Below are 66390 nucleotides of genomic sequence, written 5' to 3'. Positions count from 1 at the left end.
CTAACTCAGGGCATTAAATTCTTGATGTGAGGAAGCCATCCAGCTGGCTTACAGAAGGTCAGTGGTTCTAACCAAGTGCCGCTTGTGTTGAATAATAAATGCATGCTGGGGCAACTGGGGTTCTTCTTCCTCCGTTCAAAGCTGGAAAGTTACCATATGACCTATAATTGTGTAGGTGCAACTAAACAGAACAAAAAAAAACCCCACAAACAACAAATATACAGCTGTTGCCCTTTATAGGTCAGACAGAAATTCATTCTATTAAATGTTTGGAGCATTAAAAGTTATAAATCTCAAAAACCTATGTTTAAAGTGTTGTTTTTGGTGATGTAGCTTAAACAACATGTTGTAATATTTTATTTTAACTTTGGTTATTGTTTGTTGCCTCTTCAGTTGCTACAATTCAGTCTATCTATAGTAAGAGAAGGAGTTATTGTTTGTGTTTCTTTGTAGAAATGGTGACTTCAGGTAATAGAGGTTCTGACAAAGGCTTATTTAACTGACTTCTATAGTTAAAGATTCTTATGTGTTTATAGTGGTGCAATTGTGGACTGATGGTATAAAGGATTTTGACACAGTTCTGTTATGACAAAATGTGCCTAAATAACAAGATGTCATACAAATTAAGACAGTCCGATATAGACAATCTCTGCAGGTTCCTTTTCGTTATATATATATAATTTTATATTTTTGTAGTCCTGTTTGGCGCCATATAACCTATACTGTGTTGGTGCGCCGTAAAACCATAATAAATAAATAAATAAATATAATTCGCTATATCTGTAATGTCTAGACCTATGTGTTTAGCCTTGTTCAGGTTGAGCTATAGTAATGGGCAAAAGAATACTGAAACTGCATATTGACATTGGCAATTTGTCAGTGCTGGTCTACAACATTAAGTGCTTCGATAATGTGATAATTTTGATTTAAAAAAAAAATCAAAGGTCTTTAACCATACTTAGAGGACCTGTTGATAGATAGTTGACTTTAATGGAATAATAATGAGCTGTGTCTTTCAGTGTCATTTTTCTTTGTATTAAAATTTTATTGGCATGGGGAGATACTCAGTTTAAGCAATCTATACCTCTGTCCCATTTTCACAGTAAAAACAATCTTGCAGAAAATAAGTCAATGAAACTTGACCAGAAAATAATCATCAGAGATATTTACAATACATATAGTTTTTACATATACATTGCCTTACTTCACGAAAACTGAAAATTCAAACTAGAATAAAAAACATAAACCTTTTCTGAAGAGTAAATAGTGGTACTGAATGAAATCAAATTACATTTCTTCAGGAGCTCTTCATCCTAAGTGTAAGATATGTGTCTTTATGGGAAAGACTGATCCTAAAGCTTCTACCCACCAGCAACAGAGTATGATTCTCGTTCCCATGGATGCCCCAGGTGTCAAGATTATACGACCTTTGAGTGTCTACGGTTACCAAGACGCACCAGGTAATTTGAAAAGTACTTTATCATGTTATGTCACTAGAGATCTAGAATTCTTCCATGTGAGGAAACTATCCAAATGACTTGAAAATGATTGATGGAGTTTGCAGGTGCCTAAAATCTTGTATCAAATTAGCCTAGGGATGTCTCTAACAATAAAAATGGCATTGTCCCTAGCATTGAGCAGTGTGGATCTTGAAAAATTACAAGAACTTAAAACACAACAAATAAACTGGAATTTGTCTGTTGCATTGCACTTTGTTCTAAATTTTTCTTCAGTCTGTGTAAAACCGGTTTGGTAACACAGTTGTATGTCTTGATGAATTATGTAAATTCAAGAGAATCCATCTGTATATAGATTTAAGACCAACATTTTAATCTTGTCAGTAAATGATATTTTGTGCCACACACGAGGAAAACCAACATAGTGCATTGTGCATAACCAGCTTAGATCCGACCAGCCTGCCACATCTGCGCAGTTGGTCAGGATCCATGTTGTGGCTTTCAAGCCTATTGCAAATTATAAATCCGTTAGTGAACTGCATGGATCCTGACCAGGACTGCGTAGATGCGCAGGCTGGTATGGATCCTTTTGTGGTCACAAATGCACCAATGTTGGTTTTCTCATGGTTGCAGCTCATTTCATGTTCATGATGATTTTCTCAGATATCATACAAAAAGACTTACATTATGTACATGGTATTTCAGTATTTAAGTCTTGAATTTTCATTCTGCACTTTCTCAATTTCACTTTTAGCTGGGACTTGCTGAGGTCCCTATTTGAGTAATGTCGTGTCCTACTTTTCTTGTTGCCTAGGTGAGGTCGTTGGGATTTGAGATTGCTCAAGGTGTTTTTTGGGGACCGGTTAGGAATACTTCAGTGTATGCGACTAATAGGTCATGCTGAAAGGTCACTTAGTCTCATGGTACAAAGGGTAAGGGAGTATTTCTTTCAAGGTTCTGGACATGATTTAATAGTTTACTAATAATATTATTTTAAAATTGATATTCGTTGACTTAATGTGACATGCTAATCACAGTCATGTTTTTAAGTACATTTTTACTTTTTAAAAATAATCTTTTTCTGCTTTCACACGGTGTTCCTTCCTAATATGAAGTAATATTGTCAAATGAACAATGTCGGGTCTTCTGCAGAAACGTAATGCATGATACTCAGAATTTAGGATTGACCATTAATGGTGTAGAACTTTACATGTAGCCATTACCTGATATGACTACTCTAAGATTGTTTCACAACAAAAGGCTGTCATTTTCCATCTCTATACTCGGTTAAAATGTGCAATTTTGTATGATAAAAATGATATATTTGAATGAACTTTAGTTTTGTTATAGAAGGTAAGAGTGAAAAAGGTCTCACAAAAAGTTAGTTCAAGTAGTTGGGTCACAAAAACTTTCAATGTTCTCTTTGACATTTTGACAAAAGGCCCTTTTTGTTCTAGCAGTGTAAATGTTACATGACAGCAGTCATCTGTCTTCCAGTTCCGATTGATGTATGGCAGTTGTCAGTTACTTCCAGAGAATATGTTAGTACTGGTACCAAATCCTGGAAAGCTGGTTTTTGGCCAAGTCATTTGCGAGGTTTTCAAAGGAAATGAGATCAACTAATTCCAAAAAGCAAACAGTATCAAAGATGTTAATTGAGCCGTGCCATGAGAAAACCAAACATAGTGGGGGTTTGCGACCAGCATGGATCCAGACCTGCCTGCGCTTCCGCGAGGTCTGGTCAGTATCCTGTGTTCGCTAACAGTTTCTCTAATGAGCAATAAGGGGGGGCCTTTTTTGAAAGCGAACGCGCAGTCTGGTCTGGTTCCATGCTGGTCGCCCAAAAGCCACTATGTTGGTTTTCTCATGGCGCTGCTCATATACTATATATAACATGTATTATGTATTCTTCTTTCTACTCACCAAATCATAGTATTAGTTACTTCTTTCAATTACAGAAAAGAACACTTTTTATAATTTGAAAAAACAACCTATTTGTTACAGACGATGAATAGAGTGGCTTTTGGAAAGCCTTTAGCAGCTCAGGGAACAATTCAAGCAGACGTCGCACAGTCAAGAATAGAAATTGAACAAACTAGACTAATGGTGCTAAAAGCTGCCCATATGATGGATAACTATGGCAACAAGGTAGGTCAAGGTCAGGTCAAATGTCAAGGTCTAGGTGAAATAAATGTTCATGTTTATAGAATTAAAAGAAAATGAGTTGTTTTTTTTCATATGACAGAATGAGTGTTTGTTAGCTAGTGATACAAAAACTATAATCCTCAAAGTATAATAAATAAAAAAAAAAAATGGAATCTGGGTGTTATGTCAGTTCTTAGATGATTGTAATATATTAAGAGGGAATGTGTTTGCTAATTTCAATTGTTTATTTTGATTTCCTTAAGTTTTATATTATATTTCTTCGATGTATTGTAGGTAGCAGCTAATGAAATAGCAATGATAAAAGTTGCGGCACCAAATATGGCGTTACGTGTGATAGACAGAGCTATTCAGGTGAACTTTTATCTCTATGGTATCCTGTGAAGTCATTAAGTTTAATTTCGTTGGCACATAGTTTTGTGGTTTTGGGTAAAACATGTTTTAAATGGGGATATAATTTACTGGATTTTGACATTTGAAAATTAAATGAATGGGCATTTATTTATTCATTAGGGTTTAATTTCGTGGGTTGATGCACCTAATGAATATTAGTCCCCACAATATATTATTGATTTCACTGTATATGCACAAACTGCAGGAACATAAAATATTTGAGCTGCGCCAACGAGAAAAACCAACATAGTTCGTTGCGACCAGCATGGATCCAGGACCAGCTCTGCGCATCCTAACAGTCTGGTCAGGATCCATGCTGCTGGCTTTCAAAGCCTATTGCAATTAGAGAAACCGTCAGCGAACAGCATGGGTCCTGACCAGACTGCGCGGTTTGGTTTTCTCATGGCGCGGCTCATTTATATGCACGAGAATAGCCAGATTGAAACAGTTTGCTGATTTGCTTTCCGGTTTACTGAAGCATGTATTTTGAATGCTTTTAAAATGATTTTCTTTTGATTTTTTTTTTTATGTTTTGAAATATTAACTACGTCTAAGTGCTTATCAGATAAGTTGCAGCATGGGTGAATTAAAACATAGTTTTGTCCACATTTATAATGCAATGTAGAAATGAAGTATTCATCGTATGTTCTGTTTATAAAAAAAAAATGCAAATAGTCGTCTTTTGCTGTCCTGCAACTTTGACTTTTGTTATTAGCTTTTGGTTACAGTAAACTTTAGAATGTATGAATTTAGAGTTAGCTTTTACCTGTATCACAACCAAACTTTCCTTGCGGTAATGTTGTTACACAATGTATTCTAGAAAAACAAATCAGCTAAATTTTAAAGCTGGGCTTAACTTTGATAAAGTAATGACAAATTTTTCCAATACATGTATTCAGATATTATCAAGTGTCCCTAAACACATATTGTGACAGAGTAATAGTGTACAAAGCTTTTGACATGAAGTGAGCTCCAGTGAGCATTATCAGAGTTCTAAACTTCGTATTTTTTCTTCTTTATTTTATACTTTGTTATAAAAATATTTTTTTCACTTAAAGTAAATGAAAATTATAATGTTGAAATTATCAAGAGGGTAATTTGTATGTTAAAAATGATGTTCTTTAGTGATTTACTGTAAATTGGGTATTTTTTTCCCATTATTTGATAGGCAAATGCCATACTTGGCAAAATTAAGGATGCTGCTTCAAAATAGGATATACTTTTTGGGATGATACTACTTTTATTTATGGATATTCCAGTTTTGTGGGAAGTCTGTTGCAAAATATGAGAGAAAACTCATGATTATGACCAGTTAGTTTACAGTAGAGTTAAGCTATGTTCACATTTGTGTGGTTATATATGTACCCTGGTATTTTACCCTTGACTGACTCATGGTGGTGCTGGGTTTGCATGACGATTTACCCATCTGGCTTCGTATTACTCGTGGGAAGAGTTTTACGTTAGCTGACGGTCCAGATGAGGTTCATTACGTGCAGTGGCAAGACGCGAATATTTAAAAGGCTGCTAAATTAGAGATGATGATTTACTGTCTGAATAATTAGATTAAAATGAATCCATAGCAATTAAAATGTGTTTACTGCTTCTGGTACTGTTGCCACCAGTTGTTTAAAAAAAATTTACATTGTAAGGTATACTTTAGTCTTTTCTTACGAAATAAAAACGACTGTGGCGTAAATAACATTGATGAGAGGAGGGTGACTTTTTGTAAGTACTTCTGCCAATATGCAGTTTTACTGAATTGTATGAGATGTTCTGCGTAAAAAAAAAGGGGAAATTTTTGATTTTGTATATGGCATCCTTGTAATGATGTTAATGTAAAAGTTAATGAAATATCATAGACTGTGCGGCTTTGTGCTCAGAAGGAGGTGAGCATGCTTTTATTTTTACAAAAGAACTTGAGAACATTGAGTATCCCTTGTTTATTGCATAATTTTAAAACTTATTTTTTGTTTTTTTATTTATTATTTAAGCATGCCTGAATGATCTGTTAAAGATATAGTATGTTATGGTGGAAGATTTAGTGGGACAGTAAGATTTTTGTGCATGCTTCATTGTTTGTTGTGCTATGAGGTTTCTGTTAATCAAATCCAAATTTTAAGAGGTTGTATTTTACATTTTCGAAAAATGAATTCATTTTATTCATATGAATTTGCAATACATGTTGATGGTTATTACATTGTTATGTAGGAAGTTCTAAAAGCTACTCGTCCACAGTTTGGCTGTGAATTTTTTCAACTGTTCATTTCCACCAAGTGTGCATTAGAATGTATATAAACTATAACACTGAAAAATTATAAAGTGGAAGAAAATGATAGATATTGGTAAAACTACAAGAAGAATGTGTTTTTTTCTGCATCATTTCAAAAGTGTTGCAACGGTTTACTACTTTCGGCACAATTTTTGTTTTCTTATTTTTGTATATCTTGCAAAAAATCTTATGTCAGTAAGTTTGTACCTGCAACTTACTTTTTATGGATTTTGAGAGTAATTATTTTTCACCAAATATAGATGGGTTAGTCCATTATGTGACAACCAGGTTGCAATGAATTTTTTGTGATTTATTTTCAGCAAGTTTTCAACTTGTAATTTGTTGTTTGTAATATGAAAAAGAGCAGGTGTAAGTTTTTGCATTCGAGAAAGAAAGAATCTGAATAGGTAGCTGTAACAGTGTTCTTATTCATACAAAGTAATTCATTTATCATGTATATTGCAACTGATGTTGAAATAATGTTGTTAGAGCTGTTTATAAATATTTATTTCTCATGGCTCTGATGGTCTATTTTTGTATATTGTTTTTGAGAGGTTTATTTTTTAACAAATAGGGGAAGATTAAACTCAGTACTCAGTTTTTTACTAGCTTTCCCTACATTACCTTCTGCTTGCCATTTGAGTATTTGGAGACGCACTATGAGAAAACCTAACATAATGCATTTGCGTCAGCATGGGATCCAGACCAGCTGTGCGGGGATCTGGTCAGGATCTATGCTGTTTTTGCTTTCAAAGCCTATTGCTGTCCACCTGACTGCATTGGTGGCGGTTGGTTCTGGATCCAGGTGGTCTCAAATGAACTTTGTTGGTTTTCTCATGGTGTGGCTCATTTCTCTTTCTTTCCACATGTACAAAGACCTTTGGCCATCATTAACACATCTATTTGTATATTTAGCAAACCCACATACACCAGACATGATAAGAAGTTATGTTCAAAAGAAGTAGTGTCGTGTTCCTATCTTACAAGAACTTTGGTGCTTGCTGTAGACATGCACTTGATGCAATGGCATAATGTTCGCTAATTATGAACAGCTTGTAGACCACTGACCATATAACAGTATATTGGTGCCATGCCATTTACTTCAGATGTTACTTTACTTGGACACACTAGTCTTAAGGGGCTCATGTCTGCTGTAATACAGATATTTTAATGAGCTGGGGAAAAAGTTAGAGGGTTAGTAAAATAAACTCTAAAATATAGATGACTATATGTGTATACTACTTACATTTGTAAAAAGAATGTATTCCTTTTCTGCATACACTGTCTATATGCTTGCAGAGTCATGGTGGGAATGGTTTGAAGCAATGGACTGTCCTCTCGCACTATTTCCATGCAAAGCAAGGGTTATTAGGATTGCTGACGGACCTGACGAAAGTTCACCGACGGACTATCGCCAGGAGTGAGTACAAGAATTATTCAAAACTGTAACAAGTGATATATCCAATATAGTGATATTGCAAGGATTTTGATGGCCTTTCAGTTATCTACTAGTTCAGACATCTGCTTGCAAGATAATTATGGATTTTAAGACTATTTTACTTTTATCTGCGACAAGCTTAATTCTTTGGTATATGACCTTTTTACAGCTATATAATGAGACTTTCCAGTTTTGAGTATGTATATTTATGTATTGTTTCCTATTACATGAGGAATTTTTTTCGAATAAAGAATTATTTCTTAAAATTATATGATATGAGATTGGAATTGCGAATTCCATTTGTATAAATACTTTGTCTACTGTTTCATTTTAACTTTAATTAAAAATTTGAATCTCATCGACTGTTTTGCTGACATTTCTTAAAAAAGACATATTACTAACTCACTCACGCCCTCCAATCTTTAAACTTGCTGCTCTCACACATTCACATGATCGCTCACTCACTGGCTGTCCAACACACGCTCGCTCCAATCATGAAATTCAGTTTTTGTCAAAGGGTCCTCGCTGTTCAAGTTATGATTTACATTTTCAGTGATTAGACAATAAGTTCAAAAATTTCTCGTCTTCTATTCCAGAAAGGCTTTTTTTTTGTCTCACACCCCCCTCCACACATGCACACTTGGGCAGACATATTTTTGCCCTTCCTTCAGTCCGTCTGTCAGTCACACTCATTTCGATAAATAATGGAGAACAATTATAATTTTGAAAGAGGTATCTTCAACTTTCATATGGTGGCAGGGCTTATGGCGTAAGTAACCCTTGTTTTTGTGGGGTCTCTCAACATCAAAGGTCAATGGTCCAGGGGCTGGACATGAAAAATATATTTCTGGTCAATAACTGAGAACCACTTGACAGAATGTTGAAACTTCATGAGGATTGGACAATCAGAGTAGATGACCCTATTGATTTTGGGGTTACAATCTATTTAAAGGTCAAGGTCACATTAGCACTGACTTGGAAAACCTTTTCCGGTCAGTAAACTTGAGAACCACTTGGGCCCAGTATGTTGGAAGTACTTAGAATGATTTACATGCAGAGTAGATGACCCTATGTTTTTGGGGTTCACTCCATCAAAGGTCAAGATCACAAGGGGCTGAACATAGAAAACTCTTTCCGATCAATAACTTGTGAACTTTCTTGACCTAGAATGTTGATACTTATAGGTTCATTGGACATGTAGATGTATATATACTACTGATTGTTGGGTCATATATCAAAGGTCAGGTCACAGGGCCTGGAAAATGGAAAACGTTTCCAATCCATAACTTGAAAAACATCTAGGCCAGAATGTGGAAACTTAGTGGGATGATTGGACTTGACAAGTAGAGATCCGATTTGCATGGCAACCACAGTGTCCCTCTTCTGGCTTTCGCTCTGTCCCTATTGACTTTTGCCGGTTTACGCCCTATTTGACTTCTTGACCGGTTCGACTATGCATTGGTGGTGACATGCGCTTTTCTACAAAAGCATCTAGTTTGAAGGATGCCTTGCTGTGAATCAGACTTCAGATTCTTTCCTTTATGCGGTATGCTTTAAGATGGTTGAATGCCACAGTTTGTCGTTCTCTGAAAACCGCTAGTCCTATTTTAAATATGATTTTGCACTGTCAAGTTACTACCAAATTATGAAGCCAGCTGTGCGCGATCTAGGGCTATCTTGAGTCGTCTTGTCTAGGTAGATGTTTTATAGTAACCAGAAAAAGTATGTTTTAGGTCAGTATTGCCAATCAAAGCTCGGGTCCTACATGTTGTAGGATATTGTTGGGTGGTATGCAACCAGAAACAAATACATTGTTTTGAAGCAAATGTTTCCATCAACGTCTGTTCGTATATTTTACTGGGGAAATATACTAGGAATAGTACAAAGGCAACCAGATTAAACTTATCTGAAGGACCCTGTCGCCAGTCAAATTTTTAGTTCTCTTCATTTATAAGTAAGGTTGCAACTAAACTACTATTCCTTGCCAGTATATAGGTCGTCAGAAAATCCTGTAATTGAAGGTTATGTTTCCACCATACTCGGAACCCTATCCTTCTTGGGTAAGATCCTGTTTTAGTTCAGCAAACTAGAAGTGTCGACCTGTGGGCTAAAACTGAGCCAACCAGACTCTTAAGTGCTTCTTTCCCAGATAAGAATTTGTCTTGATCATCAGAAAAAAAAAACTTGTTCTTGAAACATAAACATTGGGTTTATACTTTTTCGTGGAAGATAATAATTATATGGCACATTAAGACAGACATTAAAAGCATCATCAGTGTTTTTTTTTTTTTTTGCTGTAATTCTGATAACCGGCTATCTTCTTTCCAGGGGCTCCATTAATATCACACAGCTGTTGCAGAATTTTTTGTAACAATACAATCTGTTTTCGTTGTGGGGGAAATTGTATTTGATTTGACAAATAGATTGAAAGGGTATTAAAACTACCCTCAGACTTTTACGCAGAAAATGGATTCGGACAAAACCCCACGGCGGGGATAAATATATTCCCCGGCCGATTTTGGAAAAGGCCGGACAATACTCGTTTAAGTATACTGTTGGATGACTAAGTTTAATGGGGATTATTTTCACTTCACTTACTTCTATGGACATATTTAATCATAATTACATTATAAGTGTGTTTTTTTTTTGTAATGATAATGTATTTTCAAAATCTAATGGTGGATTTTATTTCCTCCTTGGTTTAAACTGAATGGGAAATATTTTGGTCAGGAGGAAATGGCACTGGCCTACTCTTTGCCGAAAGTTTTCAAGATTAATTCGTTTGCATCAGTTTTCTAAAGGTGCATGCGTCAGTTGAATTAACGCTTTTCTTTTATGTGTGTTACTGTTACTGCATGCTTCCAGAAAAATATAGGTATGTGACTGATTTTCTACACATAAATACCATGACCAGTGTCCGTGAACCTAGCCTTACTCATTTGAATTATCGGATGACTTGGTCATCCCTTGACGGGGCAACGAACCAATCACATGATATATTACGCTTTTGTCCCAAAACGTTCCTTTTTTGGACTTCGTTGGAGCCCCAGTCTCACGGCATACAATACTATTTGTTGGTGTTTTCACACTATGAACTTATTTTCAAGTTATCTTACATACATATTTCAGCCTTGAATCTTAAGTTTATACCCAAAATAGTAAATTGCAGAAATACGAACAAAATATTGCACCTCCCCCCGGAGAAACAAACCACGTTTTTTTTTCTGCGTTTAGTGATGAAATCTTTTTCTACGCTTTTGTATAATGGTGTTCAAGTAAGAAACAGACAAATAAATGGATAGTTTTTTTTAATCAAGCTTAAAATTTACTTAATGCATTTACATATAACAAACATGAGTTATATTTACAAAAACTGAAACAAACAATTACTTCAAGTCTAAAATATATCAGTTTGCTAATCAATGATTAATAATTTTTTGAACAGTAAAAAATGACAGGATTTTCTTTTTATTACAGAGTCACGGCGGAGCTGGACTAAATTACGACTGTCCTTTGCCTTATTTCTTTGCCGCAGCACGGACTCTTAGACTTGCTGACGGTCCCGTCGAAGTTCACGGCGGACGGTGGCGCCAGGAAGTTACAGGAAACATGCCCAAGTGTGATAGTGTTATGAAATAAATTTCAGTTCTGCGCAACTTAGAAAATCAAACCTATGGAATAAACGATTATAAGCAGGCGCATTTTATGTAATGTTAACTTCTTTGTTATGAATTCAGTTTTCGTATAGATATATGTACATCTACTTTTAGATACATATTTAATAAATCTTTCACAAAGTTTTGATTAAGAAGTAAATTATTATTTTATATACCATAGTTCCGTCATGATTCTTTTTGCTGCTAACTTCCACCATTTAATTCACTAAGATTTACAGTATGAATTGATAGGCCAGTCAATTGTGCAAAATAATTCCCGAAGTCCGAACCGAGGTCTAGTACATCGAGTTAATTTTCAAGTTTTATGTTCAAATTGTTAGGCGAAATTAGCCATGACATTTGGTGTTGAAAAACATAAGCACCCCAAACTGGACCAGCCATTTATATAAAGAACCATGTAAAAATTGTTGGGTGCGCGTAAACCAAATAAATAAATAAATGTAAAATACAATATTTTGTTGTATAGGACTACGTTCTTAAAGTGTCTTTATTCATATATTAGCTAAGGATAAATGTAACGATATTGCTAAAATTATATCAAACGCCGGTTGTTTTTTGTACCATCAAAATACCCTAACCTCTCATCACGGTGGGAAAACGTACTAGATATAGCCCCAACAGTAAACAAACAGATCTTTCGTCATTTTTCAGCCCCAGAGGTACGATCTTGCTGTAACAACTCTTATTTAACATATCCAAATATGAGACTATTGTTTTTAATTAATAATTAAATGATAATTTGGCCATTGACGTACTGTTTAATGCCAATGAAATGCAATACGTTGAAATACTTTACTTGAAATGCCAGATGATCACCTACCGTAATTAATAAAAAAGATCTCGAATAAATCAAAATTCTGAATCCTATGATTCTCGTGCAGTTGTCAAACTATTTTTGTTGAAAAAGTAGGCCTTGCAACTTTTAAACTAAACAAGATGTACCTCCCTAATGTACCGGGGATAGCTGTATACTGAACCAGGGATAGTTTTTATGAAGAATAATGCACATTGAAATAGGACAATATTCAGGTATTTTCATTGATGTCTTGAATAACTACAATGATACCCACGTTCTCATTATAACGGAAAATACTTATTAACATCCTCCAAGTTAATTACTTTTTTGATATACATTTTATGCAAACTTCATTGTTTAACTCGGCCTACATCTTTTGACTACTATACAGTGCAGCTACACCCGGTGCAACAAGTTTATTAAAACAAATATGTTCCACATTTTGCAACTTGTTTTTCAACGAAACTTGATATTCGTTTTGATGCTAATCTTTGTCAAAGTGATATTATTTGTTTTAGGGAAAGACAACATATCTCAAACTAAGTCCTTAGGTTTGTTTTGAAGGTCACGCTGAGTGAAAAAAAGATCAAAATATATACATAAACGGTAGCAACTTTATTATGTTTAATTAAGATTTAGATATAGGTTTATATTCCATTTGATCAAAGAAAAACTTGATAAAGTTAAGGAAAAAATTAAGGATTTTAATATTTTTTTTTAGTACATTTGGCGGTTATAAACTACTTGAGAATTCGACAAATCTACTGCAAGAGTTCCAATGTGGTTTGTCAATATAATAAAGCTACATCATTTTTGCATAGAAACTTAATTTATAGAAGGGCGGTGCGCCAGGATAAGTACCACGTGCTATATAGCCAAATGGTTATGGCTAAGTGCTTATTAAAATAAAGAACTAAATATATCGGTGGATGAGTGAATCTTTTAAAAGTCATGGCCTTCGTTGCATCACCTTGTTTCTGTTATAAATCTTTTTGTTTTTGAACATTTTAAAGTAAAGATTTTCGGTCCGATGGAACATGTTACATATGTTTTGAAATAATTAAATGTTACATTCTTAGTTTATTATCTCATCAAGTTAAAGAATTCGACGACTTATATTAAACATTTGGCAACAAGCATTGGCTGTTTGACGGTAAGCATTTTGGCATTTAGCATTAAGATTATGACCTGATATCTTTCTACGTAGCATTTGGCGATAAGTAACTGACATTTAGCATTACATATTTGCCATTTAGCATTTGACAATTAGCATAGTGCACCGGCCTTCGTTACATATTTTACAAAGTTGTATAAGACAAACAGCTATATACAATCCGTTTGAAGTCTTACTACGGGATTAAACTATCGGGGCTCAAACCTATACGTTTTATTTGACTACATTAGATAATATCATAAATACTATTTGATCCACCTTCTCCGTAACCAGGGGTTTTCCTTAAATCCTCTTCAAGACATTGCCATTGGTATTACGCATCATTCCAAAGGACTGCGAGCGCGATTATAGAATTCCTTTAAAGTTTAAAAAATGAATTCTAAATTTATCATCAAAAAACCATTGTAAATTTCGGCTATTTCAGATGTCATTTTCTTTAAAAGTTTGGTTTAATTGTTTGACGGATTGTTATTAAACTGTTAGGATATCTAAATAAGCATAAAAGTAACATTTCCATGAAAACATTGTAAAACTGTTCAAAAGATGTTTAAGATGTTTTACGAAATTGTGATTTTATCCGTTTTTTTTACCGTGAATGGGAAAAATACATTTTATCATTCTATTGATAATTTAAAAAGATGCTACTACCACTTTAGAGACCGGTAGAATACCGTAGAATAATGTATAGTAAATATCTGGATCTTGCAAAATTTAGACTGCAATTTGCGAACAACCCTGTTACGGAATAGCTTGATCAAACCGTGTTGCACTCTAATCAAAATTACAAATTTTTAATTGTATTCCATTTTAAAAATCCGAGGTTCAAATGTCAATATCAGTCGATCAAAAATAATAGTTTTAGATGATTTATATATAACAGTAACCATGTGTCTTGATAAGCACTCTCATCTCTAACAGGGTCGTCATAGGCCCGAGTTTAACCAGGGTAGATAGACGGTATGATATACATGTAAAAATGTGCACAATAACATATTCTTTGCACCATATATGTGTGCTTTCACTTGCAAATGGCGAGTCTGATCGAGGTATCCACTTTTAAAGTCACGATTCATTTTTATTTCGTTTTCGTTTCGTTTCGTTTATAGAGAAGTGTACCGAATGTCCATGCTAGATCGTCTCATTTACATGTATATTTCACAAATAGAATTGTAGAAACTTGTACAGGAAGTGTCGTACCAATACAAGCTGTTATAGCGCAAGTAAACTTTCAAACAGAGTTTATTACCCGGCTTGCTTATGCGCCACTTGAAGAATCCTTTCTGTGAACCATACTTGTATTCCCAAGGAGAAGTGACATCTTTTCTACGTCCATCTATCCACTCGTATATAGATCCAGTCCCTTTCACCAGCCTTCTCACATCCTCGTACTTTTCCTGAGAGTCTATGTTTATCAGATGCCCGCCGTCCTCCTGGCACCGCCGCTCCGCAGCATCTTGGGTTCGTTGTTTGTCAGCATACAACTTCACGCAAAACCTGTGCTTTGTTAGATTATAGTGCTTGGGACAATACTTGACACAGACGCCAAACTCTGTCTCCATTCTACTTTTAACATCAGTGTCACATGACGTTATGTTTACACCGCACTGACGTGTTCGAAATCTGGACCCAAACTGACCAGGTTGTGCGGTACACTCTCCCCATTCACTCCACGCCAGACAGGAATGAAAATCACAGATTTTGTCTTCGATATTTTCAATCGTTTGCCCTATTAATTGCAGTTCCGGTTTCTCCAGTTTTATTCCAAATTCCACTAATTTTTTTCCGTTTAAATCATCGGATTCTGTCCCGTTTCCGTCAGTCAGCGGCGCACAATGGTTGCCGCGGACAAGGATAAATATCGCCACATAAAAAAGAATGTTTCTACCGTGTTTAAGTTGCATTTTGTATTTCTGATTTTAAGAGTCTGGAACACTATCAAAATTACCTTATTTCTTCTCCAGACTGGTGTTAACATGAATTTGTAAATGGATTTGTATTTTGCGCAGGGCCTTTTAATGAATTATGTCATAAGTATATACGTGGGTGTAGCAAGAGGGTGGTTTCAAAGTTACAATTGTTGAAAAAGGTAAGCTCGGGAGTGGGGGTTTATACTCCATTGATAAAATACTCTTTAATTCCAATTTTCAATGTTAGTTTATTATGAGATTTTGTCTAGTGATGGAAATAAGTCATCAAAATTATAATTTCTCTCATTCCTCTGGTCTAAAGTCACTTATAATTATAACTGTAAATATTTCATTTCTTGTTTCTATGATCTGTCATTTTCAAAGTCCGAGCCAAAAGTAAAGAATTCCCCCACCCAAGTTCTGACCTAGGCTTATATACAAAAGCAGGTACCCTCCCATATTTGGAGTGTATCATAGTGATGAAAGACAAAGATTACCCCTAATATTTATGAGGATAACCGTTGACTGATGGTACCATCCCAAATATGGAGCAACCTCTAACTCTAACAGATCAGACATGTTTACGATGGTACATGATGACAACATACCCTGATAAAATGATACACACTCCAGTCCCAAGCAATTTATGAGGGTAACTGGTGAATGACATCTCTAGTAGCAGAGGTCAAAGTTTCACATCAGTAGAATCAATTAATAAATCAACTTTAATAAGACTAGCTGCTAAATTTACAACACTCCCCCACCCTTAGCTTCTTAATTGTCCCCAATTAAGTTTTAACATTAAAATATAAGTGACTACTGAGCCAGACTCTTGCTCTCAAATACTATGAAGAAGGTACATAAGAATATGAATACCTAAACTATATTATCACTGAAATTGCTCCTCAGTATAAATGATTAAGTGTCATGAATAGTAGCAAACATCATGCTATACTTTGTGTTTTAATAAAACTCATGATTATAGTTCGGAAGAACTATGTGACTAAATACTTCTCAAAGTAGTATACATGTAAAATGACTATTATACTAATGTATGTATGAAACATTAAAAGTGTAAAAAAAATCGCCAACTGTCCTAGTAAAACACATGTAAAATAAAATCCAGTGTTGAATTCAGTTCATCTATAAGGTGAATATATTTTTGTAAGCACTTTCACACAATGTTTATTTCACTCACACTAAGTCCTGGTGCCTTTATTTATTTTAACATTAACACAGTATGATGATAGAAATAGGCACAATTTTGATTAGTTTCATTGATATGGTAGTCGTCTTTACCATTTACTAATGTAAGTCCTGGTGCCTTTAATTTATTTAAATTAATTAGAAAAAAAGGGAATAGGCACAATGTTGGATTTTATATGGCTATGGTAGTCGTCTCTACCAAAGTTTTAAGTCCTGTGTGCCAAGAGCATCTAATTATACAACATATGATTTTAATAAATGGCACAAATTTTCATATCTGAAAATGAAGCCCACAAATAAATCCATTTCGATACACCAAGGCTGAATGGGATTATTATTACCAATGCAGCCACTAATTAAATCCATACAAAGAATATTTAATCCATTTGAATACACTTGTGCTGAATGGGATTATTATTACCATTGCAGCCACTAATTAAATCCATACAAAGAATAATGAAATGAATAAGTACACACTTATAATCCAGGACGAATATTAGTTAGCACTTAAAATCCAGAAGGAATATGAACTTAATCCAAAACAATTAACACTTTTAATATTTATAACTATTGTGCACCATGTTGGTATGGTCTGTATTGGGTCCTGTTCCTAGAACTTCTCCTCACTTGTTGACTGGTACTGTCCAGGCAGGGTTTGGAAGTTTGCTGGAACCCTTTCATTTTTGATTTATGGTTATTTTCCTTAGACTTCACCATGTTTGATTGCCAATGGGTCGTTTTATTTCCATGAAACGGTTTCAATCTGTCATGATGCACTATTCTTGATTTGCCATTTGGGAAAGTCTTATCTCATACAAAAGGTCTGTGATCTTCCTTGTAATAACATAAGGCCCCTTCCAAATATTAGGGTCAATTTTCTTGCTGATTCCTTTATGTCTAGACTTCTCTAAGCACAAAACTAACTGTCCTTTACTAAAATGTGTTTTTGAAATCCGGGTGTCATAATCACGCTTCTGTCTGACAGCATTCTTTTGCAAATTAGTTCGTGCTATATGATGCGCCTCTGTTAACTTCTCTTGTAGCTGAATGGCATAGTCCACTGAACTTATTTTATTCTCTAAAATGCAGCCAAGTGAAACGTCAACCGGGATAATAGCTTCGCGTCCCATCATTAAATAATTTGGCGTGAATCCGGTCGCCTGGTGGACACATCCTCTGTATGCGGAGGTGATTAAATTAAGATTTTCATCCCAGTTTGTTTGATTGGAGTTTACATAAGTAGATATCATATTTTGCAAAACTTGATTGAATCTCTCTGGTCCACCATTTGCCATTGGCCTATATCCACTAGTCCTAGTTTGATTAATTTCCAAAATCCGACAGACTTCACTGAACAACTTGGATTGGTAATTTGTCCCTTGATCAGAATGTATGTCCAAACACATACCATATCTGGACAAAAATTCATATACAATCTTATGAGCAACGGTACTTGCTAGCTGATCTCTGGTTGCATAACACTCAGCCCACTTGGTAAATCCGTCAATGACCACGATAATGTACCGATTTCCGGATTCTGTCTCATTAAGTGGTCACATTATGTCTGTTTGTATACGATCCATAGGATTGCCGACTGTGTACTCTGTTAATGGTGCCCTCGGTATGTTTTTCGGCCTTTTTCGGAATGCACACTTTTCACAACTTTTGATATGCAACTGGACGTATTCTTTCATTTTATACCAGTGATATTTGAGATGTAATTTTGAATATGTCTTTGAAATTCCTAAATGTGCTCCAGTAATTGAATCATGACAAGATATCAAAAGTTCCTTATATAGTACTCTTGGCACTATCAACAAAAGCCGATGGTCCTTTGCACTGACAATGTACTTTTTAAATAACACTCCATCAATCAGAGTTAACAGGTCATAATTTAGCCAATAATTCCGCACACTTGGTGAATTCCCTGCTACCTTATCTCTCAGGGGTCGTCTGTTTTCTTCAAGCCACTGTATCACAATTCCTAAATCTGGGTCTGCTCTCTGTAATTTGGCCATTTTGACAGGTGAACAATTAACTGTGTTAAACTGTTTGAGACAACCTAAGTTAGATGTTTGCGCTGCATCCTCGGATAATGCAACATGTTCATCCAGTATAGCATTTACGTCCTTGTTCAACACCTCCTCGTTATTGTCACCATAGTTGAAGCTATATCCACTTTGTACACCATTTAAATCCAGACTATTATGGAATCGAAGTCGTTGAACGCGATTTCGGAAGTACTTCCCAGTCTGTTTTAATCCATGGAAAAGTGTATTGAAACAACCTATCAACTTCATGATTTGCAGCTGCATGAGCACAAAAATACTGCTCCAAAATCCACTATTTTGAGCCTTCACTCGTAATATGACTGGCCTACTCTGATTCCCCAATATTAAAGTTTTTTATCGAATAATGGAACAACGTCATTGAATTGTGCAAAATCTGACCAGGAATCGTGTTTCTTCAAACAAGTCTGACACCCCTTACATGGTAAACTTTCAAGTATTGTATTCCCATCATAGCACTGACACTCCTCTGGTTCACATGGAATTCTGGACAGGCTATCAGCATTGATATGCTTTTTCCCACTACGATGTTCGATTTTAAAGTTATACTGTGACAAAACCTCTAGCCAGCGCGCCATTTGATCAGTAGGTGACTTAAACGACATTAACCACCTTAAACTTGAACAGTCAGTCCTTAATAAAAATTCTCTACCCAACAGAAAGTGTCTAAACTGGGTTATAAATGTCACTACGCCCAACAGTTCTCTTCTTGTGGCACAATAACGTCGTTGTGTTTTGTCAAACGATTTACTCGCAAACATAATTGGTTTTTCAACATAATCCTGAACTGTATCTGACCATTGCATTTGCGACAAGCAACCCCCGCACGAGAAATTGCTACTATCAGTATCCACTATGAATAAGCCTTCCTCTTTTGGATATGCTAACACTTCTTCGCCTGTCAATGCAGTTTTTAAGTCCATAAAAGCACTATCCTGTTCTGGTCCCCAGATAAACGCTCGACCGGCCTCTGTTAAGCGATTAAGTGGTGACGCCCTAGCACTAAATCCCTTGATAAAACGTCTGTAATAACTACAAAAACCTAAAAAACTTCTGAGTTCGGTTAAATTCCGCGGCACAGGCCATTCTTTCACAGCTTTAACTTTCTCTTCTGAAGGACGTATTCCAGAACTGTCAATTGTGTGACCTAATATATTTATGCGCTTTTGGAGTAGATTGCACTTGCTTGGTTTTAATTTCAAGTTATTTTCCTCCAATCTGGTTAAAATTTCATCTAACCTAAACAATGCCTGATCAAACGTTTCGGCAAAAGTACAAATATCATCCATGTAAATAATCATTGTCCGCCATTGTAAGTTCTTAAACACTAATTCCATACACCGCTGAAATGTATGTGGAGCCCCTGTAAGGCCCTGTGGCATAGTAACGTATTGATACAGACCGCCCCTGCTGGTGCCAAATGCAGTCTTTTCACGATCTCTCTCATCCAATTCTATCTGGTAAAATCCTGACAAAAGATCTAATGAACTGTAATAATTATTTCCTCCCAAACTTTCTAAACAACTGTCAATTCTCGGCAATGGATAGGCACATTTTTTACTTAGATCATTTAAACCCCTATAATCCACAACGACACGCACTCCTGCCTGCGGGTCCTTTTTCCTTACAAAGCATAAAGGTGCAGACCATGGGCTCTTACTTTCTTCAATTATTCCCATTTCAAGTTGTTGTTGAATAATTTTTTCTTCTTGGCCTTCGAACGCTTTTGGCACCCGTCTAGGTGGTATTTTTACAGGTCGAACATTTTCTGCCACCTCAATTGTATGTCGCACTAATGAAGTACGCCCTAAATCTGTGGAGGAACTGGAAAAAGCATTTTTATGTTTCTCCAATAGACACTTCAATGCTTCTTTTTGTGACTCATTGAGATTTTCAGAGGATCTATGGTACAAGTCCTTTAACCCACTACTCCATTTAGTCATGTCATATTTAATGTCATTTTCACTTGTTTTGGTATTATTGTCCAATATTTCACAGTCATTTAAATCAACATTTTCTCTCAATAAATCCTCCTGTTTAGTTTCATGTAAATATCCCAATAATGACCCCTTTGATAATTTCACTTTTCTGTTAGAGGTGTTAACTAGTCTAATGGGAATTGAATCACCCTGAATTCTCTTTGGAGCAATGAGCACACTTCCCATCAAAACATTGTTAGCCGGTTGTTTATTCTCTGAAGGGTAAATGATGCCCAATGATGAATTAATTGCACCGAAATTTATAGCCTCCCCAGGTATTACTGTTTCTGAATTCGCTGGAATTGTTACTCTTGACCTTGTGGTCACTCTGACTGCCCTCAAGGGAACTTTTTCAACTAGAGTTCTACACATTTTCCCATTCAATTTTAATCCCTTTTTAGCACTAAGTTGGTAATCATTTTCATACAAGAAGTCTAATCCAATTAGTCCATCTTCATGAATAGGTGCAATTAATACAGTGTAATTAAAAGTTTGACCCGATGCGCTAAATGAAAATTCACATTGTCCATCTATGGCTAATAAACCATCATCCGCAACTTCAAGACGTATTGAAGGGTCAACTTTACACAACTCAGGTCGCACATCCTCTGGTATTCTATGATATAATGCAGTAGAAAAAATTGTAGTACAGGCACCAGTATCTATGACTAAGTTCGCGCGCACAGTTTGAAAATTATTTACAGGCAATATAATGGAAACACCATCCGTATTAGCACTCCTACACTTAATAGTCTTAAATTCGACTTCACTGTTATTGACCAAGTCTGGGCCGTTAGGCTTGGTCGAAGCTAGTTTTCCGACTTGTTACCTTCCTGAAGGTTTGCCTTACACTCGTCCGCATAGTGACCAAACTGCTGGCATCTAAAACACTGCACATCTTTTCTTGGGCGCTGATTTACTTTACGATCCGAGGCTGATCTACTACTTTTAACATTCAGCTGGTTCGCGAGATGATCAATCTTTTTGCCTATGTTGGATTTCAGATCCCTACCAAATTCTTGCAGTCTTGCTTCTGTTACATAAGGTTCCCTGCCCGTGTCAATGTTCCTAATTCTCGCCCCTCTCACGTCATCTCTGATGCTGGAATAGTTGTCGAGCAATTCTCTTGCCTGATCGATAGTTTTTGGGTCCTGCATCCCAATGAACAAAGCCGCCTGAGAATCTGAAGTCCCTTAAGAAAGTGCCGAAGGTTTATCGTTTCCCTCGTCTCGTTGTTTGCTGTGGGGTAACCTTTTATTACCAACCTCTTAACCTCTGCCACATATTCAGCCAACGATTCTTTTTCCCTATTGTATTTCCGGTTTTCTAACTCAGCCAGATAGGAGGAAGTGGAGCGCTTTTCCTGAAATCGCATCGCCATAGATGATTTTATCTTCGCATAACTTGACAATTCGTCAGCTCCCAGCTGCTTGAAAGCGTATTCCGCAGCATCACCGCGTAAACTGTTCTTAAGGCGGAACAAACGTTCACTATTGTCCCACTTGCACGCATCAACCATAGCTTCAAATGGGTGAATGAAACTCTCCCAGGATGATTTGCCATCAAAGATAATTTGCCTTGGTAGAGGAACCTCGTATTTATCACGGCCTCTCTGTTGATTTTGCTGCCTTGATGTATTGCTGTTTTCATTCGAAGCTGTGTCCCTTTCATTGACTAAATTTCTTATCTGATTGTCTTTTTCCATAGAAATGTCATTGATTCGTTGTTGGTAACTGCGTACTAATTCATCTCTTTGTAAAGTACTTTCCTGTTCATTTTTGCGTAGTCTCTCACTTAAGGTCAAGTTATCAACTTCTGCCGATTTAAGTTTTTGTCTTAAAAGTTCAACTTCAGCTAATAATTGTTCATGACTATCATCGTCTTCAGTTGTGACAGAATCTTTTTCGTGTTGCTTTTTAGGTCCCATAATTATCACTTAATTGTCACCACAAATATTTGAATAGAAATATATGTCCAAATTTCTTATAAGCACGTGTGTAAGTCCGTTTCCGTCGCTGCCACCAGTGTTGAAAAAGGTAAGTTCGGGAGTGGGGGTTTATACTCCATTGATAAAATACTCTTTAATTCCAATTTTCAATGTTAGTTTATTATGAGATTTTGTCTAGTGATGGAAATAAGTCATCAAAATTATAATTTCTCTCATTCCTCTGGTCTAAAGTCACTTATAATTATAACTGTAAATATTTCATTTCTTGTTTCTATGATCTGTCATTTTCAAAGTCCGAGCCAAAAGTAAAGAATTCCCCCACCCAAGTTCTGACCTAGGCTTATATACAAAAGCAGGTACCCTCCCATATTTGGAGTGTATCATAGTGATGAAAGACAAAGATTACCCCTAATATTTATGAGGATAACCGTTGACTGATGGTACCATCCCAAATATGGAGCAACCTCTAACTCTAACAGATCAGACATGTTTACGATGGTACATGATGACAACATACCCTGATAAAATGATGCACACTCCAGTCCCAAGCAATTTATGAGGGTAACTGGTGAATGACATCTCTAGTAGCAGAGGTCAAAGTTTCACATCAGTAGAATCAATTAATAAATCAACTTTAATAAGACTAGCTGCTAAATTTACAACACAATGTTAATAGACGTTTTTGTAATGGTCCTATAGTTGATCCCATACATGTATAGTCGAGCGCTGATCGGGGATGTTTTACAAGGTCATTATGGAAACCCATGTTTATAGACACATTTATAACATGATCACTTTAAAACGTCTGTCAATGAAACAATCGCATTCGGCAGGAATACTGACACTTGTAGTGGCAGAGCTATTTACTGCATCTAGAATTCCAGACCTGTGAAAATAATTCACGTTCTAATTGACTGTAACAGTGCCTGTTTGTGGTAACCATTGTATAAATTAACTCATTCAACTACGAGTTTTTCATTATTTTCCCACTTCATTGTAATTAATTTGATTTTAATATCACATAAAATACAATTTTGTTATGTTTATTTTTTTTTTATGAAATGACAGATTTGAATTGTAAACCTAATTTCTATTTCATTTCTAAATTAGTATTACCGGAAACGATATTTTCCCAGTTTTTCGGTGAATTCTTTCAAAGTCCGTTTATAGTCTTTGATTGTCAAGATGATGATGATCAAGAGTATGTCAGAATCAATATATTTTGTTGTATATAATGCATTATAACAATAGTAAAAGCCTTTATTACAAAGGAGCTCATATTATACACGCTGCAATATTTGCTGGCCTCGCGCTTCCATAAAAGATGCCTATCATCTAGCTATATACGCTGTTGTAATTAAATACAGAGCCACGAGGATAGGATTTCATAATACTTAGTAACGCCCATGCCAAGCTAGATATATTATCTGTTATGTGACACAAGAAACAATGGTAGATAAATTCTAACCAATTAAAACTTGCTTTAGTTCCGTGTCTGTTTAATAACATATTATGTTTTTTTTCTAATAATTATATAGCCTTTACAAATCATATATATATATCTACATATAAATATATAATAGGCATGGTCTTTTCATCAAGTTCAATTTAAAAGTATCGTAACATGTACTGCATTTATTTTGCTAGACTATCAAATAGCCAGTATAGCCGCGCCATGAAAAAAAAACACAATATAGTGGCTTTGCGACCAGCGTGGATCCAGACCAGCCTGCGCATCCGCGCAGTCTGGTCAGGATTTATGTTATTCGCTAACAGTTTCTCTAATTCCAATAGGCTTTGAAAGCGAACAGCATGGATCCTGACCAGACTACGCGGATGCTCAGGCTGGTCTTGGTCCATGTTGGTCGCAAAGCTACTATGTTGGTTTTCTCATGGCGCGGCTCATATACAAAAATAAATATTTTGTTGATAAATTAAAAGTGCAGTTCAGCCAGCATACGGTATGCACATGCATGTACACTGACATCTAGTAGAATTAATTATGGGCCAAACTATGCATTTCTACATCATAAGATAAGGTTCATCGTAAAGATACAATCATACAAGAGGGTCACAACGGCGCTAGATCGCTCACTCGAGTTTCATAAGTGACTTACACAATTTTGGTAGAGGATCACGCAAGAAAAATTACCTGTGAGTGGGCCATCTGCTTCTGACAAGAAGATTCTTTTCACTTTATGCATATAAAGAACTGCTATACATTAACAATATAAGGAAAAATGACTACGTAACGCCTTCTTGTGGCCATGATTTTGACAAACCAGAATAGTTCGAAAAAACTAAACGAAGGAATATTTTTGTAAAATTATCTTAAAATCAGACCAGTAGTTTTCGAAACAATGACACATGAAGAGTTTCTTTCTTTGTTCCGGTAGTCAGTTTTTCGACTCGAACAATCTTAAAAGAAAGTCCCACAAGAAACATAATTATAGTTTCAAATTCAACAAGTCGATTGAAGATATATCTATTTTAAGCTCTGGCAGCTTTATTTTTTGAAGAATCAGAAAAATGAATACTCTTGGTGTAGTGTCTCTAAGAAACATTTCTGTGAAATTATTTAAAAATTACGTGGACATGCATTTATATTTTTTTAAAGATTGCATTACCTCGTGCGCACGAGATCTTATCTCGAGTGCACGACATCTTATTTCGTGCGCACGACATCTTAGCATTTAAAAATTAGCTACATTTGGCGGGGCGAAATTCGGTTAGGCGACGTTCGTTAGGGCGACGTTCGGCGGGGCGCCATATAGACGTGTTTATTTTTCATTGTGTCGTTGCAACAGAACGCAATAACGAAATGGCACAAATCAGCAACCATAGCCATAAGCTTAATACATTTTTTAACAATTAATTTTATTTTTATCTTTTTGGGAGCGTGTTTCTGATTGTAGAAAAAAATAACACTGTAGTTTTGTAAGGCCGGTGTGCCATGCTAATTTCCCAATGCTAAGATGTCGTGCGCACGAGATAAGATGTTGTGCGTTCGTGATAAGATGTTGTGCGTTCGTGATAAGATGTCGTGCGCTCGAGATAAGATATCGTACGCTCGAGATAAGATGTCGTGTGCTCGAGATAAAATGTCGAGCGCACGAGTTAAGATGTCGTGCGCACGAGAGAATATGTCGTGCGCACGAGATCAGATGTCGTGCGCTCGAGATAACATTCCGTGCGCACGAGATAAGATGTCGTGATCACGAGATATGATGTCGTGCGCACGAGGTAAGATGTCGTGCGCTCGAGATAAATGCCGTGTGCTTCAGATAAGATGTCGTGCTCACGAGATAAGATGTCGAGCGCACGAGATATGATGTCGTGCGCACGAGGTAAAATGTCGTGCGCACGAGATAATTCAATCTTAAAAAAATAATGCATGTCCTAAACATACTACCATACAAAATCGAACCAGAGGTTAAAAGAAATCTGATGGCCGCGCTTTTTCCGGAAAATCTATTATTTTAATATTCTTGGTTGACGTTTACTCAAGGAACATAGGAATTATTTCAAAACCATGCCAGCCATTTTTCAAAGTTTCCACTGTACTTCCCCCCCCCACACAAATAAAAGAGTTTAGAGTTTAGCATTTTATGGTTTTCTTGGAGTTGGAATGTAAGTTATACAATGTGTCAAATACTTGATAGATGATGGGTATAAATTTATGTGTACAAGAAATGTAAATTATATACTGAAGTACTTTTTATGAATTTCTAAAAAGAAATCGAATTTCGATCTGTCTCTTAACTCACAGTAACCAAGCGCAAAAAATGAAATTTTGAAAAGTTGAGTTGCGACCTAGCATCATTAACTTACGGACTTGCGCGAAAATCGAAAGTTAGATTTTGGGAAACCTTAATTTTGATGTGGCATTAAACTTCGACCTTCAATTTTTCATGAAATTGAATGTCGAGCTCTCATTGAGTTTCAAGTCAATTCAAACTTGAAAATAAAGCAACTGATTTTCAACCTGCGTTTGATTTTAAGGCAAGCTCTAATATAGTCTATTTTTTATAGATTTTCAATTTTTCAAAAATAAATGAATTTCAAGCTGTCATTGAATTTTGAGCCAGTTCAAATTTTCAAAATTCCATGCCGGTCATTGAGCTGACATCATGCTAGCTCGAAATATTTGAAGTCCGATCTTCTAGCATTTTCTCTGATAATTTCAGTTCTTCTAACTTGTCCAAAAGTGTATGCCGCCTCGAAATTCATTTATTTTTGAAAATCACAATTTCGACTTTTAACAGCTTGAAAAGTTTAGTTGCTAGCTTCGAGATTGCTCCAAGTTCGATGTCAACTCGAAATTCTGTTTCTTTCTTTTTTCTTCTTCTTTTTTTTCCAGTCTGTCCATGCCATGCATGGATTAAGGTCGCAAATTTTTCTTCCAGTCTTCTTTTCAAAATTTTCAAGAGTTTTATCTACCTTCAATTCTAGATTTTCAATAGTTTTCCCGATAAGCCGTAACTTTGATAAATTCAATTTGTTTCCAATTTTCATTAATTTCTTTCCATTCATATCTCCTGGCTCAGTTCCATTCACGTCAGTAGTTGTTGGTGCACCTTGGATATAATGCACAGTGACACATATCACAATATAAAATACCAAAGTTACCCCGTTCATCTTATATTTCCTGTTTTACAGTTCTATGAAATAGTTCAAACCTGTTTCCTGTGTTAGAAGACTGAACCGAGCATCAACGTGTCAATGAATTTATACTTTTCCTCAGTAACGGAACGGGCGTAGCTAGAGACAAGCTATCTCGTTGGAAGAAATGTTTAGAGTACTTCTAGAAATATCCTTTAATGAAAAAGCATTTTGTCACATCTTGACAATCATACATATGTTTGTTTTACACATCAGAACTTTAACTAGTCAACTAAAATACATTTGTTATAGTGTATGCATTGATATATAATTTCCATTGTTCCTCTCAATGAAAATGTACCGGTTGGCATAAAGTGTGTTTGATTTCATTAAAGGTCCATATATTACCTTTAATTGAGCTTAACCATAATTAAGTCAAGAAAATGAAACTTTGAGAAACTTTGAATAATCAGAATTGAGGAAACAATTTCTTTGTACATGTCACAATACATTTAAATCTTCTTTTAAAAATCGTATGAATATCTGTCCGTCCGTCCGTCTGCAAATTTGGATCCTGCAATTACTACAAACGTGTTACAGCTAGGTTCATAAAACTTGGTATGTGAATAGAGGGCAATATGTAGATTATGCACGTATATGACTAATGCTTGCAGGTCAAAGGTCAAGGTCACTATTGAAGGTCAAGTAAAAACTGTTTCCGCTCCATAACTTTTATATGCCTTGGTGGATTTCTTTATTACTACACAGAAATGTTCCCCATGATTAGGCTATGTCTTGCACATAAGACCCATTGTTGTCGGTCAAAGGTTAAGGTCACTAATGAAGGTCATGTAAATTTATTTCTGCCCCATCACTTTTATTTGCATTGAAGTATCATCTTAATGCTGCAAACAAATGTTCTCCATGATGATACAATGTGTGGCGTACATGATCTTTGCTTGAAGGTCAAGGTCACAATTGAAATTTAAGTAAAATTATTTTTTATCTGAGCTTCTAAATCCTTGAAGTATCTTAGTCGTAACACTGTTGTCAACAAGGCAAGGGACGAACACTAACAAGTTTTATACCGGTAGGGGACTTCCAATACACGGCCACTTGTTCTTTCTTCTTTAACAGTACATTTTGTAACGATGCATTTATTACAGAATTCACCACTGTGGTCCTTCTGTCATGAAATTGAAAGGCACACTCAAGTCTTTATTATTACGAAATCCAAAATGAAGACGTTGACCCACTTTAGAAAAACCCTTGTCGCCTGCATTCTTGTTCAGCTATAATAACAAACAAATGATAAATAAATTAAATTGAAAATAGGTTCTTGCATTAGTAATGGCATATATTTTGTATTTTTATACCACTAGTCGTTCTATTTTTCTGTAGGATGCGAAATATAAGCATTTCGCTCATTTCTGCTATGTCGCCAAGTATACTGAAGCAAATAACAACTCTGTTAATAGCACAGGAGTACATCTTTACAACAAAATTTTGAAAGAGGGCCCATTGTAACTTTTAACAGACATTTTCAATAGTAAAGCACAAAATGCATTCATCCCAGTCCTGCATATTACTGTCGCTTAAAACAGTACTCACCTGCCGTAACATGAACTAATATCTATACAAAGTATTCGAAAACAGGTAAAGATGTGACAGAAGTGACACAAATTGTCGTCAAATTATGTTACTTTATTAAAATAACTCCCTGATGTTACTATCTGATGAGTAAATATTTTTGATATCGTTTCCAGTTCATCTATATTTTGTGGCGATTTAAAATCTCTCTTCCATAACGGGGATTTCTTCAAATATACGTGATAACAATGGTGTTTTCCCTCTTTGTCTATTGTCTATTGAATACATCAGTAAGAAGGCTTGTTTTCAGTATATGCCATCAAGGTATCAAACGGTTATCATATATTCAAATAATTTTATCTCTTCTGTAACATAACATCTTAGTTGATCTAACTGCCTACTGAAATGCGGAAATAACGAAGAAATTTCTCATGTGCCACTCGAAAGAAGCAGAGGCTAATCTACAAAACCTTTATAGTGTAAATTGAAAATTATTGATGAAACAGTACCTTAAGTAAATGAGGAAAGTTAAATATGTAAAAAATTAATTCTAATACATGATGTGCATGAGATTACATTTTACGACGTTAGAATGTGTTTTCTCTGCTTTTGCAATTTGATATGAACGTACGAGGGAAGGTCAATAAGTTCGTGAACTAAGTATATATTGATACAAATCAAAATTCATTTTTTCATCTTTGTGCAGTATACAAAATTGTTAGTTGAGTGATAGCAGTCTTTCAGTCAAAACCGACAATTTTCACTCTTGCTTGGCAGTTGAATAACCTGACCCATAGGCAAAGATGGAAAATCAGAATTTGGAGTTTAGAGCTGTAATTAAGTTTCTCACTAAAGAGGGATCAAATGCCAGAGAAATCCATCGCCGCATGGCTGATGTGTATGGTGATAGTAGCCCGCATTATTCCACAGTGGCAAAGTGGTCAGCAGAATTTAAACTTTGACGAAGCTCTTTGGAGGATGTCCCACGGTCAGGTCGGCCTGCTGATGCCATCAGCAAGAAGATGGTTGATCGTGTTGAGGGTCTTGTAATGAATGATCGTCGAATCAAAGTCGATGAACTTGCTAGAGAGTGTGGCATTTTCCATGGAAGTGTTTCATGAACTTCTGGGGATGTCAAAGATTTCTGCAAGATGGGTCCCCGGAAACCTGAACATGCAGGATCATTAGCAAAGGTTGGAATCAAGTCGAGAGCTTCTGGAAATTTACAATGCCAATCCAGAAGACTTTCACACTCGTCTCGTAACAGGAGATGAAATATGGATTCACCATTGGGATCCAGACACAAAAAAGAATCAATGTAATGGAAGCGCCCTGGCTCACCCCCCCCCCCATCTAAGAAATTTCGTACTCAACCATCAGCTGGCAAAGAAATGGCCACTGCATTTTGGGACTCAGAAGGGGTGATATTAATAGATTATAAACCTGCTGGTAGTGCAATCACTGGGGCCTACTATGCAGATCTTATCAAACAGTTAAGGGCTGCTATTAAAGAAAAAAGAAGGGGGAAGCTAGCCGCTGGTGTACTGCATGTCAATGCCCCTGTGCACAAGTCAAGACTTGCACAAGCGGCTATTCATGAGTGCAAGTTCGAACAATTGAAACATCCTCCTTACAGTCCAGACCTGGCCCCAAGTGATTATTATCTGTTTCGAAATTTAAAGTCGCACTTGCGTGGAACGAGATTTCAAGATGATGATGAACTCAAGGCTGCCACAGAGGCTTGGTTTGAGGACCAAACAAAGTACTTTTATTTTAAAGGCATAGACTGTTTAAAAGAAAAGTGGGGCAAGTGCGTTGAGGTAAAGGGGGATTATATTGAAAAATAATATTGAAACCATCAGCCTACCTCTACTATAAACCCCGAGTTCTACGATCTTTTTGACCTCCCCTCGTAAAACATCCCATTAAATACAGTGGTGCGTTACATATGCCTCTTTAAACATGTCTGTTACGGAAAATGTAATGTGTTCTTAAATTCCAGTGCGGCATTCAGATTTGAGACATGAAAGTTTGGCCAAAAAGAGGCATGACAAAACTGACTAAGATTCAAGATACATATTTTTATGCCCCCGAAGGGAGGCATATAGTTTTTGAACCGTCTGTCAGTCTGTCGGTCTGTCCGCTATTTTCGTGTCCGGTCCATATTTTTGTCATCGATGGATGGATTTTCAAATAACTTGGCATGAATGTGTACCATAGTAAGACGACGTGTCGCGCGCAAGACCCAGGTCCGTAGCTCAAAGGTCAAGGTCAACTTAGACGTTAAAGGTCATTTTTCATTCGTGCCCGGTCCATATCTTTGTCATCCATGGATGGATTTTCAAATAACTTGGCATGAATGTGTACCACAGTAAGACGACGTGTCGCGCGCAAGACTCAGGTCCGTAGCTCAAAGGTCAAGGTCACACTTAGACGCTAAAGGTCATTTTTCATGATAGTGCATTCGTGTCCGGTCCATATCTTTGTCATCCATGGATGGATTTTCAAATAACTTGGCATGAATGTGTACCACAGTAAGACGACGTGTCGCACGCAAGACCAAGGTCCGTAGCTCAAAGGTCAAGGTCACACTTAGACGTTAAAGGTCATATTTCATGATAGTGCATTGATGGGCGTGTCCGGTCCATATCTTTGTCATTCATGCATGGATTTTAAAATTATTGGGCATGAATGTGTACCACAATAAGACGACGTCAAAGGTCCTAAACTCTAACATCGGCCAGAACTAATCATTCAAAGTGCCATCGGGGGCATGTGTCATCCTATGGAGACAGCTCTTGTTTCTGACTATTTTCTCAGTAGAACAGTAGAAAAGTGATGCAGAACTTGAGTTTCTCCACAATAGAGTTATGAAGGTGAGATAGTTTGTCTGACTGCATTGAAGTTGTCCTTGTTTAATTACCACACCTAATATGACTCCCTCTAGTTAAAGTAATGTCTACGCCGTTTTGTAATACTTAAAACCTCTTATATATAGTTTTTTTTTAAATTGATTTCGACGACCAAATGTGTTATTCTGTTACGTAGAAGATATTATGTTACGGAGGTTACACAGAAATGTTGTTATTTATGTAGTTGAAGTAAGTTATTCTTCGACATTTTATTGTAATAAAGTTTATCTGAATGTCATTTTTTAGTTCACAAACTATTTTTATTCAATGTGCAGAGAAGACATAGTTGCACACATAACTTACAGACTCAATCAAACCGAGTACGCTATTATTCCGCTTGGTTGCATTTTTTAAAGAATCTTTTTACAGACAGAATTTGTTATCCAACACAAACTGTTGAATGCTGAACGTCCGAAACATCGATGTGACAGACTAAAAGACAGAAAAAGTTTGTAAGGAAACGTTTATCAACACTATTAAGTGAGTTGAAATTGTTCAAAAATGGAAATCAAGCCTGACATAAAAAAGTAACCGAAAAATGTAAATTCAACTGTTGCTGACAAATCACAGATTTTTTTTGGTCGAGAAGAGACATCTGGATGGCTACGGGAAAAATCACAGACATAGCGTGAGATAAGGTTATGATTAAATTCCCTGCTGAATCAAGGAAATATAGAAACTCATGCAAAGTCCCGTTCGTCCAAGATGTAAAAAGGTTAAAAGAAATCAGACGTGTACACGGTATTTGATTATTTGAAACAAGCAGGAAAATATCAAGAAATGTTCGAGGTTCTGTGACGGTTATCGTAAAAGTATAGAAGCCCTGCATAATGAGAGGGCTTTATTATTTGAACTGTTTCTAAAGAGCCCTGACATTTTTTATATTATGCTTAGTAATCTGTTACACACAGTAACTTGAATATAGGCCTAACTATGTTACTATGTAACACAGTTTCCGTAACGCATTATCACTTCCGTTACTGGATGCTCCTAAATTTGCTGTATATACAGATTTTGTATAAATGCAACACTTGGTAGTTTAGTTTACTTGCTGTTTTGTCTTATGCGGGTAATTGTTTGAAAATGTACTGTTTCAAGGGCTGTCTCAAATGAAATGTGTTGTTTTTGAAGTTATGTTAGGTTACAGGTTTTTTAAGTATTTCTAATACCCGTTAATTAGCACTACCAGTACTGCACTAGTAATATGTCGAGTGTGCGTGCGTGCGTGCGTGCGTGCGTGCGTGTGTGTGTGTTTTTATCAACGTTGTAAAACATAAGATAAAGTTACAAAACTATGTTTCCATGTTATAAAAAACTATTTATTCTTAAGGGTTTATGTTAACATTTCGTTGTAGATCTTATCACGTCCGTAACGAAGCTGTGCCATTCCAGCACTGTGTTATAGGTAGCACATCCGCAACTTTTTGTTCGGTGTTAAGGACGTTTTGAATTCACAGAGGGCTATCATTTTTTCATCTTTACAATTTCATAACTATAACAAATGTAAATATTTAAGTTTTTATTTTTTAAAATACAGCTAAAAATTGTCAGTCATATACATGTACCTTTTATTCTCTCTCGGTGTAGACGGTAGAAAATGTCCTATTGATAAAACAGTGTATCGGATGTGTTTTTCAATTATGTTGCATCAAAGAGTTTCTTTTGATTTAATAATTGTGTTAATGTTTAATTATTCATGTCCAAAAATACAGATGGCCACTAAAATCTACACTCCGTAACGTGAGTAATTTATAAGCTCAATATATATTATATCAACATTCAATATTGTTTAAACACTATCAATGATATGGTAGAAATAATTTTTCTGAGCCAACCAGGTTTTACGAAATGTCGAGCGAGCTTGCAAACAAAATCAATGCAGGATTAAAATTCAGTCGTTTTAAAAGTAAGTTTCACGTTCTGTGCTAGCTTTAACTTCGAATGCTTTAAAAATTTGAGCAGGCTTGAAAAAATCTATTTAGATTTTTAAAAACTTGAATTTCGATATATCCGATTTGGCACGATTTTTAATCTTTGAATTATGATCTTGAGCAGATCGCGGTTTCAGTATTACATTGAAATTAAGCTTTTCAAAATTTGAAGTACGATTTTCGAGCTGGCCCTGCACTAATTGCTTGCTCGATATTTGACTCAGAATCAGTATCAATCTCTGAATAGGCTATTCATTCAATACAAGGTCGAAATTCGGCTTTTGGAACATTATGAATTTCGATCATTGAGCTGTCCCGAAATTAAACGGACGTTTTCGATCTTCATGAATAGATCTAGCTTGGGATCAAAATTCGATAAGTTATGAAGTCGAGTTTCGATCTTCGAGCTGGTATATGATTCTAGGCTCACGACATAACAACAAATACACAGTCATGATTACACACAAAACTATTTAAAACCTTTATTTCATAATCATGATCATCAAATAAAGCTAGTTTCTATGTGATTGTAAGAAAGCAGAAATCATTTTTGCAAAGTGATTATTCCGTGTTATAATAATGTGTTTGTTGATAATACCGTTGTAAAGGTATTCTGATTAATCCACCAAATACCATTTAAGTCCCGGTAATTTCCAATTCATGTTCTAGTGTATCTTTGCAATCATTGTAAATTAAGTTTGGCAATATTCCTTTAATCTATTTGATCAAAAGTATTATTGTAACAGTACACTATTAATATAGCGGCCCGTGACTATTTTTCCTTTTCGCTACACTAGAAACAGTTAAATTAATTTTTGAACAACAATGTTAGTTTTCTACAGTTTATTCCTCTTTTGTAACAAATATCTTTGAATTTTCTATATTAAAATCTCTGTAAAATTTTAGATGTTGTCTGGCCTAAATACCGAATATATCTGTTCTCTACTCTAGAAAAAACTAGTGCCGTGTGCAAATCAAAAAGCAACAACCAAATTTGGAGAGAGGCAAAGCTGAATAGCCAATCTATGAGTAATACTGTTGAAAAAGCTAATTATAAGCTTATCAAAAAAAATGTAAGCTAGGTTTTAGGTTAGTAGAGTAAATATTACAAATTTCTCTCGCACTTCGCGACACTCCGGCCAGAACAGAAAGATACATGTAACATAACATGTACATATTACATTTAACATAAACTAAAATGAAGATAATATCAAATCTCAAATTAAACAAAAATGCTGAAAATGGTGTCACACAGCACTTAACAATATCTACTAGAAAACATGTTTTAGTTATTTGCTTAATGAATCATTATAAACTATAAGAATATAAATGCAATGAAAGAAATAATTGTTTAAGTAAAAGCATATAATATTAATGGCAAGATATAAGAATACTAAATTCCAATTTACGTTGAATAAATCTTCCTTTTATACATTTCATTGAACAGAAGTCAGTTTGTTGTTTCTTATCATAAACAAATGCGTTTCAGTTCTCCGAATGTAAGTTTATCACTAAACCATTAGATAAACACGAGCTTATCATTCTTAATTATCCACCTGTCACTGCAATTAATTCAGATTGTTCTAGCACGTGTCTGTTTTTGAACATTTCCTACCAAATGAGCTGTCAACGTAAACTGTGATTAAATGAAAGCAAGTAAGCATATTATAAGTACAGTATTATACGGTTTCAGTTTATTGTAGAATAAGAATGTTGCAAATGTCAGTCTTTTCTTCAAGCATCTTATATAATCCCAGTCAACATTCACTAACTTTATTATTAACTAATCAGTTTATTAGCAATTAATTCCTGTATTCTTTTGCTTGAAATAATCGCTGTTTTTCGTTTGGGACGCGTTTGTTCTATCTGTTTGGATGTTTTTAGTACTGGTTTTGATAATTTCGTTTGTTCCACTGAATTATGGTCATCGGAGACCTCGACTGGATATAAATGGTTTAGTGTTCTACCAATTGTTCTACCGTTTGACAAATTTACTTTGGCTGATCGGTATTGTCCATCATTCGACATTATTAGTTTAATCACCTTTCCCATTTTCCATAATCCTCGTGGCAAATCGTCTTTAATCAGAACTACGTCGCCAACACTAGGTTTAAACTTGACTGCACTCTGTGTGATTTTAATTCCGACTGAGTCCTTTCACGAAGGCTTATGAGGTATTCTTTTTTCCAAATTTCCCAAAAATTATTCAAAAGTTTTTGGTCCCTTATTCCACAATTTTAACAATTTTTTCGTTGAACTTTCGTATGGTTCGTAATCTGGATCATTATCATCGTAATCCGCTTCAGGTATGCTCGTACGTGGGTTCAGTGTCAGAAAATGTCCTGGTGTTAACGTAATGTTAGAATTTATATCATCATCCACATATAAAAGTGGTCTAGAATTTATGACACTTTCTATTTCTTTGATAACAGTCTGTAACTGAATATCAGTCAATGATCTACGTCCCAGAGATTTGCGTAATGATCGTTTAACAAGTCCCAGTATCCTCCATACCAGGGGGCTCGCTCGACAATAAAATTCCATTTTATTCCATGATTTGATACATACGTTTGCACGTCATCGCTTTTGATAGTGTTTTGCCAGATTAAATGTATTGTGTCACTGGCTAACTTGAACTGTTTTGCGTTGTCACTGTTTATTTCCATTGGTGATCCCCGCTGCGCAATGAATCGACGTAACGCTAATAGGAACTCTTCTGTTGACATATCGTGTACTGTCTCCAAATGTACTGCACGAGTTACTAAACAAGTGAATAGGCAAACCCATACCTTTCTATATTCCCCAGAGGTCTTTATGTAGAGGGGTCCCAGATAATCAAGACCTGTCCTTTCAAACGCGACCGCCTCCGTAACACGTCCCTTTGGAAATGGGGGCATTGGCGGCATCTTGTACGCACCGCCCTCGATTTTCCGACACAGTATGCATTGTCGTAACACACTGCGCACAGTAGCACGCCCACCGGGAATCTAGAATTTATATCGCACAGCACTCAACGTTTGAGATAATCCACTATGAAGTTGCTGTTTATGAGCGCGTTCTATGATTAAACGTGTAATATGATCTTTCTTTGGTAAAAGGATAGGATATCTGGCTGCATCGCTAATATTTGCGTTTTCAAGCCTGCCTCTGCATCTAAGCAGACCATTTTTATCTATGAATACTCCAAGCTGTTGCTTTATGGTACATTTTTTACCGTTTGTTATCGACTCGTACACATCTTGATAGCACTTTCTCTGTAAATGCAATATCCACAAATTTTCGGCATGTAACAATTCATCACTTGAAATCGATTCAGTTTCACATTTCTGTTTCTTTATCCTTTTGATAAAACGTAAGACAAGGGCTGTAACTCTGAACAGCTTGATTGCAGATGAGTACTTTTCACTTTTAATTCCGCATAGAGAATGATTGTCTGAACCTAAAGCAGGCGCCTCTTCAGATTTTAACAATGGTTCATTTTTCTTCGTTTCTACATCTTGCTCAGTATTTTCAAATTTTGATTCCGCTATCACAAATTTTTCGTCAATTTTCCATTCGTTTTTCGGTTTTGATAACCAACTAGGACCATGCCACCATAGTTGGTTGTTTTGTAGCTGATCCATTGTAACTCCTCTACTTGCTACGTCTGCTGGATTTTCCTTTGTAGATACGTATCTAAACGAAATGTCACCGTGACTTTTTATTTCTTTAACTCTGTTTTTGATAAATACGGGTAACGCCTTTTCTGTTTCTGTCCATTTCAATGCACATTGCGAGTCCGTGAACAAGTAAGTTTCTTCTATTTCTAATTTAAGCTCTTTTCTCACAAATTCAATGCAACGAACTCCTATGACCATCGCCAGTAATTCTAATCTTGGAATCGTCTTTATTTTGTTTTATAGGAGCTAATCTTGACTTTGCGAATACAAGGTTCCCTTTTGTTACATTTTTATCTCCCTGAATAAGATAAATGCAACACGCATATGCATATTTTGAAGCATCGCAGAAGCAAACCAATCTGTTTTGTACTTTTGTATTTTCATCGACAACTTGTAATCCAACATATCTTGGAATCTGAGAATTTGGGATATTTACAAAATCTTCTTTGATCGATTTCCATGACAGAATGTCACTATTTTCAAGTTCATCATCCCAGTCACAATGTTTACTCCACAATGATTGTAGAGGTATCTTTCCCCGAAGCAAAATCGGACAGAAAAGACCTAGAGGGTCATACACTGAAGCTATCTGTTTTAGCACTGTTCGTTTTGTAATCTGTGACGTTTCAGGTAACAACATCGGCGCTTTGATAGAAAATGTGTCATCTTTAACATTCCAATAGTGTCCTAACACCTTTGTCTTTTCACACCCTGACCTATCTTCAGTAGGTATGGAAGTATTCACGGATTTACTGTTTGTAGTCCATTCACGTAAGTTCATTGATGCATCTTTAAAGATCGATTTTGATGTTTCGTAAAACTTAATGGCTTCAGTCTCGGTTTCGGTTCCAGTAATAACATTGTCCACGTATATATCATTTTTCAGTATTTCTGAAATTTCACTTTCATATGAATCCAGATGGCATTCGATAGTGGCACCAGTAGAAATGGACTCGAAATTACGCCAAAACGGCACCCTTGCAAAGCGAAATTCTTGTATATTGTCTTCATTAACGATTGATGTACTGATGTCCTTGAGCCACAGAAATCGGGTAACGTCTCTTTCTAAAGGTTGTAATCCCACTTGCAAAAATGACTTCTCGATATCGGCAACTATACCAATTTTGTGTAATCTAAACCGCATTAAATTCCACAGAGGTCATGTAGCTTGACAGGGCCTCTGTATAAGCATTCATTCAGACTTTTGTTGTCAGCTCTTGTCTTCGCTGATGCATCATAAACAACTCGAAGTTTGGTTGTACTTTTCGTTGGTGTGATAACTACATGGTGTGGGATATAATGTTTATATCCGTACTCTGCACATTTGTCAACCTTTTCAATAACGCCCTTTACAAGCTGGTCTTGAATTACATCATCGTACTGCTGTTTCAGTTCAGGTTGTCTTTCGATCCGAGTAACTAATGATTTCAGTCTCCCTAATGCCAATCCACGATTTTCCGGCAATTCATCAATATCTCGTTTCCATGGCCATGTAACCTGATATCGCCCGTCCTCGCGCTTAAGTGTATCCTTGAAATGTTGCATAACAATTTGATCATCTGTGTTTTTCCCTTTCAGTAGTTATTTCCAATAGATTTTAACATTCCAAAAGTCTTCGATATCTGGTTTTGTTGGAACTACACTGTCCGCGTTTGTGAATACATTTGTTTTCGTTACGTTATTTCCATAGTTTAGAATCAACATGTTCATGTCACTAGAATCGTATTCATCAGTAACTTCTGTTCTCCCTGAAAGCATCCAGCCAAATTTTGTCGCTAATAGGTAGAGTCCTTGCTGAACTTCGATTTTTTCAGTCTGCACAATGTCCAGGTAATAGTCATTACCAATAAGCAAATTAAGTGTTTCAGTTTCATTTTGGGTGGGGATATTGTCCGCTAATATAAGATCCTTTGTAAGACTGTCAAACTTAGACTGTGATTTCAATCTAACCCCCTTTCTACTGATAGTTCCAGTGATGTTGGGTACAATATTTGCAGTCATGCCATGTACTCTCCGTTTTGAAGTTTAATATCGATCTTCGTTGATTTTGTTTGTATAACCTTTTTATTTCTGCTACCAAATGTTATAAGATGAATGCTTTGCTCTCCCCTTTACCTCCAGGTTCAAACGATCTGCTAAACTTTGTGAAACATATGTTCGGTGACTTCCACAGTCAAGCATAAGTCTTACATGTTCACTTTGCCCATTTCTTGCATTTTTTATTTCTGTAAATGCTGTTTGCATTAATACATTTTCATTGTAAGGTAGAAGTCCTGTTTCTTCGTTTTCTAATGTTTTATTTTCGCTTTCCGTATTTTCAACATTTTCCACTTCATTGGACAAATTTGCGCTTTCATGATTTTGATTAATTGAAATCTTTTGTCACATAAACTTCTGTGATGTACGTTCACTTTCTTGCAGTCGTACAAAAATCTTGTGCTTTTACAGTCCTTTGCTCTATGATTATCTTTCAAACATTTATAACAGCATCCTTTCAACCGTTTTTTTCCTTTCATCAATTGTTTTATACCTTTTACATTCATCGCTCCAGTGCTCGCCGTTGCAGTATCTACACGCTTTCGTAAATGCTTGCGTAATTGCTCTATTTTCTCCCGCTACAAACGCTTCTGTCGTATGTTTTGGTGTAGATTCAGACGTACGATTTCTCATTCCCGGTCCAAAGCTTCGCTCTTTCCTTTCATATGACATCGTAGCTGAGCGTCGTTGTCTAATGTCGGTACTGTTCGTGTCCTTTACTGCCCTTTCACGCGCTACAATATAGTCGTTTAACCGTTTGCTTATAATTCTAACTGTCAACTTTTCGTCGACATCTTTCATGATTTCAAGTTGCAGTAACACATCTTCAGGTATTTTCGATCGACACAATAATGTCTTGGTTGATGTTTTGATCGAGACTTTCCAGACTTCTAAAATGTTTATCGACATTGTCTATCAAATATCTCAAACTGCTAACTTTGTTTGTAGCCGACGGAATGTTTATCAGTCGCTTGTAGTGAAGATCAATTATTTCTTGTGAATTGCCAAATCTTTTCTTCAAAATATCCATTGCTACGTTATAGTTTTCGCTCGACAGGGCTAATCCAGCAATCGCCCTTCCTGCTTCGCCGAATAATTTGCTCTTCAGATAGGTAAATTTTTCAATGTTTGATATCATTTTTTTTGTTGTGTACCGCGCTCTGGGAAAAAGTCCCAAAATTCAGTCCACTTAGTTTTATCACCCGGGGAAAGATATCATATCTATTTTTTGGTAGCTTAAACTGATGACAGTTTTTCAGCTTCTTTTCTGTTTGTCAGTTCTTGTTGCTTCATTTGTGAAGACATTAATTGTTGCATATTTTGCTGTAGTTGAATTAACAGATGAGTGTCCGACTCTTCATGTGGTTTTTCTAATTTATCCTTTAACTTATAAAGTTTGCTCAAGAAATTCTTTAGTTCTAGATAAATGTCCATTGCACGGAAACACAAACTACAGTCATCATCCACAATCACCTCAATTTCTTCACTTTCCCCCATCGATGTGACTAGTTTTTCGCTCTGATTTTCTACCTTTTCCCGGTATAAGCTAATCTTTTCCATACATGACGAAGCACTGCTTATTTTTTCATCTAACTCGTATTCCTCACATTCCGAGGTTAACAATGATGCAGCTTTCTCAACCTCTTCCTTCAACGTATTTCGAAACCGTGTCCTCACGCTTTTCAGATATCGTAAATTCGAATTTGACGACATCGCACTAATAGCCTCCTGGCCGTCTTTTTGCTTTTCCATATTTGTTCAGTCACAGTTACAATTCATTCAACCAAATCATCACTTTTTTAACATTTCAAACTTTCTTTATCTTTTAAATATGTTTATTTTCCGTTTTTCTTCTTTGCTTTTGAGACGACCCTTTCCACCGACCTTTAAGTTCTGGCATTTATCACATAATTGTTACAGCATTTAGCCTGTTTATTTCCAATGGAAACTTTCATCAGCAATTATGCTTTAACGACCTTTTATCACTGCTCTGTAGATTATATTGTCTCCGATTTCAACACCTAATTATTTTTGGACTGGCACACTCGTGTTTCAGCTAACAAGATATCACTGGAATTCCATTCATGAATTTTGCACACGACTCTTTACTTTAACCTGTCTGGGCAACGCCTAACACTGCTTGTCCGATAAATTTGAACCTTTGCATAAATCTAACTATTTTCCTTTCAATTTTTGCTGACTCTTTTTCGTTTTACTTTCCTATCAAACAGCAGCACATAACCCTTACTCCAGCATTTTTCGTTTCACAAGCCCAATTTTATTTCCTTTTTACAGTTTACTCCTTTTTTCTTTCTTTTATTCCATCTTCAACACATTTGTTAAAAATTTAGTCAATCGTTTGTCTGCAGATCGAATCTTTACTCCAAATTGCAATGAATGCTTTAAACAAATGTCCAGATCGAAATTTCTCATAATCCTGCTGGTATCCTCATCCGGTTCGCGGGACCAATTAATGTAGCGACCCGTGACTATTTTTCCTTTTCGCTACACAAGAAACAGTTAAATTAATTTTTGAACAACAATGTTAGTTTTCTACAGTTTATTCCTCTTTTGTAACAACTATCTTTGAATTTTCTATATTAAAATCTCTGTAAAATTTTAGATGTTGTCTGGCCTAAATACCGAATATATCTGTTCTCTACTCTAGAAAAAACTAGTGCCGTGTGCAAATCAAAAAGCAACAACCAAATTTGGAGAGAGGCAAAGCTGAATAGCCAATCTATGAGTAATACTGTTGAGAAAGCTAATTATAAGCTTATCAAAAAAAATGTAAGCTAGGTTTTAGGTTAGTAGAGTAAATATTACAAATTTCTCTCGCACTTCGCGACAGGCGAAGAAGGGATCGGCTAGACCGAAAACTACTGAACAGTCTCGACAGCCAAACTAGCTTATTATCGGCCTTTGTGGTGATTTTCACGATGGATTTAATTTTCCCATATGCAGTGGGCTAATTAAAACGGGAAAGGAGTGTAGGTAAAATAACAATTTATTAATTCTGTTTTTGATACAAATGCAACGCCTTTAATTGATAGTACTTAGTATTCTCATATCATAATAATGTCGTTGGAAAGGGATTTATGGGTTTGTATGTGACGGTGATTTTATAAACTGTTAGCAGGGTGGAATTTATGACCGATTATGGGAGAAATCAACAAACATAAAATGTGGATAAATGGTCTTGAAATGATCTTGATCATTTTTACATCAGAAACGTAGAAAAACATAATATACGGGATATTTTTTTACAAAGCAAAACAAATTCATTAAAATAAATAAAGTAACTATTTAAAATGTGGAGGTTTTAGAAATGGCTAAAAAGATAGGACTTGAAAGACAACTTTCTTCCCCACATTTAAATTTATGGTGTTACCATTTGGGTCGAAAGTCTGTTTTCCATGCGCGCACAGTTTAAAATACACGTGCACGTATATATTTATGTAGGTGCACGAATAAATAGGCGTGCACGCGTATATATACGTGCGCTTATAACTACTCTCAAACTTGTAAATTTATACAGGGATGTATTAGATATACACCTTGTGCACCAGTCAATTGAAAGGTGCACGCATAAAAAAGAAATCAATGTTTAAAATAAAATCATTTATTCATGAACTATGAAATAGAACAAAAGTAAACTCATTTTATGGTTAATTTAATTGAGCAAATAGCATTTAAAACAATGTCTATTTGTATATATTTTTTAAATTACAAGACAAAAATAAAGTATTTCATTAGAGGGTACACAAAGCGTATTTCAGTCGTTTGTTTTCACATAGATATTTAAAAATATCTTGTCCTCCGTTTTAATTTAAAGATCTATATACTTTTGAAATGCAACAGTGGCAGCAATTCAATTTTCATAGTAGCATAGAAATCTTTGATGTTGTGCGACATAAAAATGAACCCCTTTAAACAGTTAATGGTACTGTCCATAAAAATCGTTATTCATGTTTAATTTCATATTCTTCTTACTTAATGATTTTGGAACAGTTTAAAACTACATGTAGACTGGCATATAATAAAAAGTTCACGTGTCTAACAAACGTTGAGTTGAAATCATTACGTTCAGTTGTAATAAAGCCTTTAAATCACAATCTTTTAATAAGGTTGTTTACCAGCTTAAAAAGTTCGAGTCATATGAGCCGTGCCATGAGAAAACCAACATAGTGGGTTTGCGACCAGCATGGATCCAGACCAGCCTGCGCATCCGCGCAGTCTGGTCAGGATCCATGCTATTCGCTAAAAGTTTCTCCAATTCCAATAGGCTTTAAAAGCGAACAGCATGGATCCTGACCAGACTGCGCGGATGCGCAGGCTGGTCTGGATCCATGCTGGTCGCAAACCCACTATGTTGGTTTTCCCATAGCACGGCTCATATGTACACACATGAACAGTCACTGTTGTATATTTCCTATTTAAGACAATTATTTATTATAAGCGATGTCTTCATAATGGTACATGAAACGTAGCATTATATTATTTCACATAGATTGTAGTAATTAGAGCCGCACGTATTGTCATACCAAACTAATGTTGTTCCACTGGAAAGATATATCAACAGACACAGCTCATTTGAGCCATTGCTTGGTTGACCAGATTTCCACTTGAAGAATCCTTTCTGTGAACCGTACTTGTACTGCCACGGAGAACTGACATCCTTCCTATGCCCATCAATCCAGACACCAGAACTAAACCCTTTCAAGAGACTGCTCACATCCTCGTACTTCTCCTCGGAGTCTATATTCATCAGATGCCCCCCGTCATCCTGACACTGTTGTTCCGCCGAGACCTGAGTCTGAGTCCGTTGTTTGTCAGAATAAAGCTTCACGCAAAACCCATTCTTTGTTACATTATAGTCTTTGGGACAAAATCCACCACAAATACCAACTCTGTCTCTGTTCTACTGTTTCGTGGTGTCAACTTTACAAGTATCCTTGTTTATGCTGCACTGACGTGTCCGAACTTTTGATCCGAAACGATGCAGATTAGAACTACATTCACTCCAGTCTGTCCATGCCATGCAGGGATTAAGGTCGCAAATTTTTCTTCCAGTCTTCTTTTCAAAATTTTCAAGAGTTTTGTCTACCTTCAATTCTAGATTTTCAATAGTTTTCCCGATAAGCCGTAATTTCGGTAATTTTAATTTTTTCCCAATTTCCACTAATTTCTTTCCATCCATATCTCCTGGCTCAGTTCCATTCACGTCAGTGGTTGTCGGCGAACCTTGGATATAATGCACAGTGACACATATCACAATATAAAATGCCAAAGTTACCCCGTTCATCTTATATTTCCTGTTTTACAGTTCTATGAAATAGTTCAAACCTGTTCCCTGTGTTAGAAGACTGAAGCGAGCATCAACGTGTCAATGAATTTATACCTTTCCTCAGTAACGGAACGGGCGTAGCTAGAGACAAACTATCTCGTTGGAAGAAATGTTTAAAGAACTTCTAGAAATATCCTTGAATCCAAAAAGCATCTTTTCAGATTTTACTTTCATACATATGTTTGTTGTACACATCACCAGAACTTTGAATAGTCAACTTTTATACATTTATTAGGTATAATTGAACATATCATAATAAAATTGTTGGTTAGTTATCGAGATATTGATATGCATAGAATGCATGGTAACGAAGATTGCCGCACGTCAATTACGTTATTGACATAAGAAATTGATATGTTTGTCGATAAGTAATAACAAGCCTTAGCACAACAGAACGAACTTTAACTTGCGAGGATGCCACTATAACTTTCCTGTTTGAGTACTTACAGACGTAACGATACATCATTATAATTTCAAATGAGTAGGTGCATTGTTTTAATGTCAATTGTTGATTGTCTTTTATTTGTTTTTTCTTTTGTTTGCTTTTCAGGAAGGAACGCTATTTTGGCGTGCAGCGAAATGTCGTCAGGGGTGAACTTTGAAGTCTATATATTTAAAACGAAACAACCCTAGAAAATAATATTTATCCATGTCATCATAAGTAGCTTACATCTTGATCTAAATCCTGCGTATTAATGCACAATGGACAACATGACATTACTTCTTGATCAACCCTCGTATTACCGTTTTTTTTTTAGTTTAATCATAATTATTTCAAGAAAATAAAACTTTGAGAATCTTTGAATGATCAGAATTGAGGAAACAATTTCATTGTGCATGTTACATTTAAATCTTCTTTTTAGAAATGGAATGAATATTTGCATAGAATCTGGCAACCATCAAATCTAAAAATACACTCGATCATCCTTCTATCTAGAATACGGTTACGGGTACTATGTCCTTGCCATTTTACCTGCTAAAAGCTGATTTAAAATGGCTAGTTAGAACTTAAAAATGCACGCAAACAATAAGGTCAACAAAAATTAATGATAATGACTTATTGATCCTAATTCAATTCCAAATCGGAACGGAGTCATAAGCCCCGCCTCTCTCTCTCTCTCTCCCTCTCTCTCCCCCCCTCCTCTCTCTCTCTCTCTCCCTCTCTCTCTCTCTCCCCCCACTCCTCTCTCTCTCTGTCTCTCTGCCTGTCTCTGTTGTCAGATATATAAGGCCACACCAAATTGATAAGTTGTTCATCGGATTTTTTTCTGAAAAAATTGAGGCGGCGAGCGAAAAAATAATTTAAATATTTTTTTTAGGTTTTTGAGAAAATCAGGAGCGAGCGAAGAGCGAAGAAATATATTTGTCTTCATTTGGCTCTCGACTGACTAATAAAAACCTTAAAATAGAATATATAGCCCTTTTAAATAAAAAAGTAAGTCCCCAGGGATTGAGAAAATCTGATCTGCAGACGCACAACAAAGCGAACTCGTGAAAAAAGGTAATAACATTGTCATACAGTAGGCCTACACTGTAAATCAAATAATGCATGCTTTTGAAAATGCTGTTAGAAAATATGTAATAAACAACAATGCATAACCTTACACCATTCTTATCACATACATATGTGACTTGAATATTTACTGCTATGAAACTGTAGCATTCTTAGCTGACTTTACAAGTTTTTGATACATCAAATATCTTTCTTGCATAAAACCTTTGTTTTTTTTTGCCGATTTCGGGCATGCAAAAACAGGGAAAAAACGTGTACAAACAAGGAGATTCTCGTGGGGAAGGGGCGAAAGTCTATACGAATTTCAAGATATTGTGTCTATACAGATTTGAAAGTCGTAAAATCTGTACGATGTCGTGAAAGTAATTATACTGCATAGAATCATTATACTGTTTTCATTTTCATGATAAATACATGTTGAAATTTGGTATTTAGAATTTAATTGTTTTACCAAACAAATAAAATAAAAAGAGTGCATTACTGCAAAAGGTTGTCTGATATTTTGTCTATACAGATTTAAGTTGCCTCTTTAAACAGAAAATATGTATACAGTATGTATAATATTGTATCACTGAACTTGAGATGACAAGTGTCTATAAAGATTCGACAAGTCTCATCGTTTATACTGATAACTGACCTGTCCTTAAATGCGTCTATACTGATTTGTAAGGTCTTGCAAAGTTATATGTACAATATTTCATCCTGTATGATGTGACTATACAGATTTCACTAGACTTATCTGGGTATGTCTGTACAAATTCGACTATATCTCACTCGGTCTGATGTGTCTATACCAATTTGACTATATTTCACGCCAGTATGATGTATCTATACAAAATTTGCTATACTGTGTGATATGTATCTATAGAGATTTTGACCAGACTTCACCTCGGTATGATGTGTCTATACAGATTTTTACCAGACTTCACCCCGGCATGATGTGTCTATACAGATTTGACTAGACTCAACCCTGTATTATGTGTCCATACAGATTTGACTATACTTCAACCTGGTATGATGTGTCTATATAAATTTAACTATACTTCACCCTGTATGATATGTCTATACAGATTTGACTATACTTCCATCCGTACAAATTTGCCTGATCTTCACCCTGTATGATGTGTCTATACAGATTTTGACCAGACTTCATCCTGGTATGATGTGTCTATACAGATTTGAATCTACTTCACTCTGTATGATGTGTCTATACAGATCTGACCATACTTCAACCCTGTATGATGTGTCTATACAGATTTGACTCCACTTCAACTCCGTATGATGTGTCTATACAAATTTGACTCTACTTCAACTCGGTATGATGTGTCTATACAGATTTGACTCTACTTCACTCTGTATGATGTGTCTATACAGATTTTGACCAGACTTCACCCTGGTATGATGTGTCTATACAGATTTGACCAAACTTTAACCCTGTATGATGTGTCTATACAGATTTGACTCTACTTCACTCTGTATGATGTGTCTATACAGATTTGACTCTACTTCACTCTGTATGATGTGTCTATACAGATTTGACCATTCTTCAACCCTGTATGATGTGTCTATACAGATTTGACTCTACTTCACTCTGTATGATGTGTCTATACAGATTTGATCATTTTTCAACTCTGTATGATGTGTCTATACAGATTTGACCATTTTTCAACTCTGAATGATGTGTCTATACATATTTGACTCTACTTCACTCTGTATGATGTGTCTATACAGATTTGACCATACTTCAACCCTGTATGATGTGTCTATACAGATTTGACTCTACTTCACTCTGTATGATGTGTCTATACAGATTTGACCATACTTCAACTCTGAATGATGTGTCTATACAGATTTGACTCTACTTCACTCTGTATGATGTGTCTATACAGATTTGACCATTCTTCAACCTGGTATGATGTGTCTATACCGATTTGACTCTACTTCACTCTGTATGATGTGTCTATACAGATTTGACTCTACTTCAACTCGGTATGATGTGTCTATACCGATTTGACTCTACTTCACTCTGTATGATGTGTCTATACAGATTTGACTCTACTTCAACTCGGTATGATGTGTCTATACAGATTTGACCATTCTTCAACCCAGTATGATGTGTCTATACAGATTTGACCATTTTTCAACTCTGTATGATGTGTCTATACAGATTTGACAATTTTTCAACTCTGAATGATGTGTCTATACAGATTTGACTCTACTTCACTCTGTATGATGTGTCTATACAGATTTGACCATACTTCAACCCTGTATGATGTGTCTATACAGATTTGACTCAACTTCACTCTGTATGATGTGTCTATACAGATTTGACCATACTTCAACTCTGAATGATGTGTCTATACAGATTTGACTCTACTTCATTCTGTATGATGTGTCTATACAGATTTGACCATTCTTCAACCTGGTATGATGTGTCTATACCGATTTGACTTTACTTCACTCTGTATGATGTGTCTATACAGATTTGACTCTACTTCAACTCGGTATGATGTGTCTATACCGATTTGACTCTACTTCACTCTGTATGATGTGTCTATACAGATTTGACTCTACTTCAACTCTGTATGATGTGTCTATACAGATTTTGACTCTACTTCAACTCGGTATGATGTGTCTATACAGATTTGACTCTACTTCACTCTGTATGATGTGTCTATACAGATTTGACTCTACTTCAGTCTGAATGATGTGTCTATACAGATTTGACCATTCTTCAACCCTGTATGATGTGTCTATCGGATTTGACTCTACTTCACTCTGTATGATGTGTCTATACAGATTTGACCATACCTCAACCCAGTATGATGAGTCTATACAGATTTGACACTACTTCACTCTGTATGATGTGTCTATACAGATTTGACCATTTTTCAACCCTGAATGATGTGTCTATACAGATTTGACTCTACTTCACTCTGTATGATGTGTCTATACAGATTTGACCATACTTCAACCCTGTATGATGTGTCTATACAGATTTGACTCTACTTCACTCTGTATGATGTATCTATACACATTTGACCATACTTCAACTCTGAATGATGTGTCTATACAGATTTGACTCTACTTCACTCTGTATGATGTGTCTATACAGATTTGACCATTCTTCAACCTGGTATGATGTGTCTATACCGATTTGACTCTACTTCACTCTGTATGATGTGTCTATACAGATTTGACTCTACTTCAACTCGGTATGATGTGTCTATACCGATTTGACTCTATTTCACTCTGTATGATGTGTCTATACAGATTTGACTCTACTTCACTCTGTATGATGTGTCTATACAGATTTGACTCTACTTCACTCTGTATGATGTGTCTATACAGATTTGACCATTCTTCAACCCTGTATGATGTGTCTATACAGATTTGACTCTACTTCACTCTGTATGATGTGTCTATACAGATTTGATCATTTTTCAACTCTGTATGATGTGTCTATACAGATTTGACCATTTTTCAACTCTGAATGATGTGTCTATACAGATTTGACTCTACTTCAACTCGGTATGATGTGTCTATACAGATTTGACCATACTTCAACCCTGTATGATGTGTCTATACAGATTTGACTCTACTTCACTCTGTATGATGTGTCTATACAGATTTGACCATACTTCAACTCTGAATGATGTGTCTATACAGATTTGACTCTACTTCACTCTGTATGATGTGTCTATACAGATTTGACCATTCTTCAACCTGGTATGATGTGTCTATACCGATTTGACTCTACTTCACTCTGTATGATGTGTCTATACAGATTTGACTCTACTTCAACTCGGTATGATGTGTCTATACCGATTTGACTCTACTTCACTCTGTGTGATGTGTCTATACAGATTTGACTCTACTTCAACTCTGTATGATGTGTCTATACAGATTTTGACTCTACTTCAACCCTGTATGATGTGTCTATACAGATTTGACTCTACTTCACTCTGTATGATGTGTCTATACAGATTTGACTCTACTTCACTCTGAATGATGTGTCTGTACAGATTTGACCATTCTTCAACCCTGTATGATGTGTCTATACAGATTTGACTCTACTTCACTCAGTATGATGTGTCTATACAGATTTGACTCTACTTCAACTTGGTATGATGTGTCTATACAGATTTGACTCTACTTCACTCTGTATGATGTGTCTATACAGATTTGACCATACTTCAACCCTGTATGATGTGTCTATACAGATTTGACTCTACTTCACTCTGTATGATGTATCTATACACATTTGACCATACTTCAACTCTGAATGATGTGTCTATACAGATTTGACTCTACTTCACTCTGTATGATGTGTCTATACAGATTTGACCATTCTTCAACCTGGTATGATGTGTCTATACCGATTTGACTCTACTTCACTCTGTATGATGTGTCTATACAGATTTGACTCTACTTCAACTCGGTATGATGTGTCTATACCGATTTGACTCTACTTCACTCTGTATGATGTGTCTATACAGATTTGACTCTACTTCACTCTGTATGATGTGTCTATACAGATTTGACTCTACTTCACTCTGTATGATGTGTCTATACAGATTTGACCATTCTTCAACCCTGTATGATGTGTCTATACAGATTTGACTCTACTTCACTCTGTATGATGTGTCTATACATATTTGATCATTTTTCAACTCTGTATGATGTGTCTATACAGATTTGACCATTTTTCAACTCTGAATGATGTGTCTATACAGATTTGACTCTACTTCAACTCGGTATGATGTGTCTATACAGATTTGACCATACTTCAACCCTGTATGATGTGTCTATACAGATTTGACTCTACTTCACTCTGTATGATGTGTCTATACAGATTTGACCATACTTCAACTCTGAATGATGTGTCTATACAGATTTGACTCTACTTCACTCTGTATGATGTGTCTATACAGATTTGACCATTCTTCAACCTGGTATGATGTGTCTATACCGATTTGACTCTACTTCACTCTGTATGATGTGTCTATACAGATTTGACTCTACTTCAACTCGGTATGATGTGTCTATACCGATTTGACTCTACTTCACTCTGTATGATGTGTCTATACAGATTTGACTCTACTTCAACTCTGTATGATGTGTCTATACAGATTTTGACTCTACTTCAACCCTGTATGATGTGTCTATACAGATTTGACTCTACTTCAACTTGGTATGATGTGTCTATACAGATTTGACTCTACTTCACTCTGTATGATGTGTCTATACAGATTTGACTCTACTTCACTCTGTATGATGTGTCTTTACAGATTTGACTCTACTTCAACTCGGTATGATGTGTCTATACAGATTTTACCATACTTCAACCCAGTATGATGTGTCTATACCGATTTGACTCTACTTCACTCTGTATGATGTGTCTATACAGATTTGACTCTACTTCAACCCTGATTGATGTGTCTATACAGATTTGACTCTACTTCAGCTCGGTATGATGTGTCTATACAGATTTTGACCAGACTTCACCCTGGTATGATGTGTCTATACAGATTTTGACCAGACTTCACCCCAGTATGATGTGTCTATATAAAATTTTCTATACTCCATCTTATACAATGTGTCTATACAGATTTCACTAGACTTCACTAAGAATATGTCTATACAAATTTGATTTTACTTTACATTGTATTATGTGTCTATACAAATTTGGATATATTTCAATCTATATGATGTGTCTATACAGATTTCACTTTACATGATGTGTCTATACCAATTTGCTTACACTTCACCCTGTATGATGCACATGTGTCTATACAGATTTGACTGTACTTTTTACTTGGTATGATGTGTCTAGATACAGATTTCACTGTATGTTTGTTTTTCTTTTAAATTTTAATGTTAGACTGACAGAATTATAGGTCATATATCAACTGAAAATGTTTACGTGCAAATAAAGTTCTGTCAATGTGCATAGGGCTTCTTGCTAGGACTTGAACCTAGAATTCTTACAAGAGTAAGTGTGTTTCTTTACACTACAAAAAGTGATCCGTTAGCAACAGAGACATGTATTAATTTAAATATTGAATATTACATGTATGTAATCCTTCATAGACACACTTACTATAATTTAATACTAAAACAAGTAAATTTGATGAATTGGTATCCCCCGCCGAAAGGGCTTGTGGTGAGGAATGGCAAAAAAATATATCCGGCAAAAAGTTAAGGATGTTACTAAGAAGCAAATAATTTCATTAAGCAAAATCATTTTAACAGAAAATGAATGCTTTTTTTTGGGGGGTGTGGGGGGGGGGGGGGGGGGGGCAGGAGTGACAAGGTGAGGGTACAAAAGTTCACATGTTGATTATAAATATTGATGGAAAATTAAAAATGATGAACAAAAAATGGGTTGGGGATGGGGATGCATGATCGGGGTGGTGGGCAAGACTGAGTGGAGAGTGAGGTAGAGGAACGGTACAACTTTGCATGCTGATAAATATTCATGGAAGGTTTGAAAAGAAATAATAATAAAAAGGAATGATTTTTTTTCTTGGGAGGTGGGGGGAGGGGGAGGGTGACCAAGGCAATCTGGTGACCAGGTGTGGGTACAAAACTTCACATGTTTATAATAAATGTTCATGGATAAGAATGAAAGAAGTTTAATGAAATTCTACCAATTGGTTGGTTTGTTATGTACAAATCTGTAGATTTTTAAACAATTAAAGGGCAATATCTCTAAGGAAAACTGACCAATTGAAAAAATAAAATGACAGGCATCATTGAAGTATGTTGGTTCATATTTATTTCAAGTTTCATGAAATTCTACTAGCTTATTACTGAGAAATGGCTACAGACGTGGATTTTTCATTAAATCAAGGGCAATAACTCCAAGGGAAATTGACCAATCCAAAAACAAAATTTGACGGGTATCATCGCAGTATGTTGGTTCATGTTTATTTCACGTTTCAGAAACTCTACCTGCTAGTTCCTGAGAAATGGCTGTGGACGGACGCACGGAAGGACGGACGGACTGACAATGCCATTTCAATACCCACCTCCCGATTTCATCGGCGGGGGATAACAAGCAGCTAACACCTGATGGCCTTTTGGCTGGATTTTCCAAATTAGATGGTAATGAGTTAAAGTTCTAAAGTTTCAAGGTCCTAGGTGAAATACTTGTACAGATATTGAGTGAAAACAATTCTCAATGTTTAGATCACAGCAACCTTTGACCAAGTGACCCAGAAATCTATAGAGGTCAGGTAAACATCAAGAACAATATACATATGAAGTTTCAAGGTCCTACTTGAAATGCTTGTCCAATTTTGAGTGGAAACCATTTTCAATATTCAAGGTTTCTTGAAGCTTGGATACGGTAAGTAGTTGTTGAGACAAGAGCTGACATAGGAGACAGCACGCTCGACTATTTCGATGCTGGATAGTGAAACTGGGCACATCTGAGGAAGCTGGAGCTGTCACGGGAGTGTTTAATGACTCAAATGATAGATGAAGATGTGGCACAAAATAGCATGAGTCTGTGTCAAAAATATTTAGTAATAAGAGAGATAAAGATAAAGTGTATCAAAACGCTAAATAAGTATAATTCTAATCAAAAAGGGGGCATAATTCAGAAATATTGGTGGAAGAGTTATGCAACTTGTGTCATATGATGTGGGTGATGATGTGGAACAACTACATTTTGTACTTCAAGTATGAATCAAATCCATTTAGTAATAAATAAGATGTAGGGTAATGCATCAAAATTAACTTTTCCGGATTACGGAAGTATTTAAGAGACATCAAATTTATGTTAGGACATGCATAAATGACATTGTAAACTTACTCATTTCACTTAATTTCACTAAATATTTCGTGCTATCGATCGGCCGTTTTGGGTTAGTATAATCTTAATGGCGGTGCGCGGAAATATTATAGAATTATCTATTTTTCGTATATACCTGCATTTTTTTTCATCAAGTCAACACAAATGGTCTTTAATAACATACAATATGGTTATAAATCGTAAAATCCAAAGTATAGAATTTTTTTTTTTAAATCTAACTTTGACACTCATATTTCTAATATATTTCCGTGCATCGCCATTAAGATTATACTAACCAAAAACGGCGGATAGAAAACACGAAATAATAAGGCAGACAGAGCTCCAGATAAGCTTTTGGTGCAATTGGGTATTTACCCATCACTTTTTGTCTGAATTGGGTATTGGAAATTTGAATTGGGTAAAAATAATATCATTACCCAGCCTTTTCAAAAGTAATTGGGTATTTGCTAAAACCAATTGGGTATTTTACCAATCTCGCACTAACAAATGAGTATTTTTTGCTTACAGTATACATGGTATATATCATTAAACAAGACTGACTAAGTATTTTAATGGCGCTCTTCAATGTTTAATACAAAAATGTTTTTAAAATTGTAATGAATGTTTCATACTGTTGTTTTCTTTTTCACTTTTAATGCAGTCAGAGATCAGTTCATCCACAATATCCCAAACGATTACCGCAATATGCATTCTCCTAAAAGATGTCATCCAGTATTGGTGACACTACATCGATATCGTCACAAACAAATAACTGTCATTGTTAAACAGCAAAATATCCCATTAATTTGTTTGTTTGTGCTGCAACAGTGTTTTTCTGCAACCTCTTTTACATTTTATCGGCGTAAAGAAATTGAATGTTTCTCATTGCAGAGTTGGTGCAGCCGTTCTGCGCAGGCGCGGAATTATTATCCATTGGAGCGCACGGCAAAATTACTCATTTTTTTGCATGTCCGCATGCATTTAGTGTATCAGATGCATAATATACTGACTAGAGGTTAGGGTTAGTATCACCATGGTTACAAAATGTATACATTTAAGATATTTTCTTTCAAATTTAGTTAATCCGGTACATACCGGAGTCTGTAATATATCATAGGTGCACCAACTCTGTATTTAGTCACAGCCAAAGAAATTGTTTACAAAGCGTCCAAATAACACAGATCAGCCGACTGAATGGTCCTGTAATTTTTCCGATAAATTGCAACCTATTCTGCGGTAACATATAACCAGTCAGTCAAATCTAGTGTTAAAGTCTCGTACACGTTCTAGTTAAAAGAAAATGCGATACGCAAGCGATTTTTTACAAATTGGGTATTAGGAATTTTACTTGCGTTTCAGTACGCACACTGTATGAATTCAGTTGGGTTTTTTGAAATTTTAATTGCGTAAATACGCAAATACGCAGCTTATCTGGAGCTTTGCAGGCAGGCATGAAATATTAAGTGAAATAAGTAAGTTTACAATGTCATTTATGCGTGTCCTAACATATACTTTATGCCTCTTAAAATACTTCCGTAATCCTAGCCTATCCTCATAGGGTTGTCTAGGAATACGGAACTTCCGTAATCCTAGAACCGGAGGCTAGGATTACGTACAGTACCGTAATCGTAGCCAGTGCCATAAGCGTAACACATCTTCTCAATATAGTTAATGTTTTTGTCAAAATATTTTCATATCCCTTTTTAATGGAAGAGTTATGGACAAGAAACACCTAAAGTTGAATTCTAAGTGTGATCTTGACTTTGGAGCTAGGGGTCTGGGTCTCGTGCATGACACCTCATCTCATTATGGTAAACATTTATGCCAAGTCATTTTAAAATCCCTTTATGGATGGCATCTAGAGTTACGGACCGGGCACGAAACAGACCATGTTAACCATTGACCTCTTATTGTGACCTTGACCTTGGAGCTAGAGGTCTTGGTCTTGCGCATGACATGTCGCCTCATTATGGCGAACATTCATGACAAGTTATTATGAAATCCATTTATGGATGGAAAAGTTACAGCCCAGACAAGAATTTACTGGATGGACGCACAGACAATGCAATTCTGATATGCTCACCTTCTGTTTGAGGGCATAAAAAGAAACAGCTCTACACCTACAAATATGGAACAAATGCAATAATAACAATTAAATTCAAAGCTTTCTATAGAAAGAAAAAATAAAGGTATCCCGGGGTGTTTACATAGAAAAGGATTTTGTTAATAGCACCTACCACAGTACTGTTGGGCCTGGTACTGTTTGTTGAGCTAGGAAGCAAGCTATCCAGTAACAGGCTTAAAATCACATTTTATAATGTATATCCGAATTTCCTATATTGTTGACGGATTATCCGAATAAATGCTCGGTTTGATCCATAGGCATTTTTGCTAAACCGGTTAATCATTACAAAACCGTTACCTCGTTTTTAAAATCAATATATTTCAAGAGTTCCATAACCATAAACAGTTTCTGTCGCCGGACACCGTGATCCGCCGTCGTTTTTGCTGACAATCGTTCTGACTCTGTCAACCATAACGGTTTTGTATTTTCATTCCTATAAGTGTATTATCTATTAGTTTAGTATGTCTTGCTATTTGTGTTCTAATTGTTATGTTGTTTTTGGCCCGATGCCACTATGAGGCCAAGGCTTTCAATAAAATCTCAAAATCTTAATTTGCGCTAGAGTGAAATCTAACGCTGTAAAATTAGTAGATAACTGTCACGCTATTTATATATGGGAACACAGAACTATAATTTAAAACCTTAACGTCCTCCATATCAACATTCGTCTCTCTACGCTCTTGTATTCATTGCAAGTCAGCATGTGGTATAAGCAAACCGGATACAGTTTTTAACAGCAATCACGTTATACAGAACTTTGCCTTGCATTATAAATATTGCTTTTTTATATATATACAGATGTTATCTATGAGCTTAGATTTGCAGGATTTCCACTTAAGTGTTTACTTGATTTAATCTGTTCTGCACCAATCCGACTGGATCAAGCCGGATGTTCATTTATTTTTAGCTATTCCTGGAAAGAATCTGCTAGTCAAGCTTAGAACGCAAATGCAGTATTTTCTTGCTCTACTGTATTTATTTATTTATTTATTTATTTATTTATTCACTGTTCATACGTAATTCTTTATGTTTTAGAAATACTCATATGTACATGCATTTTTTGGATCCTTCTGTCATGAAAGTGAATGACATATTCTGTCTTCATGCTTTTTTATTTACGAAATTTGTCCTTTAAATATCATTTTCGCAAAAATTCTTGCATTTTTGTTTTCATTAATCCAAGCTAATATGAGTTGGTAAGAAATGGAGGTAAATTATTCATTTATTATTTCTTTAATATTTCTTTAATCAGTCAAGAGTATCTTATTTCTGTTTTGAGTCTCAATTCTATATATTGTGAATGTCATATTGGAATGGATGTTGAATTTTATTTATTGGCAATTCCCAAACCTCCTGTCGCTATCATAACAGTCTGCAACTGATTTAAATTTTAAATGTAATAAAACAAATTAGGTCACGTATGCAGTCACATTTGAGACTGTCACAAAGAACCAATGTCATGGCTAAAATTGTCGTAAGTACTGATAATTTTGTTAAAACAAGGCGGTCTTTCTACAACAGCTTAACACTTTAAGTCTACCTCCCGTCTGATCGACCAAAGGTCAACTGAGAGCATAAATGATTGCCTAGTTAAATAATTATCTATTTAAGGGATCTAGAAAACTATATTTTTTTAGACACCTCTGTTCCAGGTGGTTTACTCAACATAAATGTTGGACTGTATGGACTTCGAGAAATAATGCCATATGTACAGAAAATAAAGGGAAAAGTCGCCATATTACCTAAAACTTGTGTAGGCATGAAAAAATACATCTTCTGTTATAAAAAAACTGAAGTTATATCGCAGAGAGAAAATGTACACATCCGTTTTATTGCCCGTTCATAAGCCTGTCTGTGTCAGTCACAGAAAGTTGATTCTCACATATCTTTTAGTACAAGATATTTCTTTCACGGAACATCGATAAGTGTGGAGAATATGTAAAAAAGTCACTTTTACCCATTTATTTGACTGTTCTGTTTTGACCTACCATCCGTCAGTCAGTCAGTCGCAAATGATGGATCCAGAGATAGCTTTTATTTCAAAGTCATGAACGTTTGTATAAATATAGAATATGTACCTTATTTCATGTTATGTATCCTTTTGCCAGCCTATTCGTCCGTCTGTCTGTCTGTTTTTCTGTCTATTTGTCCGTTCTTCAGTCATCAAAAACTTAACGTTAAAATTACCAAAGATTTATTCATTTAGCCTGGTTTGAAGATGGCGAGCAACTTTAAGAATATGCAGGCGCTTTTAGTTGGTTGCTTTGTTTTAACAAAAGACAATATGGAGATTTTAATATTAATTGTTACAGTTGTGGGTGCTGTAGCAAAGCAAATTTATTCAGTTAGAAGAATTTAGTTGTCTTAATTTATTATTCATTATTTTATACATTTATCGTAATATTGCTATGTTTACAACTGCTGTTTTAATATTATGATACATGCTTCATAAATATGTGTTATTTTAGTGCCGTTATTCATTTTAACTTCTTGGCAACATAGAACCTTTTGCATCGATTCACTTTTAAATCCAACTCATTCATTTTTTCCATAATATGTTTTATTCGTTATTATTATTATTATACCAGATTGATATAGCGCCCTTTTCACGATAAACACGCTCAAAGGCGCTTTACATAGCTCAAACGCAGCCACACAGGGCGCGAAATCCATCCTCTACTAGTACAGACAAAGAACGATCTGACCAGTGGGACAGAATGAGATAAAGCCCCCAGAACAGATAAAGAAAAATGCTTTATAGATACAGGCCAGTATAGCTCTTTGCGAATAGAAAGTCTGGTTCTTTAACGTGCCCGGTGTATAGCACCGATACACGCGAAGCCGTCTGTCCTGGGAAGAACCAGTACAGACCTCTTAGTTAGGTGGGAGACACTCAAGAGCATCTCAGAAATTTCCAGAGCCTGGACCGGGATTCTAACCCCGGACCTCTGGATTGACCGTCAAGCGTGTTACCACTAGACCACCGGCCCACTCTGTCAAAGAACAGAGAGCTCTGTGTCCGGAAGACTACGGTATTCCGTAAGCGCCATAGTTGTTGCGTCCCTTCTTGCGATAATACGATGCAAAGACGCGCAGATACGATACGATGGCGCGATAATACGTTGGGAAAAACGATAACTTTGTATTATCGCACTATCGCCTCTTCGACTTAAGGACAAAACTGCGGTAGTGAGATGTTCGGTTCCGTTCGCGTTTTTTCATCGTATTATTGCAATATCGTCCCTTCGTTCTAAGGACGATATAACGAAAGTACGAATGGGCGATGTTAATATCACACTTTCCTATCGTATTTGCGACCTTAGGCCGAGGGGTAATATTGCGATAATACGAAGTGAAAACGCGAAAGTCTGAGGCAAAAATGCAATGTGTCCAAGATCTGGGAGGCTTATAGTATTTGAACTGTCCGTCCGTCCTGTTAGTCCGTCATGTGGGTAATCTATCAGAACAAATATACTGTTGGTTTTTTTTTGGATCAAATATCAAGATTTATTAATATAATTATACATATAAAACTTCTGTCAAAAATACTGATTGTATTTCAGAAGTAAATATGAACAGGTATAAAAAATTCCGTATTGTACCTTTTGTATTTTATGTTGCCGGACTACTTCCATTTAATATGCATGACCTGACATTTCTGTAAATTGCGCACATGAAAACTTCACTCTGTTCGATTTTAACATCGACAAGCATTGAAAATTTCGTTCGATAATAAAACAACAAATAAAAAGGTGGAGGTATATAGTAAAAGGATCATTATAACAGCAGCTAGATCTGGGCTTTTGTATTCGGCTGTCGTGGATTGTGCAAGGACAGATCACACTTGGCGCTTGCGCGCCTCGTGAGATCCACTCGAGCAAAATCGAGCTACTATTATATTACCCCTATTATATATTTGCACATCTGTTGGCATGGTAGCATTTTCAGTCAACATTTCTTGCAAATATTTTGTAAAATTACTAAGCTGACACGAATTTATTTCATAGTCAGATTGACGGAGTTATCAGCAACCAGTAGGGAGTACATGACACATACGGTACACAGACTTCTTATCAGAACTAACACATTTCAAAACTGCCAGTATGAAACAAATGTAATTTAAATGATAAAACGTTTGAAAGGCAGCTTCAAAGATAAGACATATATCTTTTCACTATTTATCTCAAACTTTGAAAGATTTAATGGCATAGAAAATTTTAGTTTCTTGTAATTAAACTGTAAATGCATTTTATGTTGTAAAGACATACTGCAAAATATGGAGTGGAGGCTTGCGAAGGAATTTGGAGTGATATTGGAGTAATTCCTACAATTTGCAAAAACTTCACCATGTTAGATTTAAAGAAAAATCACCATATTTAAGTGGATAGTATACTTTCTTTTGAAATATTAAGAAACATTAATGAGTATATGGTGGCTAATTTCTGCCATTCATTCTGTAGTGTTGACGCGTTTGAAGAGTGTCACCAAAGACGAAAACCGTATTTGTCATATCGGCGAACTAATTCGTCATATTTGGTCGGTGGCACATTTGAAGGGGCCAAAAGCTGTATTTGCCGTATCGGTGCGCTAATTTGTCGTTCTGCCGTGTTTGTGCCAAAACGACAAATTAGAGCGCCGATACAACAAGTACGGTTTTGATCGTATTTGTCATTCTGGTGTATCGACTTGTTAGCGCCCTTCAAACACGCCAACATGCCAGACTAAATGGCAGAAATCAGCCACCATAGAAGTATAAAACATGTTTTCAATTTATTCATTTCAACAGCATCTATATATTCAGAAAGAATTTTTAGGATCTTTCAGCAGCGATTTTTATCTCGTTGGCATATTAAAATAGTTCGTGGGAAAAATTTGAAAATCTTCATAACACAGAATTCGACATAAAGTGAACAGCTGGCTGACAGCACCGAACGTACTAGTATCATATTGATATTACCACAAACACTTTCCTTCCCGGGATACGGCGCAAATTTACCTATGTCAGGGGCTAAGTTCGAGAGGATTTCCATTTTTGCCTAGCCCTTTCAATCTGGTACAGTTTAAAGCACTTCATTGTAGCAGTTCTTTCACAAACAGTCTTGTCGTCATTTCCAAGGGTTTTGAATGCTAACTGAATGATTTTTAAAGTTTTTTTCTACACTGATTGACTTAATTAGCAATTTCATATGTTATTATCAACTTTTTAGTCCCCTGCCAGTATTAAGTTCGGTGTCGGGACTACGGGTTCGTCAGTCAGTTCGTCTTCACTTTCGTGTCCGGTCCATAATGCTGCCTTCTGTCAAGGGATTTTAATATACTTTGCAATACTGTTTCAATATTCGTAGCACGGTTTCGTATATAACTCCTTGCTATTGAGGAGCTGTGCAAATCTGAATATGACTCTCTATACAAGGATAATATAAGAGCAGCACAAAACACGAGTATGTGAAGTGTTATTTGGATCTTGGGGATGCAGGTGAGGCATAGATTTGCTTTTCTCCGTCCATGCAAACGAATGAGTAAGAGAGCGAGTGTACGTAAGTACGAACGTCCCGAAAATTGGTACCATTTGATTGACAGCCACCAAACTTTACAAAAATGATAACTGTCTTGAAAGTGAAGTTAGGCAGCTCATTTTTAATTTTTGTGTCCGGTCTGGCAGTTGTGGCCATTGATTTAGTCCAAATATTTTAATACTATACAGTTACCGGCAGATTTAACACATTTCATGTAGTCTCAAAGGTAAATAATATCAATGCACTGTTTTGTTAAAAAACGTCAAAGTGGGAGACATGACGCTGTGGTTTAGATATCAAATGCCGTTAGCCGAGCTCTGCATTGTAGCTTGGCATTTATTTATTCCAGCTCTGTATTTTTTTTTTGTTCAGCTACATAAAATTGGATACAGATGACCGAGTTTGGCACACAAACGCAACTTGACTCATATCCTTTCCGCAGCCTTAACGTACTAAAACGTATTAGCGTCTGATGGCCCTTTCACGCTTCCGTAGAAACAACATTTATTACACGAAACTTATTTTGAAAATATTTCTGAAATGTCTAGGTCTGCAGCTCTCAAATACGGTTATATCTTACATCTGAGGCATATACTGACACTCTCAGACAACATCAAAAATGACATTTTGAGCGTTCCAAAATTATCAATGTACCCTTCGTCCGTTACGGACCCCTGTGGGATTTCTGTTTATCCAGACCTCAAATATTTTTTCATAGATTAAAAGCTGACATGCTGTACTAAAGCCCAGGTAATTTCAATTCGTAATAAAGTGCTGAAAATTGGCTCCCCAATAGCAAAAAAAAAAAAAAAAAAAAAAGTCCACGCGCATACATTTAGACGGGGTGACCCCTGCGCGTGACCCCTGACTACCTACGAATCAAAATGCGGCTTTCGTTTTCAAGTTTAGCATTTCTACTTTCATTTTATTTACTTCCGGAAATAGCTGAAGGTCGAGTGACGTCATTTTCTGTGTTGTCAAAAACTTACATATTCCTGGCGAGATTGCATAAATATGTGCTGGCCGTCCTAAGGTTATGGCGACTTCCCAGTTTTTACTAGTGGATGAAGGCTTAAGATGGTGCTTCTCCGGGCATTGGTTCAGGCATGGACAGAAACCTGGATAGTGTAATGTATATGTCATTCCCCCTTTAGGTTAACATTTATTGATCAGTCATTGTTTATTGACCTAGTTTTGAGACATCTTGTAAATATATTCTATGGTGTTTCAGAATGTTCTACCACAATACTAATAAACAGGGTGTAACAATTATTTTTAGAGGTCTGTATTGTTCTTGGTTTTCTTTTTATTCTTAGTGTTGCATGAAAGTTCTGAAACCTTCCATGATACATTATATAGGGAGCTATTTTAGGACAGAATAGAACCTTCAGTTAAAGATATTATTAAAACCTTTCTTGTATTTCTTAATAACAAAGTATTACCTGTTTGTATATTTAAGGTAATTCTGCACGTTTGGATCAAATATTTTTCTACAATGTAGAATTTGATTAAATCCTGATTTTTCAAAACTTCAGAATATACTTCAGCAAATAAAAAAGATAGGGTCGTGTGCTTGATTTGTTTTTCGCAAGACTGACTTGAAACACTTGGACCTCACGCAAGTTTTCATAATGGGAGTCTATGGGAAAATCACAATTTTCATAATATCTTCGCGAATAGAAGTTTTTCTACAATTAAGATTTTGATGAAAATTCTTTCAGTTATAAATAAACATATGGCCTATAATATGGTGAAATAAAATATATAGGTATGTGCTTGTTTTTGAGGTATGTAGACAAATCCGCTTCCAGATGATAACTCAAGAACACTTGAGCCTAGGATAATAAAGTTGACAGAGAGATTGGTCATAACCAGCAGATGACCCCTAGTAATTTTGTGATCAGTATGTGAAAGGTCAAGGTCAAGTGACCCAGAACACTTAAACAGTTTCCGGATGATAACTCAAGAACGCCTGGACCAAGGATCATGAAAGTTGATAGGGAGGTTGGTCATGACCAGCAAATGACCTCTTTTGATTTTGAGATCAGTAGGTCGAAGGTCAAGGTCACAGTGATCCAGAACAGTTAAACGGTTTCTTGATGATAACTTTAGAATGCTTGTGCCTAGGATAATGAAAGTTGATAGGGGGTTGATCATGACCAGCAGATGACCCTACTGATTTTGAAGTCAGTAGGTCAAAGGTCAATGTCACAGTGGCCCGGAACAGTTAAATGATTTCCAGATGATAACTCAAGAACGCTTAGGCCTAGGTTCATGAAAGTTGATAGGAGGATGGCCATGACCAGCAGATGACCTCTATTCATTTTGAAGTCGGTCGGATAAAGGTCAAGGTCACATTGACTCGGAACATTTAAACGATTTTCAGATAATCACTCAAGAATGCTTGGGCCTAGGATCATGAAAGATGATAGGGAGGATGGTCATGATCAGCAGATGACCCTATTGATTTTGAGGTCAATAGGTCAAAGGTTAAGGTACATTGACACAGAGCAATTGAACTTTTGTGTACAGTGACCAAATAATTTCTGTTCGTTGTGCAATTACTGAATGCATCAAGGGGAGCATTTTGTGTTCCACGAGCTCTTGTTTTACACTTTGTTGTAATTTTTTTTTCAAATAAAGTAAATGAAACTTATATTGTTGAAGTAATCAGGAGGGTAATTTGTATGTTCTAAATGATATTCTTTAATGATTTACTGTTTTTTTTTCATTATTTGATAGGCAAATGCCATGATAGGCAAATGCCATGATACTTGACAAAATTAAGGATGCTGTTTCAAAACAGGATATACCTTTGGGGACGACTTTTAATTCCTTACTATTCCAATTTTGCGGGACGCTCTATTTGCAATTATGAGAGAAACATCATGAATATTACCCAGCTTACAGTAGATTTAAGCTATGTTCACAATATTGTGTTATATTTACCCTATATTTACCCTTGACAGGCTCATGGTGGTGCAGGATTGCATGACGATTTACCTCTGGCTTCATTTTACGCGTGGGCACGAGTTTTACGTCGAGCAGATGGTCCAGATGAGGTTCATTTACGTGCAGTGGCAAGACGCGAATTTAAAACGGCAGCTAAATTATGGATGTTGATGTAATGTCTTTTTTCAGCATAATTGTTTAAAATGTTCCATAGCAATTAAAATGTGTTTAATGCTTCTGTTACTGTTGCCACTGGTTGGTTAAAAAATTTTACTTTGAAAGATATATTTTGGTCTTTTCTTACGAAAACAAAGACTGTGCTTGAGAGGAGGCGACTTTTTGTCAAGTTAATTCTGCCTATATGCAGTTACTGAATATGTATGAGATGTAGTGCAGAAGAGATTTATTTGGAATTTGTAAAGATTGATAATGTAAAAGTTACTGAAATATCACCAGATTGCTATGGCATTGTGCTCAGAAGGAAAGGGACCATGCTTTGTACTTTACACAAAAACAACATGTATATGAGAACATTGAGTATTCCTTGTTTATTGCATAATTTTAATTTTTTCAAATTATTATTTAAGCATGCCTGACTAAATCATTTGTGATCTGTTAAAGATATAGTATGTCATGGTGGAAGATTTAGTGGGACAGTAACATTTTTGTGCATGCTTCATTGATTTGTTAGTGTATGTAGGTTTGTTGATCAAATCCAAATTTCCACAGGTTTTATTTATATTTTTCGAAAAATGAAATCTAATTTTACATATGATTTTGCAATAGATGGTCATAAAACGTTATGTGTAATTTCTTAAAGCTACTCGCCCACAGTTTGGGTGAAATTGTTCAATATGTTCATTTCCACCAAGTTTGGCATAGATCGAATGTATATAACTATAACACTGAAAAATGATAAAGTTGATGAAAATGATAGTTAGATATTGGTAAAACAGCAAGAAGAATGTGATTTTTCTGCATTATTTCAAAAGTATTGCAACGGTTTACTACCTTTTGCACAATATTTTGTTTACTTATAAGTATATCTTGCAATAATTTTATGTCAGTAAGTTTGTACTGCCAACTAACTTTTTATGGATTTTTGAGAGAAATTATTTTTCACCCAAAAATGTATGGGTTAGTCCATTTAAGTGACAACCAGGTTGCCAAATGAATTTTTGTGATTTATTGCAGCAAGTTCAACTTGCTAATATGTTGTTCTGTAATATGAAAAGAGCAGGTGAAGTTTTAGCATTCAGAGGAAAGAAAGAATCAGAATAGGTAGCTTTACCAGTGTTCTTATTCATACAAAGTAATCATTTATCATGTATATTGTCAACTGATGTGGAAAAATAGTTGTTTGAGCTTTTTATAAATATTTGATTTCTACAAGGCTCTTATGGCCTATTTTGTATATTTATTTTTGAGAGGTTTATATTCTTATACAAACATAGGAGGAAAAGTCCAGTACTTCATTGTTTTACTGCTTCCCCAACATACATTCCCGCTTGTCCATTTGAGTATTTGAGCCGCACAATGAGAAAACCAACATAGTGCATTTGCGACCAGCCTGTGCGGGGATCTGGTCAGGATCTATGCTGTTTGCTTTCAAAGCCTATTGCGTCCACCAGACTGCATGGATTGGCAGGCTGGTCTGGATCCAGGCTGGTCACAAATGCACTTTGTTGGTTTCCTCATGGTGCAGCTTATTTCTCTTTCCTTCCACATGTACAAAGACCTTTGGCCATCCTTAACACATTTATTTGGATATTTAGCAAACTCACATACACCAGACATGATAAGAAGTTGTGTTCAAAGGAAATAGTGTCATGTTCCTATTTTACAAGAACTTTGGTGCTTGCTGTAGACATGCAGTTGATGCAATGACATAATGTTCGCTAATTATGATCAGCTTGTAGGCCACTGATC

General features: G+C 35.8%; 3 protein-coding genes across 3 annotated transcripts; 1 reads left to right on the top strand and 2 right to left on the bottom strand.

Moving 5' to 3' along the window:
• Positions 1-393: 393 nt before the first annotated feature.
• On the top strand, positions 394-11359 carry LOC128554284 (acyl-CoA dehydrogenase family member 10-like; the record flags this gene model as incomplete). The annotated part of the gene is made up of 6 exons (XM_053535541.1): positions 394-468; positions 1302-1460; positions 2325-2389; positions 3462-3609; positions 3901-3974; positions 11198-11359. Coding segments are annotated over 6 exons (683 nt in total), but the record flags the coding sequence as incomplete, so codon positions are not given.
• Positions 11360-37342: 25983 nt separating this feature from the next.
• On the bottom strand, positions 37343-38314 carry LOC128554283 (uncharacterized). The gene has a single exon (XM_053535540.1). The coding sequence runs from the start codon at positions 38312-38314 to the stop codon at positions 37343-37345; it is 972 nt and encodes a 323-aa protein (XP_053391515.1).
• Positions 38315-43556: 5242 nt separating this feature from the next.
• LOC128554285 (C-type lectin lectoxin-Thr1-like) lies at positions 43557-44512 on the bottom strand. Its single transcript, XM_053535542.1, has 2 exons — positions 44315-44512; positions 43557-44128 (listed from the first exon to the last, which is right to left on the bottom strand). The coding sequence occupies exons 1-2, from the start codon at positions 44510-44512 to the stop codon at positions 43700-43702; spliced, it is 627 nt and encodes a 208-aa protein (XP_053391517.1). The 3' UTR covers positions 43557-43699.
• Between the last annotated feature and the right edge of the window lie 21878 nt (positions 44513-66390).

Source organism: Mercenaria mercenaria, unplaced genomic scaffold (assembly GCF_021730395.1).
Source record: "Mercenaria mercenaria strain notata unplaced genomic scaffold, MADL_Memer_1 contig_4903, whole genome shotgun sequence".
NCBI classification, from domain to species: domain Eukaryota; kingdom Metazoa; phylum Mollusca; class Bivalvia; order Venerida; family Veneridae; genus Mercenaria; species Mercenaria mercenaria.
The sequence above is the reverse complement of the archived record's forward strand: the minus strand, read 5'-3'. Positions and strand labels throughout refer to the sequence as shown.

Coding starts and splice junctions, on each gene's coding strand:
- LOC128554283 (XM_053535540.1), bottom strand. CDS start 38,314: ATGCGGTTTAGATTACACAAAATTGGTATAGTTGCCGATATCGAGAAG.
- LOC128554285 (XM_053535542.1), bottom strand. CDS start 44,512: ATGAACGGGGTAACTTTGGCATTTTATATTGTGATATGTGTCACTGTG. Junction 44,129..44,314: donor TTGAAAATCTAGAATTGAAG/GTAGACAAAACT, acceptor ACGAAACAGTAG/AACAGAGACAGAGTTGGTAT.